At 41.3% G+C, this 71,659-nt stretch overlaps 2 protein-coding genes across 7 annotated transcripts; one reads left to right on the forward strand and one right to left on the reverse strand.

Moving 5' to 3' along the window:
- The first annotated feature begins 4,730 nt into the window (after positions 1-4,730).
- LOC141416887 (low-density lipoprotein receptor-related protein 2-like) lies at positions 4,731-47,744 on the forward strand. 6 transcript variants are annotated; one of them, XR_012441484.1, is made up of 34 exons: positions 4,731-4,869; positions 7,595-7,708; positions 9,511-9,630; positions 10,009-10,248; positions 11,055-11,168; positions 12,477-12,596; positions 14,827-14,952; positions 15,492-15,695; positions 16,766-16,934; positions 17,232-17,400; positions 18,170-18,392; positions 19,147-19,272; positions 20,135-20,359; positions 25,315-25,626; positions 26,574-26,786; positions 28,663-28,866; positions 29,363-29,578; positions 31,134-31,372; positions 32,531-32,660; positions 32,844-33,028; positions 33,820-34,006; positions 34,469-34,687; positions 35,048-35,231; positions 36,145-36,346; positions 36,435-36,599; positions 36,860-37,060; positions 37,956-38,505; positions 38,914-39,039; positions 40,441-40,551; positions 42,245-42,481; positions 44,729-45,206; positions 46,121-46,233; positions 47,246-47,345; positions 47,675-47,692. XR_012441484.1 is itself a non-coding variant. In XM_074054705.1 (34 exons), exons 1-34 carry the CDS (start codon positions 4,797-4,799, stop codon positions 47,702-47,704), a joined length of 6,237 nt encoding a protein of 2,078 aa, XP_073910806.1. In that variant the 5' UTR covers positions 4,731-4,796; the 3' UTR covers positions 47,705-47,744. The 6 variants fall into 6 exon arrangements, 5 of the variants coding, with proteins under 5 accessions (XP_073910806.1, XP_073910805.1, XP_073910808.1 ...); XM_074054705.1 differs by lacking the exon at positions 46,121-46,233 and having other exon boundaries at positions 37,956-38,262; positions 38,338-38,505; positions 47,675-47,744; XM_074054704.1 differs by lacking the exon at positions 46,121-46,233 and having other exon boundaries at positions 47,675-47,744.
- A 6,434-nt stretch (positions 47,745-54,178) lies between these two features.
- Cldn23 (claudin 23) lies at positions 54,179-56,277 on the reverse strand. Its single transcript, XM_020152910.2, has one exon. The coding sequence runs from the start codon at positions 55,885-55,887 to the stop codon at positions 55,003-55,005; it is 885 nt and encodes a 294-aa protein (XP_020008499.2). The 5' UTR covers positions 55,888-56,277; the 3' UTR covers positions 54,179-55,002.
- Between the last annotated feature and the right edge of the window lie 15,382 nt (positions 56,278-71,659).

A 71,659-nucleotide genomic window follows, 5' to 3' on the forward strand; every position in this document is an offset into this window, starting at 1 on the left:
TTTTTCATCTCCAAAAGTTCCATTTAAAAAAAAAAAACACTTTCTTTAATCATTGTATTAGTGTTTTCTTTTATATCTTTGAGCATATGGAACATATTTATAGTAGCTATTTTAGAATCCATGTCTCCAAATTTTATCATTTATGTCATTCTTATTGACTACTTTTTCTTTTCCTCCTGCTTCTTTTATACCAACTAACTTTTTATTGGATATTATATAACATGAATTTTATGTTTTTGAATCCTTCATTGTATTATATTTCTTTAAAGAGTACTGGACTTTTTAATGGCAGGCTAAATCATTTGTAAGTTTGTTTCATCCTTTTGAGAGCTGTTTTTACTTACTTCAGGAAAACTTCAGACTATCATTTATTTTTGGACAGTTTTGCCTCACTTAAAAGCCATAGACCTTTAGAGTCTCTACCAAATGTTTTCCTATTTATTGACATCATTTCACTCTTGTTGAAGGGGACACAAATGATTCCTAGTTTTGTATAAAATTTGGGAAATGTTTACAACTTCCTAATACTTTTTCATTTGCCCCTTCCTGTTCTTGCCCAGTGTCATGGAGTTTTACCCTATGCAAATGGTTCAGCCTCCTCTATGCAAATGTCTGAAACTTTCTTTGTATAGATTCCTTCTTTTTGGAACTCTGTCCTGCAAATTCTAGCCTCTTCAGTTTCCCTGAATTCTTATCTCTGCCTCCTTAACTTAGCAAGACTGCCAGATCTGTTTGGGCTTCCTCTCTCTAGGAACCAGTCTGGACAAGGGGAAGACATTTGTTTTTTTCTTTTCTCTCAGTGATCATACATCTGAACTACTTAATGGTTTCTTATAGTTTATTCAGCTTCCTTGAGGTTAATGATGGTTGACTATTTCCAAGTTCTGTATTCCCCCATGGCTGGAGTGAGAGATTTTTCCCTTGTCTTCTTTAAATATTTGCTCAAATGGCACCTTCCCAGTAAGGTCTCCTATAGCAATGTTCTTTAAAATTACACTCCCCAGCACTCCATATTCCTTTTATCCATTTTGTTTTCTCCATAAGTTATCACTTTATAACAAACAATAAAATATACTAACATTTTATTTTCCTTTCTTTGTCCTCTGAGTCACATTTTCCAAAACAAAAGCTCTATAAAGGTAGTTTTCTTTCTTTTTTTTATTGATACTGGGGATTGAACTCAGGGCTTACACCTTGAGCCACTCTACCAGCCCTTTACTGTGAAGGGTTTTTTGAGATAGGGTCTCACGAACTATCTGCCTGGGCTGGCTTTGAACCATGATCCTCCTGATCTCTGCCTCCTGAGTAGCTAAGATTACAGGTGTGAGCCACTGGTGCCTAGCTTATTTTTATCTGTTTTGTTTATTGGTTCATTCACAGTGTCTAGAATGGTGCTTGGTATATTAATCAATAATGTGACCAAGAATGTTCAGTGACTTCAAAGGAGTTTTAAGTTATGGGACCTGAATTAAAACATTGAGACAGAGAATATAAGAAACAAAAATTATAGGTGCTCTATTCAAAAAATTTCAGGCAAGAAATGAACAGATTAATTTCAAGATCCTCAAGGTGAAGTCTGAAATGTGTAGTTCAAGCATTATCTGTTGAGGAGGCCTCCCTGGAAAAGGTGAGCTTGGAAGAGACAAGATAGACCAGGTCTTAAAAAGGCTGCGAGGTTTTGTTTCCTGTGCTCCTCTCCTTCCCCCAGCACATGCCCTTTCTGATCCCTGAGCAGATGACCACCATGGAGAGTTCTTTCTTTTCCTTAGAGGGCAAGGAGATACAGAGGAACCAGCAATGGACACAACGAAGGAACACTAAACTTAGGAAAGAAGAGTAAGAACATTGTAGATGTATATTAGTTTGTTGCTTCTGTAACAAATTTCTGTAAACTCAGTGGCTCAAAACAACACAAATTTATTGGATGTCAGAAGCCTGAAATAGGCTTTATGATAGCCAAGGTGTTGACAGGACTGTGTTCCTTCTGCTGGCTATAGCAGAGTCCATTTCTTTGCCTTTCCACCTTCTAGATCTTTCAAAATTCTTTGCCTCAAGGCACATGCTTTGCCTGGCAATTACATTCCTCCAACCTCTGTTTCCACCCTTACCTTGCCTTCTCTCCTTTCTGCCTCCCGCTTTGTCCTAGGATTCTCCTGATTACACTGAGCCCACTCAGATAACCCAAGATAATCCCCCTACTTTAAGATCTTTAATTTAAACACATCTACAAAATGCCTTTACCATATAAGGTAAAATAATCATGGGCTCTGGGTAACTTAGTATATGTGGATTTTTTTCATAGGGCAGGATAATAGTCTACCTACCACAGCTCAAAAAAGAGTTTTATAGATGAAAGATCAAATGTGGAGAGAGACATAAGAGAAGAGGACAAAACATGTGACTGAAAAGAATGAGGTCCAAGAATATACTTTAAAGACAAATATAAATGTTATTTAAATTGCTAATTTATATTACCCATGTCTGTGCTTTCTCAGCTTGTATGAGCTATTAAGAGCCAATGTTACTTACAATAATAATAGCAATAATAATAATAATAATAATAATAAAGCTGCCACTCAGATATATATTTAGTGTATACTGCATGCTTGTGCCCCCTCCCCTAATTCATAATGAAATGTTAACTTCTGATGGAATCGTATTGGGACGTAGGGACTTTATGAGGTAATTAGGTCATGACGATGGAGCCCTCATCATGGGATTAGTGCCCTTTCAGGAGGCATGAGAGAGAACTTGCTTCCTTTCTCTCTGCTGTCTGCCATGTGAGGATATAGCAAGAAGAAAGTCATCTGCAAACCAGGAGTGGACTCTCACAAGAAACTGAATCTGTCAGCACTTTGAACTTACACTTTCCACCTTTTAGAACTGTGAGAAATTCAGTATCTGCTGGTTAAACAATCATGTCTATGATAATTTGTTATAGCAACCCAAGCTAAAACAATATATAACCTCATTTAGCTAAGATTTGAAACCAGTCCCAGCTACTTGCCTCACTAGCTTTAATGTCTTCCTGTGAGAACAAGTCTATATTCCCCCTACTGCCTTACTGCAGTCTTTCCAATGAACAGCCACAGTGGGAACTAAGATCTACCATGGACACCTCCTCTACACACACACACCCACCCCATCCATGCCCCTCCCTCCTGTGCATCATCCCTGGCCCCCCCACCACCCAAGACACCAGCACAGGGTGTGGAATTTCTGCACCCTGTCCTGACCTAACTATTGGGTTCCAGATGCTGCTTTTCCTCCTTTTGCGAGCTGCAGCTCTGATCAGTAAGTAAGGTGCCCTCAGAAGGGACTGCACCAGCTCTTCAGGGTGCAGAGTCACCTACTACCTGGGTGCTGCATGGGGCTTGAGGCAGAGAACTTGGGTTACCCTCACCAGATGTGTGATCCAATTCAGCAGTAACTGATTATGAAGGATGAAGGAGGGCAAGGCTGAGCATCCTGGAGGGACCACCCTAGATGAGACTCTGTTAAGCATCTTAAATAATCTGGTTCCATAGGCTCAACATTTTGAGTTTTGTTTAAATCAGACAGATCTTTTAAATTGGCTTATGTAATCAGGGCCTACAACAAATTTAAAGACAACTTCAGAGCATATGGCATTCTGATGTCTTCAAGTGCAGTTTGATGGAACCACAGTGAACATGAAGAGGAGGTATGATTTAGAAGAAAACTGTTGAACTACAGTGTTGCAAATAAAACCTAAGAAGGCACTTTGCAATTCATTTTTCTGTTCCTATTTTTTCCTAGTGTTTTATTGCTGGCTCTCATTCCCAGAGACTATAAATGTTCTTTGTCAGTTTAGCATAATAAATTCTAACTCCAACATAGTCTTTCCAAGAAACTGACATTCACCTTTCCTGGCATCCTGGAAAGAAGGAATGTCACAGGGTAGGAGCACAGGATGGCCCTTGGCCCTTGCCGGTGGGAATCTATTGCAAACTCTCATCTTTATCCAAGATGACCACTAAGCTCTTCCAGTCCTGTAAGCCTGTGACCCTGTGTGAGTAGGTGTGATGCTAGTTAAGATTGATCAAATTCCATCTACCAGTGTTCAGGTGGCTGAAGTCCCCAACTCCTGTCATATTGAAGGGGGTGGTTGTATTCAGGGTTTTGCAGGTATTGATCTTGGTTGCCTGCTGATGGCTCCAGCGCTGTCATCGCAGCCCCCAGGTCACGGGATACCCTAATTCTCCAAGGTACATTGCGAAGACAGGAGGCAGGGAGAGAGTCCTAGAAGAACACAGCATCGGAGACCTGCAGTCACAATGATGCCCTTACTTTTGAAAGTGAGGTCGGAGGTTCAGCTACAAAGAAAGTCACCACCTGAGTGTGAAAGACAGGATCGCAGGTCCTGCTCCAGACACGGACTCGGACTCTGCGTGTTAAGATTTTCCGGGGACTCCTGTGCTGGGCACCTGAATGTCCCTGACATCCCTTCCCTGCCCCTAAGTCTGGCAAGGGCTACGCCCTGAATAAGCTAAGACCACTGTCCCTTGGTGGGTTAGGGGCATGGAGTCCCGGCCATTCCTCACCACTGAAGAGCCACGGAGTGGCCCCACGTCCTTCTGGGCTGGTCTTCCCCTGGAGCTGGCGGCGACAACGCCCCGCTCCCCAAATCCCCCCACTCCCCTTTCCAATGAGCGGCGGCGTGGGAACTAGATCCCGCCCCGGGCGGCCCCCGCGCTCCTCTCTGCTCCTCCCTCCTGTGCTTTTCTTAGGGCGCCAGTCACCGAGAGCGGGGTCCCCGCGCTCTGTCACTCCCCGGCATGGGGCACCGGATGCTCCTTCTCCTTTGGCCGATGCTGGTCGCGCTGGGTTGCGCCGGGGGCTCTGGGGTCGGTGAGTGGGGCCCGCGGGCACAGGCGCCTTCGGAGGGGACTCTGCAGGGTGCGGGGTCCCGTGCTACCCGGTCAAGTGGAGGAGCCGGAGGTGGAGAACTTGGGAGACCCTCATCGGGTGCGCTCCCCAGTGTTGCAGCGGCTAGTGATGGAGGATGGAGGAGGACGAGGCTGAGACTCCTGAGGGACCGCACTAGATGAGTCGCGGGGTCCTTTATAAACCTGCGGGTGGGTGGGAAGGGAGGTGGGCTCAGGGACCAAGTCTTCGTTCTGCCCTCTTTGCGTCCTCAAGAAAATGGGAAAAGGGGCTCCCTCCAGCCCCTAGTGCCGGGTGTGCACTCCCTCCCAGGCTCTTCCTTTCCCTCTAACATCCAGGCTGTGGGATTCGCCTTCAAACCCTGGTCTCTATCCAGCCCGCGCCCAGGTTTTGTAAGCAGCAAGTGTGGCCTCTTGGAGGCCAGGACCGTGGGAAGAGATGCCTTGCTGCAAAACCGCCCAGCTGGGGAAGGGGATGGGGCCTGGGATGCAACCAAGCAGTGACTTCCCGAGGCACTTGTTGATGACACTCGGGTGTAGGCAGATCTCAAGGCGGGAGTGAGCTGAGTGTGTGGGAGGAGGGGCCCCGGGGTGCCATGAGCGCAGTTCCCAGACGGTGAAGTCTGTGGCGGGTGATTTAGCCAGTTGTTGGAGGTACTCAGCATTTGTGAAGTCACCTGTCCAGCGGAGTTGTCAGTCCCCCTGGGCGGGTGCTCAGTCTCATTGCTCCTCCTCCCCAGCCTGCCCCCTCCTCCACGAAGGGAAGGCAGGTTTGAAGCCTTTTAAACTTAAGCAGACTCTTGGTGCACCTACTGTTAACCAATTTGGAGGAATAGTCACTGAACAATGGAGTTGTTTCTCTTCCAGGAGGGATTTGAAGTTAGCCTGGTCCAGCGCCTCTGTGTGGCTGATCTGCCCTCATTTCTTCTGAAGCCGGATTTCAAGTTACTCTTTTTTTTTTTTTTTTTGTCTTTTTTGGTGCTGGGATCGAACCCAGGGTCTCACGCATGCTAGGCAAGCGCTGTACCACCGAGCTACATCCCAGCCCTCTTTTTTTTTTTTTAAACTAAGTGATTTCCAACACCTTCTACTATGAAGACATCTTTATATATGTTTTAGAACCGCACATAATAATCGTACTTGTATTGATGGACAATGAGAAAGCACCTGTAAATTTAATATGTAAATAGTTCGTAAATAGATGTCATGTGTAATCTCAGCAAGTATCTACCTATATTTGAAAAGTAATGTTTGACATCACTCTACAGATGTGTAGAATCCATTTGCCTCATTGGTCCTCAGAGGAGAATCACCAGGACAAAGTATTGTTCAATTTGTGACCCATCTAATGGTGTCAGTCTTTGAAGGTTGCAGTCAACCCTAATTCAGATTCTTCTGGAAGGATCTGCTGGAAGAGGGAGCAAGAGAGATATGCCTTAGGAGCATTTATTTACGAGTTTCCAAGCCACGCAGTTCTGTGCTCATTTAATTCCTGAATCTCTCTCTTAGGATCCTTTAATTACTGGCCTCATTGAATAAACAAGGAAATTAGGAGAGGAAGTAACTCTTCCATGGTCAAATTGCTAGTTGGAGCTACAACCAAAGCTCCAACCCAGGTGGCAAGTTTACTGAGCCTGTTCCCAGAGTAATAGTTACTGACATCAACTGGTCTCAATTTCACAAGTTTTTTTTTCAAGTTAAGTGAGATAACTTGGTTAGAAAGTGAGTTGATGGCAAAGTTAGCTATTCATGAATAAACAGTATTTCTGAGTTTTATTTTAGAGCTTTTTATAAACTAGACTTTTCAAATCAAACATGGAAAATTATACTGGTAGTGCTATCTTAGAGATATACAAGTAAGACTGGGACAAGTCCTTTCTAAGGGATGTAGCCCACACAGTAGCATTTCGTGGTCCACTTCCACTGCATAACTATGTATAAGTTGTCACTGGGAAGTATGACTTGCTGGGTCTCTTTTGCATTGGGCAGAGACTTCTAAGTAAACCTCTGTGGTTTATGTTTTCTAGGAATCAGTGATTGACTTTTCCTCTCTGAAAGTTAGGTCAGTACAGTAAATTATGTACAGTCAGGCTTTCTTTTGCTTCTCTGTGAGGACCCTCCACATAGGGTTTGTGTTTAACCATAAAATATTTCAAGTTAATAAATACAAGTTCATGACTTGAAGAAAACAGACATTATAAATCAAGCTTTTGCAAATAACTGAAAACTCAGAAATATTTCTATCTTGGCTATTAGAGACATTCTTATAAAGATGTTACATAGGACCAAAAACTGGAATCTTATTTTAAGATGTGATCATATAAATCTAAGAATAAATGAAAGTCAAATACTTTGAACTTGCAAGTATTCATATTCTGAGGGTTTGAAACCAAACCAGATCTGGAAGAATTACTGTGCCAGTGTCTCTTGGTAAGCAAGTATGAATCTGCCCCCTATTTTACCAGGATACAGGCAGGCACACAGCAAGGCTCCAGTGACAACTCCACAATACCAGGAAGAATTGGTTTTCAAGGAATGTCGCTGGTGAACCACATTGGTTTTGGGAGTGCTGCGTCCTCCTTAGTTGAAGGAAGTAACCTTTGTCAGTTTCTTATTATGAAAAAGGATCTCCCTTGACCCCAAGGAAGCCAGAAATTCTCATGATCTTACTTCTTGGTCACCCATTGCAGATGCAATAGAGTGTAATATGACCCAGCAAGTTGTCTGCGGTGAAAAATGTATTCCTGTGGCCTGGCTCTGCAATGGCGAGCAAGAGTGCCCAGATGGTACTGACGAGCAGTGTGGTAAGTGCTTCTCAAGGTTGTGTCATGCCTATGGCCCTGATTGCCAAGTGCAGATTGAGATTGAAAATCTGAAATGCTCTAAAATCCAAAGGTTTGAACACCAACATGATGCTACAAGTGGAAAATTCTACTCCTGACCTCATGTGATGGATGGATCACAGTCAAAATGCAGGTGCATTTTATGTGGTGTATAGGAAACATGAATGGATTTTGAGTTTACATTTGGGTCCCATCCCCAAGATATATTATTATGCATATACAACTATTACAAAAGTAAAAAAAAAAGTCTGAAATCTGAAACACTTTCTGGATAAGGTATACTCAACCTGTACGTGGTTGCCAGTGTTTATCCTTACCTCTTGAAACACAGCAAGTATACTGGGTTGTTGCAGGCTCTCAGGGGTAAGCCAGGGATGTATCTTCAAATGTCAGGGGCATCACTGTCAGGACATGTCTGCACCTTCCTTCAACTTAGGCTTAACCATCTGTAGCAGCTCCTTGCAGAGCCCTGTATACAGAATTTCTTTTATATACAGTCATCTAGTTAAACTTTCTATGCTTGGAGATTTTAAAGTTACTTTGCAAATTAAGCATAAAAAAAACTACAAAACCAACAGAAGACAAATCCATCATTTGGTAAACATCTTGCAGAAATGAAGCTCAAGTATTCTTGCTCACAGTGCTCAAATCCCCAGAAGGTCACCTGAGCATCAGTGTATATAGAGAGCTTCTTAACAGATGACTCATGTCCCTGTGTCAGGATGATGGGAGGGGGAAAAGGTGCTCATGAAAGGAGAGAACCCCCAAGGTACTTGGTGGGTGAGACCATAGTCCTTTTCTGTACCCCTCTTGCATGATCCTGGGTGGTCACTTCCTGTAGCTAACTCAATGAATGAGATATTTGATAGTAAAGCACCGTGGGGACCAGTGGTAGAGGGCATGCTGAGCATGTGTGAGGCCTTGGGTTCAATCCTTCAGCATCCCCCCCCCCAAAAAAAAATCCCACATGTAATGATGCAAGTTGGAATAAACTTTTCTACTCACAGAAATGTCTGTTATATGCGCCCCTATCATATATATTTACCCCAGATCTTGAGTTTGCTTGTTTTTGCCGGTAGACCTACTTAGGTAGAATTATTTGAAGACTGACTTAAAACAAGAACATCTGGGACTGTAGCTCAGAGGTAGAGTGCTCATCTAGCATGTGTGAGGCTCTAGGTTCAATCCCCCACTTGGCAAATACCTACCTACCTACCTACCTAAATGAATAAATAAAACAAAAACAATTTCCAGGTTGTCTTAGACCTTAATATTGTCTCAAATATCAAAGGAGTTCAAAGAAGAGAACCTATGTGATCCTGGCCAATACAGTGGTCCCTAAGGGGACTTAAATTTATTTAAATTCTTAACTTTAAATAAAATTCAATTCTTCTATCATTTCAAATTCAATAAAATTCTATTCTTCTATCAAGTACTCAATAGCCACATTTAGCTACCATTTTAGACAGACAGCTGTCAAACATTTCCATTTTCACAAAAAGTTTTACTTAGATGACATGGCTCTAAAAGAATAGTGAGGAGGGTAAGCTTTATTGGGCTGCTGGGCAATTGTCCCTCAGTAAGGGAGGGGAACTGTGTGATATTGTCAAAGGAAGCATGGAAAGGACAGTCAGATTCAGGGTTCATTCCAGTGGCAAGTTATGAAATGGTTATTCTTTTGTTAATTAAAAATTGTATAGCCACCAGTGACCTGACAAGCTCACCTTCCTTCCTACTGTTCTAACACTGCCACTGGCCTGCAGAGGAAACATGTCGAGGACACCTCCAAGCCTGGCAGTGTGATGATGGCAAATGTATTTCCATGGAATGGCTTTGTGATGGCGCCAGTGACTGCTTAGATGGCTCTGATGAGGTTAATTGTGGTACGTACAATTTATTTTTAATCTTCTGTTTATTAGCAGTATTAATTAGCATTAACAGTATTAAGTGAAACAAGGAAGTCATTGAATGGCCTTACGCCATATGTGCTAAGCCCATACGCTCTATTACCTGTGGTACCATAAGAAACTATTTCAGATTTTCCAAAATGACCCAAAATAAAAGTGATGATTAAGTTTATTGACTTTTAAAAAACTTCTGTGAGTTATATTTAGTGTACAAAGTTGTGAGCATGTCCAAATAGATAGCATCCATTTTAATCTTGCTTTTCTAAAGACTAAGTCTGTGAGCAAGCCGTATGTAGAAGGACATAGGCTCACAGTCCAGCGCTCCGCCTCACCCAGCCAACTCCTACCTTTCAGAGAGATCACCAGCATGTCCAGACCAAAAAGTCCAGTGTCCAGGAAAGCCTCGGTGTCTAGATGCTTGGGAACTCTGTGATGTCCACCAGGACTGTGAAGAAGGGTCTGACAAAGCACACTGTCCCCAGAGCCATTGCCTGCCTGGGCAGTGGCAGTGCCAGAACAAGGTGTGTGTCATGGACAGCTGGAAGTGTGATGGCATCGACCACTGTGGTGACTCCTCAGATGAGGAGGCCTGTGGTGAGTTCTGCTTCTCCACTTGCCTTTCAAGTGCAGGCTGGACTGTGCAGGCCACTTTATATAAGTTGCATTTTAACCCATTCAACAAAGACTGTCATCTTGTATCTAAAAACAGGATGCTTCCTAGCAATAGGCAACAGTTATCCATGGAAACGTGCAGCAGTACTTGAATAGAAACTTGCAGGGATGCTCTCAGCATTGCCCCTTATAGTTCTGGCCAATGCATATCACGCCTGTGCACCAGTCCATGGAGGAAGCCTCATAACAGAGGACCCATATCCTTTTGTAGTGAATATGGAAGGGGAAAATTCCTCTTGAAAGGAAAACCATCTCCCTCAACCAAGAACCTACAATTCTTTTAGACTCCACATGCATCATCTTATAGTGGTCCTTTTGCTATCTTGATGAACCAAAAACCATTTAATCTTTCCTGTTATTGAATTTGTAGTAGCTAATATTTTCAGATTCTAATACACTTTAGATAAAGTAGAGACCAGTTTCTTAAGAAATACTTAGGAATACTTTTTTGAAGTCGAGTGTTGACTGACTCTAATACTCTTTCAATAACAACTATTTAACACTAGAACTATCAGTTTTAATATTGTTTCAATCTAGTGCCCAGATCTCTTAACATCTTCATCAAGTCCTAGTTCCCTAAAAAATCTGTTTGGGAAGATAAAACTGACTTTTTAACCTAGAATCGCCTTAGGTTAGAGAAATATGGCCACTTTACCCACTGGAAGAGTTGTCTATTTCTACCTGTCCCTACAAGATTAATGAACAAGAATGTTTAACTCCCAACACAGCTTCATGTCCAGAAGGCACAGTTAGGTGTGATGAAGGGAACTGCATCCCAGAATCTTCGATGTGCAATGGAGAAGCAGACTGTGCAGATGGCACTGATGAACCCATTACATGTGGTAAGAAACCAACTGCTTAGCTTCTGGGGAGGTAAGAAAGTAGGATTAAACAGAGAGCCTTCGTTATCATAGGGGCTCACCTTTGAGAGAATGCTCAGACTAAGACACACACGTAGGCAATTATCTTTCTAGGACAAATCCCTTATATTTTATAATTTTAACCCTTGGCTTTGGTCTTTCGAGTGTGAGCCAGTATTATCTAAACTTTAAAACTTTGAGGGCTCTTCTCATTTTGTAGCTTTAGGAAAATTGTCTAGCTAACACTTCAAGTTATACTGCTTCTGAAATTCTGATATAAAGCCAGTGATGTGTCTTTAAATGTCAGTGCATCGTTGTCAGAACAAGGTCTACATCTTCAACTTAGATTTGACTATCTGTAGCAGCATTGATGAGACTAGACTTATCCTGAAGTTTCCCTATAGGGAACATTTGTAGAACTTGATGCACACAACTACTTTTGTATACAGTCAACTAGTCCAGTTTTGCATGCTTAGAGATTTTATATGACCCAAAATAATCATGCAAATTGAGTACAGAGACAGCTACAAAGCCAATTGATACTAAGGTAACCATTTGGCAAACATTTGACAGAGAAGCAAATTATTTGTTCAGACAAAGTATAGTATTCTCCAAGGATTCAGCTGAGAAAGGACTAGAAGAATATTTCCTGGCAAGGAGGGAGGCTTCTGAGAAGTAGCAATGACTTTTTAGCCCCTCTGGTTCTTACTGCAAGAGTCACTGTTGGTTTGGGTGGCGAAGTGCAAAGTGAGCATCTTATCCTAAGTCATTTTGTCACCTGACTCCTAATCCCCCAACTCTGGCCTTATATGTGTATAATGAAACTTCTTTAGCACTGTAGAAAGCTGTCAAAGAAACTTTGTATTAAAAGAGACACAAGTGAAAGTACTGAGAGTATTAGCAATAGAACAAAACAGGTTTCTAGACCTATGTAGATAACTTATTAAGATATGTATTTCAGTCCACCACTTCCTGAGGTAAAGCCTTAGTCACCTACATTCCAGAGAAAACAGGCCCCTTTGCCAGGCAACAATAAATACATCAGTACTTGAAATTGTCCAGACTGTTGCCTGGAAAGAAATGCCCTTGACTGCTCCTGGGATTCCTTATCCTCCCCTCTTTCATAGTCCTCCTCTTGAGCTCCATATCACAGGACAGAGGGCAGGGGCAAAGGTTATTTATAACCAGTCATCTGTCTCTCACCTAGTATAGAGTATGTGACACAACACAGTATAGAAGACAGAGCTCCACTGTATTCAACTGTTTTGACTGCTGCTCTTTCTCTGCCAGGTAGAAACTGCTCCCAGGTGAATGGGGGCTGCAAGGGGTCTTGCAGTGATACACACTGGGGTGTCCGGTGCTCCTGTGCATCAGGGTGGCAGCTGCAGCCTGACGGGCAGAGTTGTGGAGGTCAGAACTCACTTGATTCATCTTTTTCAAGCATTTACATTGTGATAACATAACATTAATTGTACCATTTTTAAGTTACCATTCATTGACCTTAAGTACATTCATAATGCATTGCAGCCATCACCACCATGCATTTCTAGAACTTGGCATTTCTTGCCAAACAGAAACTCTCTCTTCATGGAGCAATAACTTCCCACTCCACTTTCCCTTATCCCTTAGTAACCTCTACTGATTTTCTGTCTCTATGAATTTGTGAATTCTAGGTTCCTCATACAGTATTTGTCCTCTTGTATCAGGCTTATCTCATAGCATGCCTTTAGGATTGATTCATCCTTGTTGTAGCATGCGTCAGTATTTCTTTCCTGTTTAAAGCTGAATAAAATTCTATTGTGTATTTGTGTATGTGTGCCACATTTTACCTAGTTAACTGTTGATGGAACAATTGGCTTGTTTCTATCTTTTGGCTATTGGGAATAATACTGGTATGAATACTGGTATACAAATATGTTTGAATCTGTTTTCAGTTCTCTGGTTATATTCCAGAAGTAGAATTACTGGATCATGTGGTAATTCTGTTTAGTTTTTTTTTTTTTGCTTCATTGGGGTTTGAACCCGGGACTCAAGCCTTCAGCCCTCTGTTTAGTTTTTTGAGAAACCATCAAAGCGTTTTCCATGGTGCTTCCACCATTTAGTATTCCTATCAGTAAGGCACAGGTTCCAATATTTCTACATCTTTGCCAAGGCTTGCTATCATACTTTTTTTTGGTGAGAATTTCAGGTCAATTATTGCCTACTGAGAAAATATTAAATTTAGCATTCTTCTGCCATGGAATTTAAAGTGTTTCTGTCATGGAATAAATATACTTGTCACTTCGTGGCCATCACTAAGGTCCATGGCATAGGTGTCAGGATAGATTCTGAAATTAGAGTTTACTGTATGATCTATCTATTTCTGATCGTTGACGTTCTCTAAGTTACTTGATCTTTCAGGTCTCATTTCTCCCTTTTCATAAAATGGGATTGCAGTGCCAGAATGACCAATATGAATTTCTTCTATTCAGTAATAATATGAAGAGGCTATGGTTGTTATACTATAGCATTTGTCTAAAAAAGTACAGGATGGCATTTTAGGTTAAAACATGATTAGAAGGCTATGGTTGTTATACTATAGCATTTGTCTAAAAAAGTACAGGATGGCATTTTAGGTTAAAACATGATCGATCATGTTGATGCTCAGGTCTCAAGGGTAGAGCAGCCATCCTGAGCCAGATTGATAATCCCTATTCAGCAATACCCTCTCTTCCTGGCTCTACCTGTAGAAGGCTATAAGACTAAAGACTGATTTATTAGGTAGCAGTGAACTTATATCCTACAATGGTTTTTAAATTAAGACTTCATCAAGAGTTATAAGACTATTTTAGAATTTATTAATTTTAATAACTCTCAATAATTAAATTTAATTAATTTGCTCATTAAGTCAAACCAATAACTTTATTTATTAACTGTATACGTCTTGGTTAGAATCTGGCTGTGGCCTTTAAAAAGGTCTGGGTCTACATCCCTAGACCCAGGATCCTAAAAGCCCCTTCTTGGGTTTCTTACCCATTGCAGGACTTGGCTAATCACTCAGTTGATGGTAGCCATACATTGATTGTTCTTTTAGGATGGGAGAGCATTGTTCCACTTTGGAATCTTGTGATTCTGGAGGGACAATGTTTTCTAAGCAAATTCCTTAAGGGACTATTTTTCTTCCTGGTAAAAGTAAATCTTTCCTAGTTTTGTGACTTACAATCTAGAGTCCTTGCCATCAGAGTTTGAGAAACAATGGTACCTTATCTAAATTCTGCCAGTTCTGTCTGTGAGCCTTACACTTTTTCCATCATCTTAGACCAAATATTCCTTGACACCAGTAATGAACACTAGGCCCTAACATTTGTTATTCTGAAACAAACTCTGAATGGCTCAACAAGAGGTACAGCTCAGGAATGTTGGTAACATAGATCAGTATTCTGTACCAGCCAAACATCTGGGGGTCAGCTGAAACTCTGAAATTGGAGTTTCTGCTAAATTGTATTCACATGAATGGGAATTCTTTGGTGGCAGAAACTGATTATTCCAGCCTCTGGCACAATGATACCCACATAATACCTATCCAGGGGCATATACAAAGTATAACATACATAAGAGATTGTTCCCGGATTGTTTCTGACTTCTATTTCTCCATTATCAGATATAGATGAGTGCTCTATGGCATATAGTCCTTGTGGCCAACTGTGTCATAATACACCAGGCTCTTATTCTTGTGACTGTATTCAAGGTCACCAGCTCTACAATGGCACTGACTGTCGAGTTACAGGTACGTTCTAATATTTAAAACAAAGCTTAGCTTCTACTTTATTCTTAGCAGTAATTGTAGAGAAAAGTGACTTAGATACATGTACAGTCTTGTGCTAGAGATAACTCTATTCTTTCCATAAAGAAGCTGCCATTAAAACATTCATTACCCAAACTTACAGTTGCATTAAGTATCTTTTACATGATATAGTTACTCTGTAGGCTGTAGACCTAGGTCCTCAGAGACCCAACCAATATAGTCTTAACTTGGCCTGGAACACTCACGTTTGGCTATCATGTACCAGGCCTGGAGGACTCCTGTATAGATGGGAGAGAAGCTGAATCTGAAATCAAGTTACGACAGCCAACTTCCAAAGATTAATTTCATCATGTTGGAGTTAAGGGATGGAGAAAAAAATAAGGTGGTCCATTGATCCCCTGTGAATTATCCCTAGACTTTAGGGATAAGTAGCTTTGGATATGTGGGATGAGATAATAGCTTTAGTTAAAGGGAAAGATGTGAAAGAAATCTTCAAATTTGTTACTTTCCTTCCATTGCAGATGATGATGTTAAAATTCTGATTGCAGCAGATCAAGAACTTGGTATTCTGGATCGAAGAACAGGCATCTATAAGACTCTGATACCTGTAAAATTAAGGCCTAGATCTGTCACATATGACCTTGAAAGAAGCATGTACTTCTGGGTGGATGAAGTCTTAAATGTGTTTGTCCTTGGGAAGCCAAACTTTGTTCCCCTCTATCCAGGTTATTATTTATTTATTTATTTTGGCACTAAGAGCCTTAGCTCCTTAAAGCTACTTGTGTTGGTCAGTTTTGTGTTATGGTACAAGTTACCTGAGATATTAAACTTAAAAAGGGAAAGGTTTATTTTTGTTTCCCACTTTTGGAGGTAAGTTGGCCCCATTGCTTTTGGACCTGTGGTGAGGCACTACATCATGGTGGGGTGTGTATTAAAGGAAGCTACTATCTTCTTGGCAGACAGGAAGCAAACGGAAATAGGACAAGACTTGTGTCCCACAATTCCCTTCAAGGGAACAACTCCAATGGCTTAAAACATCCCACTAACCTCTGCCTCATAACGGTTTCTATTACCTTCCAATAGTGTTACAGACTGGGGACCAAGTGGGACTTTGAGGGAGGGCATCCAGATCCAATACAGAGCACTGAGTAAGCATAGTGTAAAAAGCATACATATCCATCTGGACCAGCCCCTGTGACTCACCTCTTATGAAACATGAGTATATAAAATCCCAATTTGGGATAAAACTGTGGCATAGGAGTATCTTAGACCATTACTTGTGACATGAAGTTATTAAGCAGGACAGAAAGTCTTGGGGTATAGCCTCAGGCCATGATTAGTCTCAGTCCTATCACTAGGTATGTAACCTTAGGCAAGTTCTTAAGCCCTTTGACCCGCCTTCTGTAAGATGAAGACACTAACTAGTAGTACTGGGTAAGTGTGGGGAGGTTAAACTGGACACTGCAAGTGAAGAAAGGCTTTGTGGGGTACAAGGACCATAGAAATGCAATTAAGAGGTAGAGCTCATCACAATCCCCTGGACTTCTGTAATGACTATCGCCTAAACTGAGACTGCATCTTCTCAGATTCCTTGGTTATAATTCTGCTCAGGTCCTCTCCTCTTTCCCTGTAGCCCCTGCATGTTAGAAGCACCTTGGCACATGTCTGGCCCTGATTCATTGGGTCCTATATACCTGCTTAGAGCTTGTAGAAGAGTCTTGTCTAGGCCTCTATTTTGAAGGTAAGGTGGGTATAGAGGAATGCAGGAGCTTAACATTCTCTCTTGTGTCCCCAGAACTTACACCAGTGAACAGTATCTCTTTGGACTGGTTCACGGGACAGTTGTATTGGGCCAGCAGCCATGCAAGGGTCATCTGTGCTGGTTTAAGTGATGGCAGAGGCTATGTCAAAATCTTGGAAAAAGACCTTGTGCCAGAGCAGCTAGTAGTGTTTCCTGCAAAGAAGTAAGTAATGTTTCTTTTGGAGTATATCCAAAATCACTTGTCATTTTAGATAGTTAATAAGAGAACATGTCACTCTTTATCGACATAGGTTTCATTTTCTTCCCCAAATCCTTAGTTTTTGAATCCTAAATTGAATTTTATGGAGCCAAACTTTTCCAAGCCTAGTGAGTGAGTGTAGGTTGTGAATGATATGAGGCCCATACAAGGGAGCTAAGGGAGCTTGGCTATTGAGAATCATGTGCACATGCATGGAAGTGGCAGGGGCTCCCCACCACCTTGTGCTTCTGCTGTTTGCAGGTACTTGTATTGGGTAAATCGAGGTGAGAAAGAGGTGAGGACTATTGAAACCGCAGGAATGGATGGCTCCGACAGGAAGGTGCTCGCAGTCGTAACCACAGAGGAACCTTTAGGACTGACGCTTGACTATGTGACTGGCAGGCTCTACTGGATCAGTGACTATAAAGAGGTACCACAGTTAGGTCTAAGAGGAAAAGGTAGGCTCTTTTTGTAGGAGTTTGTTATCACTCTATAGGTAAGTACAAAACTCTCTTAAGTCTTCCGTCAACTCTGAAGTACCGGTAATAACACAGCATTTTTGGGCAGAGATATTTGATGAGTTTTTCTTATACACTACATCAAACAGGATTGGAATTAGTAGCAGAGGTCATGCTCTGTGTTGTACCTAAGATACCAAATCTTTTAAGATTGCTGACTACTTCCTTAAAAGCATATAGTTACTTAAGTACTTCAGAGTCTTGTACTCATCTTTCTAAGTCTTAATATTGTAGTACACAATATCCCATCTCTGGAAATGACAAACTCAAAGACCAGCATGACATCATGGCTTAAAGTATAAGCTTGTGAGTCATGTGTTCAGGTCTGCCATTTCCCACCTGTGATTTTGGCTGGTTGTTGTGCCTCTTTCAGTCCCCATTGTTCTCTCTGAAAAGAGATAAAACCCTTACCTCATATGGCAGTTGGAGAACAGAGTGAAAGGATTTGGTACAATGTCTGGATGTGGACCAGAAGGTAACCACTTGTCCAGCACATCTGTACAAGGAGAAATCCAGTCTGCTGACTTTGGCATTAGTGTCCAGGAATCTTAAAATGAATTCATCTCTATCAAGTTGATATCAGGTAGAGATATTTAACCAGTGTCTAAGAAACTGAGGCAAGGCTAACATTATCAGCACCTGCTAATGCTACCATGTTCTCACAAGACTCCTATCCTTCAGTCCATAGAGACAGTGAAAGTGGATGGCAGTGGAAGGTACACCTTTCCTGAGATCTTGGAAAATGAAGACCCAGTAGGACTAGCAGTATTTGAGAACACTTTCTTCTGGGCAAATAAAACACAGCTGTTTCATACCTCCCCCAACAGCCCAAAGGAGAGAGAGGTGTTGCTGGAGGCCCGCATATCTGCATTTTCAGTCCTCCACAAGTCCCAGCAGCCTCAGAGTAAGTAAAGGGCTTGCTTTTGAAATGCTGATGAATCAGAATGCATACTTCACTAAAATTGCCTAAGGTGTTACCTCCTTCTGTGATGGGAACTTGCTATTTTGAGGCAGAGAAATGTTCTGGGTGTCCTTCCAGACTTTTACAGAACTTCTAAGTAAGATGAACTGAATAAATACATCCTAGGGGAATCCCAAGTTATGTGCCTTGTGCCAGTCTAGAGCATCAGTCAGATTTTTAAGGTTTGAAATAAAAGAAAATGTTGGGTAATATACTGTTTACAGGGAGGTTAGGATAACTTATTCCCTATTAATTGAGAAAAGGAAAATTGAACAAAGCCCAGTACCCTGCTCCTAGAAGGAAGCCAAAGGTTTACTCAGTAGGTGTTAAAAGCTATTGTTAACCTGAAATCGTATGTCATATTCAACTCAGATAATGCTTCTTAGTGGGTCTGAGAAACTAACCAAAGCAGAATGCTTAGCCCCTCTAATGGGGTCTTCCACTGAGCCAGTCGGACATCATTTTCTTCAAGGGTGAAGACGCTGTTGGTTGAAGTTTTTTTGGCCTTAGACTTGTCTCAGTCTAATTAGGCAATTAGGTAATTGTCACTATCTGAAAGACAATCAGGAGACTATTGGCGTTCAAAGGTCAACATCTAACTAGAATTATAGTTGGGCTACTCTTAAGGCAAAAATAGCTTACTTCTTCTTTGGATAAATGAATCTGGAACTGTCTAACCTCTTTCTATTCAAAATAGGTAGATCCCCAGTATGTGCTCCTGGTTCTTGCAGCCACTTATGCCTCCTGTCCCCCGTCCACCCCAAAGGCTATAAGTGTGTTTGTCCAGAGGGACTGTTTCTTTTATCTTCAGGTACATGCAGTGGTAAGTACATCAGGTTAAATAGACTCAGCTTCAGGAGGCATGTTCCATGGTGGCCTGGAAATAATGGAACTTCCATTTCTGAATCAATCACTTTTGTATCAACAATCTACTGGTGACCAGTTTTGTTGTCAAAACATTTGACCACTTTTTTCTTTTTATTGTGCTAAAATATACAAAACATAGAACTGACTATTTTGATAATTTTTAAGTGAATAGTGGCATAAAGTCCATTCGTATTTTCATGAATCACCACCATTCAGCTGCAGAACTCCTTCAACTGCTCACACTGAAGCTTGACCCGTTAAGAGTTAATTCCTTTGTCAACTACCATTCTATTTTCTGCTGTATGAATTTACCTATTCTAGGTACTGCATTTGATGAAATCATGGGATATTTGTCCCTGGGTCTGATGTATTTCACTTAGTATGTCTTTGAGGCTCATCTGTGTTGAGCATGTGTCAGAATTTCATTCCTTAGAGCTGAATGGTATTTTATAGTATATGTATACCATACTATGTATACTTATTCATATGTAGTTGGGTAATTGAATTTGATTAATTTTAAAGCAAGAACAAATAGCTTATATTATAAAGTTTTACATGAAGAACTTGCAAATAAGTTGGTAAAAGAAATAAATCCTCTATGTTCTTCAATATTGTTTTACTTTAATATTGTATGTAAGTTCTTTATGCTGCTATTTCATATTCAAAAGACTGAAGACATAATGGACTGAACATCTTTTTCTATGGGTAACTTCCATTTCTATGGGTAACTCAGTTTGCCAAAGGGCCACTGCTCAAGAAGGGACCACGGGCTCATTTGGCAAATAATCAAATAGCAAATCTCTCCTTTTCCTTTATAGAGTTAAAACTTGTGTTTTCTTCTGGCAAGCAACTGTACTTGTTGAAAGTTGGCTCTATGGGAACTGCTATAGAGAGAACTCTAGTTCAAGAGCATCCTGGGAATATCTATTTATTGGATGTTGACTGGAAAAGGAACCTCATCTACTGGACAAATGCCCGGGGACATTTGGTCTATTCAACTGGGTATTCAGGAGAAAAGCAAGAAATTTGGACAGAGCGTACAAGTAAGTTGAGATGCCATTTTGTTTTCCTCCTCATTTTTTCATTTTCTGACTCTGAAATACTTAGGAACAAAAAGTCTTATCCATCCTGATTTCAATAGACTTTCATGACAAAGAGTGGTCTTAACCTAAGTGTTAAATGTTTCTCATGTACCTTTGCTCTTAGGAGGTATATGCAGGCTGTCAGAAGGATGCCAGGATTCAGAAAATTCCAGCAGTGTAGTAATAGGTTTTAAAATTTCTACTTTTCTGGTCTTAAGTTAGGGGAGGATAGAAATGGACCTTTCATCTTCAATTTTGCATTGCAGATTTTTCTTATGCTAATTTAAAAGTAATTTGCAATGCAGATTTCTGAGAGAACCAGCAAAATATTTTCTTAATATGGTAATATATACTTTCTCTCCCTTCCCACACTCCTAAATGCCACACCCCACCCTTAAGAATTCTGTACTCATCATCCTAAATGCAAACATCTACCTTATAAAGGATAACTGAGACTTCTCTGGGGTGAGTAATTAGATTTCTGAATATCTGTATCCTGGTCTCTGCCAAGTACATACAGGTCCCTGAGACATCCTTCAGGGCATTAGTCCTGCAGGTGAGTACAGTGACTGGCACATGGAAACTTCTGATACCTGGCTTGGAAAATGTTCAGAGGAAGCTGAAATAGGCAGTTATCTTCCCATACATCTGATGGCTGTCTGGGGAATCCTTGATCATGAATATCTTCCCACTTAATTAAAATGTTGCATTCTCCCAGCTGACTGATTTTGCTAATTGGTTTTTGTTACAATTATGATATTAAGGATATGTAAGAGACTGATGATTTCATCTGAGCTGACTCTAGTGTTGAGTATTGAGTCTCTGTGACAGTGATATTCAACTTTTTATTACTACAATAAGTACCAGAGATGATCAACTTATAAAGGGAAAAAGTGAAAGAAAGAAACAGGCAGAGAGCAGAAAGGAAGGAAGGAAGGAAGCAAGCAAAGGTTATTTTGGCTCACAGTTTTAGAGGTTCAGTTCAGATGAACTTATTGTGTTTAAGCCTCTAGTGGAGGTGCTGAATGAAAATGGTGAGGAAACACCTGACAGAGTAAAACTGCTCACCTAATGGCCAAGGAGGAAAAGACAGGAAAAGGAAGGAGCTGGGTCCACAATCTCCTTCAAAGGAATGCCTCCAATGACCTAAAGACCTCCCACTAGACCCCACTTATAAAAGGTTCCACCACCTCCCAATAACATCACAGGCTGGGGACCAAACCTTTAAAACAAGGGCCTTTGAGAGACATTCAGGATTGAAATATAGCAATGACTAAAAACTTGAGAAAGACAAGCAGCCTTATCCCCGCTTTCTAGACTGTTCAGAGATTGCATGAACTTACAACCTAGGAGCATGTACCTCTCAGCTTACTTTTACATCAAAGTGCTCTGATATCTATGCTTTATCTTAGGTATATTAATCATGTCCTCATATTGAAAACTGACACTGAAAGATATGGGTGAAATTTCTAGCAAAAAATGGTAGAGCTTCAAAATTCTGTCTTAGAAATTGAGTACATGTTTTTAAGAACCAGTGAGACATCATTCGAAGGACATGCTGAGACCCTGGCAACTGGGCTTCCAACCTTGAATCTGCTGAGGGCCAAGATTAAATCTACAGCTACAGATGGGAGCATGAGTTCTCTGCAGATGGCAGAGTTTGATAGAGAAGAGATTGAGTGAACTGAGGATGGCCAATCTATCCTTATTCATTTGCAGCCTTTAGTCACTTCACCTTGACTGGACAGGAGTGACTCCATATATATGGGAAGAAATCTGAAATATAGTTTTATGGAAGTTCCTCCCCATGAAAATGTGAGGAATAGAAAAGGAATGTTCCTATGCTAAAGCCCAGTAAGTAGGAAGAATTTACAGTACATTAAGCCCCATGTGTCCTAGCTTCCCCATAATGCTTCTTGACTTGAATTAGCCCCACCTCCATGCTTGCCCATTTGTCTCTTTCCCTGGTTGTTAAATTTGAGTTCTACTATAATATCCAGTAATGTGCTAGAAAATGCTTAACAACTGGCTTTCTGGGTATTGTAGTTTATGAAATGTTCTTCCCCCCAGAAGGCTAGTGAGTTGAAGGCTTGGTCCCCAGACAGTGAATTACTGAGTGGGCACTAACTTCATCAATAAGTTAATCCATCAATGAGTTCATAGATGAATGGGCTACTGGGAGGTAGATCCTGATTGGAAGAAGTTGGTCACTGGGAGCATGTATGTAAAGGGTATATCTTGACCCTGGCCCTCATCTCCACCATCAGGCGAGCCACTCCTCTCCCCCACATGTGCTCCACCATGATTTTCTACCTCACCACACGTGGACCCAGAAGCAACGGAGCCAAGTGACCATGGACGGAAGCCTCTAAAACCATAAGCCAAAATAAATCCTTCCTTCCTTAAGTTTTTTCTCAGGTATTTTGTCACAGGGATGAAAAACTAACACATTGGGTGGGGGGAGTATGCATATATATTTATACGCACATGTACATATGTTTATCATAAAGGTTACCGCCAAAAATGATGTGTAATGTAATTACTATAAATAACAAAATACATGGCCTTATTTATTGTAAATTTCTTCATAGTTCTTTCCACAAAGTTTCACAGAATGCTTTGTTATACTGAGTTCTTGAATAGGAAGCCAATGTATGCTTGCAGTTCAACCAAGATTTAAAAAATAAACACTTCCTTACTAGCTGATCAGGTAAAAAAAGTCATTGAGCACATGTAATTTTGACTTTAATGTAGTTTGATACTTTTGTTTCCATAGTCAAGTGAGACAAAGGCAAGGTGATGAAGACTTATTGGAATTAGTTCATCCATGACAAGAATGGTTTCTTCACTGAATTGATAATAAATTTTCATAGTATAGAAATGTTACCCTGGTTTTTTACTAGTACTTGCAGTACATTGGCTGTAGCCATGACACATGTAATATTAATCTGTATGAATCTTTATTGCTTTCCTAAATTGAGACTACGGGTTGGCAAACTTTTTGTATAAAAGGCCACGTAGTAAATCTTTCAGGTTTGGTGGACACTGAGCCATTGTATCACAAAATCAACCATAGACAAAGTGTGACTAACTGGCTACATTCCACTAAAATTTACTATAAGAGTAGGCACTGGTCAGATTTGGCTTGAGGGCAATTGCTTGCCAGTCCCTGATCTAGAAAAATATATTTATAAAAACCCACCATGCTCTGTTTTGTAGTGTTCACTGTTTTCATCATGTAAATACTCCCATGGTGACAGATTTCAAGCTCCAAAGTGACACAAGTAAATAGGAGTTGGGAAGGGATGTATGGTAGCCAACCTTTATATGGTATCTCCACCACACAGATATAGCTGACATAAATAAACTGAAGTATAGACACAGGTTGAGTGGCCCTAGTCCAAAAATCTGAAATCTGAAATGCCACAGAATCTAAAAAAAATATTTTTTGGTGGTACTGGGGTTTGAACTCAGGGCCTCATGCTTGCTAGACAGGCACTCTACTACTTGAGCCACTTTGCCTCCCTTTTTTTATGTTGGGTATAAACATAAAACAAACATAGTTTGTGAGATAGGGTCTCACAAACTATTTGCCCAGGCTGGCCTCAAGCCGAGTTCCTCCTGATCTCTGCTTCCCAAGTAGCTAGGATGACAGGTGTGAGCCACCTGTGCCTGGCTCATCTAAGTTTTTGAAACCTCACATGATGTGCTAGGTAGAAAAGTCCACACCTGACCTCACATGTGGCTTCAGAGTGCAGAGTATCAACAATATCGTATAGACGATACATGTAGCAATCTGTGTAGAGTATAATGAAGCATAAATGAATTTTATATGTGTGTCATCCTCCAAATAACTCATTATATGCATGCAAATATTTCAAAAGCAAAAAAAAAAATTTCAAAACTTGAAACACATCTGATCCCAAGCAAACTGGAATAGTAAAATTTAGGAAAATGAGTTAGGAATTGAACATTTAGTTCTTTTAATAAATCAATATCATTTATTTAATTGTTTCTATTCAACAATCAGCTTACAGACTTCCTGAATTTATCAGTTGACTGCTGTGAGCTTGTGCAACTCAGTTTCAGTACACTGTAAATAACACTCTATTCTAAGCTTGCTTTTTTTTTTACATGTTCTAGCTCTAATCGTCATAACAACCCTATAAGGAAGCACTATCCCCATTATACATATTATACATTCAAAGAAACAGAGGCACAGAAATTAACCAACACCTCATGATGGAACAGCAACCTGGCTTGCTAGAGTAGCCAAATTCCTAGCTTAGCCCCAGCTCTCGACTAGCTGTAGTGGACGTGGTAGAAGCAGGAAGAGTACTTTGAATGTTAATGCCTGGCCCAATTATTCACATCTAAAAATGAACACTCCAGACACTCCGTGACTTTTGCATACTTGATCCCTGTCATACATGCGTGTTCTACTTGTAGATTTCCCCACTGTCTGTGCCCTCTACCCATGACCTTCCGTACCCTTGTAATGGTGTAACTTAGCCCAGTCTATGCTTTCCTCCGGCAATCTCAGTTCCAGTCACTTGGCATGGAATTGACTAACTTCCATATTAAGCTGTGAGAAGAAAGAATGTGAACTAAAGTTACAGACCTGCATTCAAATGTTGGCTTTGCCATTGGACATCTAACCTACAAAATGTTCTGAATGTACAAAATGTATCCTTGTCAGGTGGAGGTCAGGATCAAAGGAGCTCATATGACAAGGTGCTGGAACCAGACTAGGCATGATGAAACTTATCACGTGAATGAGAAGTGTGACCTTGCTAGGGACCAACTTTTACACTTTGTCCACAGCCCTTGTCTTTCTTCTCTCCTTGATTCAGTTTGAGCCGGTGCATGAATGTTCTCGAACGCCCTTTCTAATGGAACTACTGTCCCTCCTACAGTCTGCTCAGCTAATGTGGATATATCAACGGGGACCCTGTACTGGCTGCCCTGTGACAGAGGTGCTATTCAGAAGACCAGAACTCCTGGTGCGGACACTCACACTCTCTACAGCGCCAGCACCATTATCTTACAGCTTCTTCTAGACTGGCCAAGGAGGGCGCTGTACTGGGTGGAGAGTGGGAAACCCTTGCAACGGATGACGCTGGACGGCAAAAGCAGACAGGAAGTCTGGAGAGGCACCTGGACGGCTGACACCCGGATGGCCTTAGACCTTGGCTCAGCTAGCATCCTGTGGGCCACCAAAGGGTCAGGTAAGTGCGATATGATCAGTACAGCTGGTGGAAGTGGGAGGGGATGAGCCAGCTCTGGACAGTCTTATTTTTAGTATAATGCTTGTAGTCTTTTAAATTTATTTTTCAGTTTTTAACCTTTATTTTTGACTGCTACAGAAATTTTTTTTATTTTTAATTGGTACACAAAAATTATACATATTTGTGGGGTACAATGTGACAGTTTGACACATGTATGGAATGTATAATGATCAAATCAATATAATTAGTATGTCTATCACCTCAAACAGTTACCTTCTTTTTGTGGTGAGAACTTTCAAAATCTCCTCTTCTTCTAGCTATCCCGGTGATTCTAAGTACTAGCTAGACATGGACTTTAATTTTGACAGTTAAATCTTAGACAAATCGTTTACCTCAAACTCACCTCTTATTTAAAAGCCTAGTTTGGGGATTCATAAGATAAGAAGGCCTCAATAACAATATAGTTACTAGATTTTTAAATATACTTAGTAGGTTTTTGTGAGGTTTAGAATTTTTTCTACTTCTATAAGTACAAATAATGGAACCAAACTTCCGTTGCAAAAGAGGTACCAGGGATGCGGTTGTAACGTGATCATTGGTGCAGACTATACCTGTGTGACCGAGTGTGCTCGTTTTCTTCCCCAGAAGCGTCTTTGAGGACTACACGCTGCCAGCAGGTTTTTTAAATATGCATGTATGACAGTAAAGTCACATCTGATGTCCCCTCATGATAGACCTAAGCCCCTCACTTTCCTAGTGTTTAAGTCACTTCATTGGGCTATCTTTACACATAAAACTAAAACCTACAAAACTTGAAGTATTTGTTTCTTTTTAGTTTTGTCTTCGAACCTCAATAGATGACACCCATGCACACAACCCTCCACCCCCAATGCCAGGTCACAGGTTGCTTGCTCAACATCAGCTTCTAAACCTTGACTCTTCTTCAGGATTGCAAAGTCTGAGCCTCCTAAAAAATAGAACATACTTTTTGAACAAGTCCTGGAGTGATGGGATTCTAGCAGCTCATGAGCCCTACCTGGTGACTGTGGACAAGGCAGCCCTTGTGCTGTGGAACAGGAAGACATTGGAGCCCTTCTCTGTGCTGAAGGAGCCACACATAAGGAAAATGGTCATCTTGACAGAGAACCAGGAGGTGCCAGGCAAGTCTTCCTTTGTCGGGTTATTTATTGACATTTGCTTTACCTGGCCCTTCTCAGTGTTTTTTCCTAGGAGAAAATCCTGGGTATCTATTGTTAGCATTGGCATCATCCCAAGCCCCAATTCAGCAGGCCTTATCGCTAACTTGTCCATATCCTGGAAATATAAGAACCTAAAACAGTTCTCAAAGTTGCAGGTTCATGGCATGACTCAGTTTGCACCCCATAACCCCTTTTGAACATCATCTTGCATGTTAGCATATTCTTAGTCTGGGCATTTAATTTTCTCTAAACTAGTTTCCCAGATTGATTTACCAAGGAAGAACCTGCTTTTTTTTACTGGACATATAGCAAGTAACATCTCGCAGGGGACTCTGTGGCATTCCTATAAGGTTTTGGATAAAGGTTGAATGTCCCTTATCCAAAATATTTGGGACCAGTAGTGCTTCAGAGTTTGGGTTTCTGTTTGGGATTTTGGAGTATTTGCACTACATAATAAAAGATCTTAGGAATGAGATCCAAGTGTGTGTGAAATCCATTTCTGTTTCATATGTACTTTATACTCATAGCCTGAATATAATGCATATAGTGATTTTAGTGCTCCTACAATTTGACTGAGATCTGTCACATGAGGTCAGTTGTAGAATTTTCTGTTGTGGCATCATGTCGGAACTCAGAAAGTTTTGGATTTTGGAGTGTTTTGGATTTCATATTTTTGGATTAGGAATGCTCACCCTGTTTGCAGGAGAAGCAGCATTCTCTCTTTTGTTGAAGTTGTGTTCAGATAAATCTGCTTACAGCTGGCTTACCTATCTTCTTTGCATATAAGCCTTTGACACAGAGCCAAAAATATCTGATCCTGGATCATGAGACTGAAAAACAGGAATTCATATCACAGGTTTCAGGTCATTTGTGGACAGAACCATTCCTTCTATACTTCAGAACCCATATTTTCTCCCATTTCCTTCTTCTGTCTAAACTGCTTTACTGTTTGACTCACTGGTAGCTTTAACCTACTCTTAAGAAGTGTTAGGCATAGAGATATCTTTCTTAGGTGATGAAATGTGCCAACGATGTGAACTTTTCTGTAACAAACCCAATTTTGATTCTTCTAACAAATCTGTTCTGTTGCTACAGTTGCTACTGAAGAGTACTAATTGATAACTTCAGTAGTGTAATTTATGCACCTCAATAAATGAGTGCTTGTTTTATGCTGGTCCTTCTCCTAAACCTCAGGCTTCTAGAGTAGGGAACCAGCGGATAGCCATGCATGACCTAGTGATGAGGATGCATCCGGAGAAGTGTGTTGCTAGGAGACTTCGTCATTGTGTGAACATCATGGAGTGTACCCAAATGCACACTTACTGCACATAGTTGTATTGCTGTGTTTTTGTGTGCCTGGTAGTGCAGAAGGGTTGTTTACACCAGCATCACTACAAACACATAATTCATTGTGCTCCATGTTAGGACAGGATTATCATGGCAATGATATCACCAGGCAATAGGAATTTTTCAGCGTCATTATAATCTTATGGGACCGCTGTCATATGTGCGATTTGTTGTAGAGCTAAACATCTTCATGTGACACCCCTGAACTTTATTTTTCATGTCTCCACTGGAATACAGCATCAGATAGTGAACATAACTAAGGTTAAAGTTTGTAGAATGGAAAGGACAAACAATTTGCCCAATTTCAAAGCCAAAGATGGAATGATGCACACTTCATCTAAGGAGTGACCTTTGGTCAGTTTCACTTTTTCTTCTTATGAAGTAGAAAATGTCCATACTTAGCCTTGACTTTCTGGAGGAGGGGCAGTAGGAGCACACCCCCATTGCTGGACCCTCCTAGCTGGTTTGCTGAAGCAATGGTTTGCTCTAGATGCTGAGAGTGAAGGAGCTGCTCCTGCCACCCATCCTCCTCCTCTTCCTCCTCCTCCTCTGCCTCCTGTGCTTTGTGCCCGATCCTCTGTCCTCTGTTGGGATGGGAAGAAATGCATTTCTCGGGAGTTCCTTTGCGATGGTGAGCGTGACTGTGAGGACGGCTCAGATGAAGTTAACTGCTCCCAGGTCTGCCACAGACCAGGTCTGTCACCCTCTTCTGTCTTCAGTCTTTTGTGCCAGAACAGTGACTCCACTTTGGGTGGATGATGTGAATTGCCAGGGTGTTTACTTAATTATGTAATCATAGCAACTTTCCCGAGACAAGTCAGCACAGATGAAAGTCATGGTCTGCCAGAATACGGAGTCTGTGAGTGCCCATTTACACATTTAAGTCACATGCTTGCCTCTTCGCTTCCTCAAATTTGCTAAATGTTCCAGTATTTGCCTCCATCTGAGCTGAGCGATAGAGTGTTCTAAATGGCCCCCTTGGTATGGTTTAACAAATTGTCAAAGCAACCAAACAAATGAGGCCTTATTTAAAAGATTTAGTTCAGATTTCTAACTGAATTGACCCAGGGACATTATTAAAGCTTGCATATGGATTAACAGATAGTTGAACTCAGATCATGTAAGATGAGTTCATCTAATCTTGAACCTTCAGTGTGACTGATGCTAGCTTTTGGCTCTTTCCATGTAAGGGATGTTCCAGTGTCTGGATGGAAGCAGGTGCCTAGAGGAGAAATACCACTGTGATGGGGCTCCACAGTGCTCTGATGTGTCTGACGAGTTGGGCTGCTGGAAGCCTGCTGAAGACTGTTCTCTACGTTGTGACAACAAGACCCGTTGTATCCCCAAGAGCTGGCTGTGTGATGGGAACCTAGACTGTTCTGACAAAAGAGATGAACAAGGATGCTGTATGTTCCATGGGGGATTCCCAGGAGTATTTTAAACTGTATTGCAGTTGATTCTTATTTGTGGTAGTGATGTTCCATAAAATTTCTGTGAATGCTGAATTGGCAAATATTTAACTTTGGCTCCTTGAAAATATGGGGTTGGGTTCCTGTGAGCCTCTGGTCGCAACACTTTTGTGAACCAGCCAATATGTAACTGTCGTGTGTGTATTTCTGTTTAAAGATGTCTTAATATATATATTTGATTCCTTAATATTGAACTCACAAGACTGTAACTCATGCCTTCACTAAGCTTATCTAACACAAGTATTTTGTCTTTAAGGCCCAACACAAGTTTTTGCTTGGGAATACTAGACAGCCCTTCAGTTCCTCAGAAGCCATTTCAAATAGCAAAATCATCAGAAAATACAAAAATGTGAAGAGTGCCCTAAATACACCACAGAAAAGAAACTTTTAAAAAACAGCTTGAGTGTGATGCAAGAAAGCAGAGTGTCACTTTGCCTGAACCTAGCTGAGATTACACACGTTGGGTCACTCAGATATTTTTTGCTCCTTCATATGAGTTTGCTAGTGACTATGAAAGCATGACAGTATTGATTTTGGGGTTACAAAGAAATGTTAGTAAGCCACTGGCTATATAACTGAGAGGAAAGGATTTGAGTAAGAGGGATCTTGGGGGTTATACTAAGCACTCCCCCTTCTATAACAAGAATACCTACTTCTATTAGTAAAAAACCAGTCCATGTTCCAAAAAATTTTTTTGTTGAGTTTGACTCTATTTCTCTGAAGATATAAATTTTGGACCTACATCTTTTCACATGCTGGGCCATTTGTAGGTGTTGTTACTTTCCTGACATCTTTATTTTTCTTTTTACTAATGACTTATTTCTAAGATCTTCATTATCTTGTGGGATAAGATAGAGGGAAAAATTGAGAGAACTGAAGGGGGAGGAAGAGCTAGATAAGGTACCCTGGTAGATTTGGATGAGGTGGCTGTGTAACCAGTGGCTATGACTTCATTTGGGTTCATTAGAATGTTAGGAGGTAAGAGATACAAGAATGAAGGGGGGGGAACTTAAGATATAATTTACTTCTTACTACATATTTATAATTTTTCCCAGGATCTGATCATTTTTCTTGAACCAAATCAAATGATATCTATCTGTAGGCACTAGTCTAAGAACATAAATTATATAATTTTCTGCACATTATGCGATAATATTTTTTCACTAATGAATAAAGGTCGCAGAGGAGAGTCCTTATTCTAGGGTCCTTGTACATATTTTCCCATCACTGGCCCTTGACCCTTGTTTTCTAAGACAAAGAGAGGATTTTGCAGGAGTGGGTAGGGACTGGCTTCTGTTTGGAGAATAAGCTTCTTAGTAGGCCCATTTGGCACAACTCTCAACTTGAACCTCTTGAACTAAGCTAGGGCTTAGATCTCAAGGTTATAGCAGAGGTAGGGGTGGGGGTGGGTGGGTGGGGATCCAAGCTATTTTATTTGTCTTTCAATTGTTTCACATCTGCTGAAGTCTTACCTAAAGCTTTATTTTTTCAGTTAATGAAAAATGCAGCCCCTCTGAATTTAGATGTGAGAATGGCCAATGCATAGCTTCCTTTCTGCATTGTGATGGGAACCGAGACTGCCTGGACCAATCAGATGAAGAAGGCTGCCCTGTTGCCTGGCAGTTACAGTGCCCATCAGGGGAAGTGAAGTGCCCAAGGAGTGGAGAATGTGTACTGGCAGAATGGATATGTGACCATGACCTAGACTGCAAAGATGGAACTGATGAGAAGGTATCATACTCTTCCTTCAGAAAAACACAGAAGCACAATTGCCCCTCAGTATCTACAAGGGATTGGTTCCAGGACCCTCCAAGGATTCCAGAACCTATGGATGCCCAAGTCCCTTATGTGAAATGGCACAATATTTGCATAGTATGTGCACATACTCCCATACACATTAACTCATCTCTAGAAGACTTATAATACCCAATAAATAATACCCAACAAATGTGCATGCTACGTAAATAGTTGTTATACTGTGCTACTTAGGGAATAATGACAAGAAAAAAGTTCATGTTTAGTACAGATGCAATTTTTTTCAAACATTTTTGAACTTTGGTTAGTTGAATCCATGGATGTGGATAGCCAACTGTAGAGTTCAAATCATAGCAATAATACAAGCTTTCTCTAGAAAATTCAGGAAACCACAAGAAATCACCCATAATCACTGCCCAGAAAGCCGCTACACCTAAGTGTCCAAAGCATTTACAGGAGGCTGATGAAAGTCAGACTTTTAAGGGGTATATGTATTGTAATAGGTTTGCAAGTGTCAGAATATAACACTCATTTGCTCTGAAGAACTGAAGCACCCTGTCACTAGCACCACTTAATCGTAACCATGGCGTTTACTAAAGCTGCAGCATCATGGGGAGGGTGTACAGCCTGGACTTGAATCCTACTGCTTGCATGTGACCTTAAACAACTTAGTGTTGAGGGGGTGTGGATGTAGCTAAAGGCTGTGGGAGGAGCAGGTGTGCAGATGTCCCCTCCCTTCTGAACAGCCAAATCAGGGGAGATGCAAAGTATGCTGTCCATTTTAACTTGCCGGAGTCTGTGTTAGGCATGGCAGGAAGAACTCTAGGTTACAATTTCTACAACAGATTCCCTTGCTTATGTTTCCTAAATGAAATGAAGACTTCCCAATTGGGAAATTTGACAAGACAAGACATTTCCTTCTACTTTGCATTCAGGTTTGTATCACCTAGGGATCCTCACAAACTCAAACTACAGTTTCTCATCATTTGTGTTACTTCTGAGTTTTTAGGCTCCATCTGGCCTCCTTGCAGAAGGGACTTGAGAGAAGTCTCCTAGCCTAGGCCTCATTTTCCTCCAGGAACCCCTTCTTGGGATCTAGAGCCAGGGCCACTGACTGCATTGCTCTCTCCTCAGGACTGTGACCCTGGTGTGCTTCCTTGTGGCTCAAAGCAGTGGGCCTGTGCCAGTGGAGACCAGTGTGTGCCTGACTTCTGGCATTGTGATGGGCAGAGTGACTGCAGGGACGGCAGTGATGAGACTTTGTGTAAGTGCTGGGTATCCTCATTGAGGGTTAGAGGCAAAGGGACCCATTGCAAGTGCTACAGAACCTGAAATCTATTCCTTTCCCAGGATGGTGGCACCTTGATTGTCCACAGGGAAGTCTTGTGGGGAAGGGATGCTTGGGGAGTAGATGTTAAGACTCTAAGTAAAAGGTCATTCCTGACAGGCCCCCCTCAGAAGTGCCAGGGTTCTGAGTTCCGGTGTGACAGTCATACCTGCCTCAGCCTCAGCATGGTGTGTGATGGAAAAGAGGACTGCACTGACGGTTCAGATGAAGGTGAAGGGTGCTCACCAGCAGCGTGCAGCCCAAGACTGTGTTCCCACATCTGCTACCAGTCCCCAGCTGGGCCTGTGAGTTGCTTCAGCTCCTGTTCTCTGGTAGCCATGAATGTGATGTGAGGAAAGCAGGCAGCTTTCGCATTCACGTTGTCCTTGATTACACTTTGACCTCTAAGGCTTACATGGCAGAGCTGTCCTGATTGCCCACCTGTGTGCCTGAGCCTGAGCCTATCCTAGTGAAACCTGTTTAGCTCCTTCCCCAGTCTGTGTTTCCTGGAACCTGCTGCCCAGCCTCCAAGAACTACCGTCTCTCCCACTGAGGCTGTGAGCTCTGTGTGACACTTAGAACGAGTGGAGAAATATTGTGTGTTGTCCCGACAGCCAAACATCCCCTTCATGCTGAAGGTCAGGAAGTTGACTACCAACTTCCAAATAATTGTGTACTTATGAGTATTGAGAATCTGATCTGTCCTTCAGTTGAGACCCATCTATCTGTTGGCCGAACACAATGAACTTGATTTTAATGAGCAAGTAGAAGAAAATGTTCTGATATCTGGTCCTACTAGTATCTCTGTTGGCAGATAACCGGTTCAGTTAAGTCCTATGATCCTGTTAGCATTCTGGATCTCCTAGTCTGAACCAAGTCACTTTTACTAACTCAGGACTTATGCTGGTAAGAAGGGCATAAGGGTGAAGTAAGGTGATTAGGCAAAGAGAAATGACTATATTCAAGACAAAGTTAGTTCTTCGAACAGTTGTCAAAATGGAATGTAGTACCATGTACATTTCATACCAAGATGAAGGCCTCTTAATCAATGTTGTTTTGTCTTTAGAAAGTGTCAGTGTCTTCTCATCTCTTTCAGGTATGTGCTTGTGAGCCAGGCTTTCAGCTGGAGAGCAGTGGTCGAATCTGCCAGGATGTGGATGAGTGTCAGGAATCAGGTTTTCTACCTTGCAGTCAGTCTTGTATCAATACCAAGGGTTCATATATCTGTACCTGTCATCATGGCTATTTACTGGAGCCTGATGGCCACACCTGTAAAGCAACAGGTAAAATGGAGCTGGGAATATCTTCTAAGACCTGAGTCATGAGTTTTGAGTTCCTAAGTCTTCCAGGATTACCAGTGCAAATCTCCTTCTGAGGTCTTAAATGCTCCTACCTGTTTGTCTTCAGAGCTATCCTTTCAGAATCAGAATCTGAAGCTATTAATAAGGTGTTACCTTATTTTAAAAACAAAATCATGACTCTGAATTCCCTATCCATGGGTTAACCTTATCTGTCCTGTCAAGCATTTCTTTCCTCCCTACCTGTCCTCAAATATTTAGTTAGAAATGTTTTTAATTTAAACTAATAATCCCTTTATTCTAAGTACCTTTAAACTATGGTTATTATTCTGATTGTTATGTTTGGCAATGAGAACCCATAGGCTACTGTGTCTTTTAATTCCTTAGCCAGTGCTAGACTGTCCAAACTCCTTTAGGGTCATGCTGAAAGTGATTCTTTTCTGATAGGTACTGAACCAATTCTGCTTGTTGCAATTGAGTTTAACCTATTGCTGTATGGATTGAGAAGTTTGAAAGAAGATATTCTAGCAACTACAGACAAGAATCTGATTATTTTCTCTATTGACTATGACTTAATGGATCAGAAAGTCTTTTGGACAGATCTTACTGGGGAAAGTATAACGTGGATGAGTATGGGGACGAAGAAGACAGGAACTGTGGTAAAAGGTATGCCCTTTTATAAGGCTTTCCTCCTACTTTCATTAAATATATATAGCATAAACAATAAAATGGGTGACTGTTAATATTCTAAACATTCACTGATATCTCCTTAGTGAAAGAAGACCAAGTCTTTCTAGCTGGTAAGAAATGGAAAGAGTCATTGTCATCTTAGAGATAAGGAGTCTTCCAAAGTATCAGCCAGAGACCAGCAGTAATACTTTGGAGCATTTTAAAGATTGCTGTCCTGGAGATGTAGCAGTTGGAAAATGAATTAATAGGGCATGGAAGTCTAGAATGTATGAGCATAAACCTAGAAAGGCTGTAATTTAGCATAAATGTACATGTTGAATGGTTTCTTCTCTTCAGGGGTAAAGCCAGACTGTATTGTGGTTGACTGGATTGGGAGGAATCTCTACTGGACGGATGGGACGGCTGGTCAGATTTTGGCAATTCAGCTGACTGCTGTTTGGAAAGGAAAATCTGAGTATACAATTGTCCTGGATGGCAACTTAACTTATCCCCAGTCTTTGGCTTTGGATCCCCCAAATGGGTGAGCCCAGGTGTCAAAATGCCTGGTTAACTCCTTTAAGTTGGTTATTGTTTCTAAGTTCTTTGCTTGTGGTCCCTCAACTGAGAATAAGTGAATAGAATACTTAACTGACTTCAGATGCTATGATTTAGGCCAACTGTACACATGATAATCTTAAAAACTTCTGGAAACATTCTTTAGAAAATCAGATGCAAGTATGACTCAATTGGTTTCCACCTAGACTTTCATCTGCTTTGATAAATAGATATATCTTGAAAGCACATTTATGCCATTAGGTAAGGTAAACTAGAACAAAGATGAGTGTTTAATTTACAATGATACAGGTATGACCTGTAAATAGACCATTCTATTTACACTCTTTTCTCTTTGTAAAGGCAAGGAATTTTAAATTAACATTCCCATCCCTTCACTTAGTTGCCAATATGTCTATCAAATATCAGAAAAAAGATACAGGAAACCTGGAATCAAAGGGAGCCCCGCCTGGTACCTATTTAATATCTTCAACCAGGAATCTATCAACATGGTCCCCAGGAAGCTAGCAGTAATTTTTAATGCATCTAATGGCCTACAGTCAAGAATGAGGTCTGTAGCCCACAGTTGCCCATGGATCTATCCTACTTTCTATCCTGAGAAAAGATTGGCAGGTTCCTAGATATTTTTCAGGCTAGGGACTAATGTATTCCCAGACTTCTTATGAAAGTAAGATAGGTAATTTACCCTCACAGGATGACTAAACAATCACCATAAAACTTCAAGGCCAGCTTTCTTTTAATACTTCCCAATTACACTTAAGGAATAGACCTAATTAAGTTTGAGGAAAAAATAATTGGACTGTAATCAGTGCTTTAAAGAATGCATTGGTAATATTTTGTGTGGTGATGCAGTATCTATAAGCTGACTTTTATTCACACAGGTTAATGTACTGGTCTGAAATTGGAGAAAGACCTCAAATAGCGCAAGCTGGAATGGATGGTAGCGGCAGGAAAATACTCATTAATCAAGGCCTTGGATGGCCAACCAGCATAGCACTTGATCAGTTAAGTTGGAAGATATTCTGGTCTGATGACAAATTTCACTGTATCGGCTCTGCCAACCTAGATGGTACTGGTGTTAGTGTAAGTGTGCTTTTGACATTAGACTTTTTTGATATGTTGTGTATCTTATGCAAAACTCACCCCAGAAAGCTCACTTTCACCATTGTAGATGTTACAGCTAACACAAATCAAGAGCCCCTTTTCAGTCACTGTGTTTGAAGATGAAGTCTTCTGGTCTGAGACAAAGACAAGAACAGTACAGCACATAGAGAAGATGACAGGCAAGAACAGGGCTGTCCTCATCAAGCGTTCTGGACAGCCCTATGGACTCAAGGTATGTGCAGTGTTCTCTCTGAAAAGGCTACATGTATGAGCTGCCTAACACCAGCCTTAGTAATGTCCATCTATAATGACTAAAAAGCAAAATTTAGGCTGAGGATGTAGCTCAGTGGTATACACAGTGGTGTGTGATTAGCCAGTGTGAGTCCCTGGGTTCAATCCCCAGTCCTGAAAACAACAAAAAGGTAAAATGTATTCACTTCCTGTTTTTAATGATTCAATAATACATAGTGGCCCCTAGCTATTTTCTTACAGATAATGCATGAAGTGCTCCAGCCCAAGTCTTCTAATCCTTGTCTGGACACTGGATGTTCTCACTTGTGCCTGCTGAGCCCACGATCCAAGGGAAGCTGTCATTGCCCAGTGGGACTTCTGCTTGCAGATGACGGAGTCAGCTGTGTCCCTCTCCAGGAGTCTGCATTTGTGTTCCTGGCATTGCCCACAGCTATCATGCAGGTATCAGAGCTTTTGTAGTACTGTATGTCTCTGCTTGATCCATGTTCCATTTCAGACTTTGAGAATTCAAATTCTCTAGTGCAGTTGGAAATGGTGGGGTTCCTTTCCCTTGGGATTTTCTTCAATGTGCTAAATTTTAGTATATACTGTGTGCCATCATGACTGAAATATAGTATCTGGGCCATGATAAAAGGGCTATCATGACCAAAGCAAAGTTTTTGGAAATAAACAAATGAAGTCCACAGTTACTTACATTATATTAAGAAATGCTTAGCATACCAGAATACAGTGAAGTCAGGAGTCTCAGGTGTGTTGACCTTTGCTTAGTTGTTCGAGGACCTCTTGATGATACAACAACTTCAAATACAAGCAGCTTCACCAGGAGGAAGTGTGTTTATGAGGAAACTTGTCTTAAATTAATTGGAGGATAAAAGCTACTAACAAGCTGGTTACCCCTAACTTCTACCATCCAGGGAACTTGTGAATTTTGGCAGTTTAAGTGACAAATTTTGGGCTGGAAGATTAGCTTCAGGTCCAGTAAGATGTTAATTAGTAGAGTCTCAAAGAGGAGGACTTTGGTGGTTCACACCTGTAGTCCCAGTGCTCAGGAGTAAAGACAAGAGGATTGTGGGTTTGAGACCAGCTTGGTCTACATAGTGAAAGCATGTCTGAAAATAAAGAGAGGAGTGCTTTTTAAACAAGGAACAAATCTTCAAAACACATGGATTCCAGGAATTTTCAGTGCTTGAAGCTCTAGGAGAGCTTCAACTGCTGTCTGCTTTCAGAAGATAAAATATCTGAAATCTGAACTTCAGAATCCTAACACTAATGTAAAATTGCAATGAAGAATTAGACTAGATTCAAACAATGCCACTCAGCCCTAATTTTTTCATAGATCTATCTGAGAAATCTCAAAGCTTCACAACAGCAAGGAACTCTGCCACAGCACCGAACACTTCCCTTTACCAATGAGAACCAACTTGCAACAATGGATTATCTTGTCCAGGAAAAGGCTCTCTACCTTTCAGAGTTGAATAATGGTGACATCAGGCTATTGAGGCTTAAAGAATCGGGGACACTTTCTTGGAGGAAAATCCTATCTGTGGAGGGGACTGTGACTGACCTTGCTGTGGACTGGCTGAGTGGAAACATATATTGGATTGACAGTGAGAATCCCCACATCAACGTAGCTTCCTCAAAAGGTCAGTATACAATTGTCTTGCTTAGTGAAAATCTTCACTACCCAACCTCTGTTGTGCTCCACCCACCTACTGCAGTCATGTGCTTTGTGGACCTGGGTTCCCAGGAGGAAGGGAGGCATGGCTCCAGCATTGAATGTGCCTCCATGGATGGCAGCAGTAGAAAGGTCCTATGGCAGAAATCCCAAGTCCCTGTGGGCCTGGCCTTTTTGGATTCAGGGTCTCGACTGTACTGGGCTGACACAGGTAAGCAATTCCTAATTCCTATTTACACACTTAAACGTGAATCTGAGGGCATTGAGCCAGAGTGAAATAGTAAAGATCTGCTTTCTGGTCTTTAGCTGTAACTTCAGATCGGTGTTCACATTTTCTGCCAACACATTCCAAATACAGTCTTTTCCCATGTTAAGGGGCATATTATAGCCCACAGAGCCATGCACCTGCCCCTTTGTAAAGGAGTGAAATTGGGAACTGAAGAAATATGCACTAGCAAATGCTGTTGTTACTGTGAGAGGGACATGGGCGAAACAAGCTGGCTTTGGAGAACGCATGGCAGGCAGTGTCCTCTTGTAGGGGAGTGAGCCAGACATAAAGAACTACAGGATATCTGACAGGTGTTTGGGCTAAGTGAATTAACTGAACCTCTCTTTCTAGGACAAGGACTCATAGAAAGTATTCAACAAGATGGCTCTAGACACAGAGTAGACCGTAGAGGAATTCAGGGCCTCAGCCTCTTTACATGCGGCCAAGGCACGATGGTTTGGACAACAATGGATGATGGTGGGTCTTGATTCTATGTCCAGTTGAATTGTGTTCTCAATTTGTTCCTAGAAATCCAAAGAATATCTGCTACAGCTAGCATCTGTTCTTAGCCATGTCTTTTTTTTGGAAAGAATAACTAAGCACCTTCTCTAACCTAAACAGGGATATGCCACAGTGATTCTCTGACTTGGGAATTTTTACTTATTTGATTGCTCCTTATATGAATAAGCTTACTTCCCTAAACTTCTTCTTTTCATACAAAGCTCTCTGCTTTAGAGGACACCATGATTGTGTGAACTTTCTGCACTGTGGTTAAAATACCTGAGACAATCAACTTATGAGGAGGAAAGGTTAATTTTGGATCATGGATTCATAGGTTTCAGTTCATAGACACTTGGCCCCATTGCCTTTGGACCTGTGGTGAGAAAGTACATCATAGTGAGAACATGTGGTGAAGGAAGTTACTTACCTTATGAAGGTCAAGAAGCAAACAGAGAGGAAAAGTAGGGGGGGCCATGGTACCAATATCCCTTTCTATGGTACACCCCTAGTGATCTAACTTCCTTCCATTAATCTCTACTTCCTAAAGTTTCCCCCAATAATGCCACAGGCTGGGGACCAAGCAACATATGGGCTTTTGGGGACACTTATACAAACCATAGCAATGGTATATTGCAGGAGTTGAAACTAGGTTGTATGTCCTGTCTGTCGGTTAGTAACTGTAACACCTTAGGTATAAAATGAAGACTATACCTTTCTTAGTTGACTAAATACACATGAACAGACCAGGCAAACTGAAGCACATTCTAGCATGGCTTTTCAATGAATTTGTCCTAAATCAGTGTTTTAGTATGTTATTATACATACACTAGACTTCTGTGCATAAATTTCTGACTAGTGTCTAGACTTGATAAAACTTCAAAATGCAATTTTAAATAAACCTCTCTCCTTATATTTTTAAATGCCAGTCCATTGGCCACATCAGAATTGTAAAAACAGTATTCAAATCCTACCCCAGAGATACTATTTCTATTAAGTAAATGAAGAGACCTCTCCCACCTGGTTTAATATTTTCTGGTAACTCTTGTTATCTTGTAGACAAGCAATTTCCAGAAATGTTGTTTGATGAATTTAAAACCATTTCTTATTAATCATATGTACTGCATTTAAGTGTCATATATCCTCATTTTCTATTTGTAAATTTATGAATTCTGTGGTCATAAGTTGTTAACATGTGACTTTATTAGGGAGGAAAATATATAATGGTTTTTGTTTCTCTTACAGTTTCTTCTGAAGAGCAAGATTTAGAAAAATACACATATACTGAAAGTATTCATGTTGAGCAAAGTTCTTTGCCTGGAAGTAACTTAAAATAAAATTTTATTTTTCTTAATGATTATTCACTGGCTTTTGTTTTAGCACAAATCACTAAAGTTTGGTTCAGCAAAGCAGAAGTATCAGAAAACCAATGGTTCGAAGTAGACCAGAAGATTGTGGACTTAAAAGTTTATAGTGAATTTAGCCAACAGGGTAAGTAAACTTGAAATAATCATGACAACACTGAAGTCTACTGAATTTTCCCATGGAGAGGATATTCTACCATGCAATATCTTCTTGAAATAGCTTTGTGTTTCCCATTATATTAAAGTATTTCTCTGACAAGTTCCTGTAGGTCTGCATAACTTTTTTGTCTTTATGCAATTATATACAGCCAGGTTAAGGTACATAATTGATCCTATTACTTATCTGTCAGATACAATAGTGGTAAATACATCAGGCTGGGAGTTGGTAGACTTGGTGTGTTAGTCAGCTTTTCATTGTTATAACAAACACCTGAGATACTCGACTTATAGAGAGAAAAGTTTATTCTGGCTCACAGTTTTAGAGACTATAGTCCATGATTGGTTGGTCCCATTTGCATTGGTTGGTCTCATTTGCAAAGCAGCACATCATAGTAGGAACATATGGTGAGATGAAACTAGTCACTTCATGGCTAGAAAGAAAACCAGGACGAGACCTGGGTCTCACAATCCCCTTCAAGGGCATGCCCCCAATGGCCTAAAGATCTGCCAGTAGGCCACACCTCTTAAATTTTCCATAACTCTCAAAAGTATCACAGTAGGATTACATCTTTTGCCACCTGGACCTTTGGAGGGTAGTTTTGATCCAAACTATAGCCCTTGGGTTCTATTTTAGCTTTAAAGTATAGTTGGTCTTCATTTTACCCATCATCACTTCACCTCCTTTTGATGTTAATTGGTCCTTGAAATAACAACTTGAGGACCTTAGATGTTTTCTTCACTTTTTTGTAGACACAGTTGGAGTATCTAACTTAATGCATGGGAAGGTGACAGTAGGTTTAATAAAGTAGCAATAGCTGAAATCAATTCCTCATTGAGATTAATGACAACAACATAAGCTCAGTTTATTAACTACACATCCCACACTGTATGATAAACATGTTAGTCTTAGGAGAATGCTGCTCCATTGTTTCGTTTCTAAAAGCTAAACTTCATACAATGGTGTTAGTCAGGTCTCCTAAAGTTTTGGTTTGATGGGAAGAACATTTTTAGAATTTTTGAGATTGACAAAGTGTCACTCAAGTGATCTGTTGCTTAGTTTTATAGCCAGAGGGAGGGTCTTTGTCTCCTTAATTTAAGTTTTACCTATATCTCATGTATACCTATTCCACAATGCCTGGAAAGTCAAACCTCACTAGAACTTTAATATACAAACCTTGAAGAATGATGTTAAGCTGTAAATGGTTGACTTAACCATATTATCAAAGGAATAATGAACATTACAGCTTCCATATTTTCACCTAAAGGGAGTTTCATTTCCAAGGCTTTTCTAGTTCTATGTTGGGGAGCTTATTGTGAAGAGAACCCCCAATGGATTCTTTTTTTTTTTCTTTAAATAAGTTTATTAGAGCCAAACTATGTAAATAATTTTATCCCAATGGATTCTTGAATGAGTGAGAGGTCCCCTTAATTTTTCTTAAGCCAGTCCTTTGTCCAAAGTTCTAAAGCCATCTTTAGCCATGAAGAATCACCAATTGCTCAGAGCCTAATTGACTAAAAGGAGTGACACTGAAGAGCTATCTAATTTGGGCAAACTTCTGCGTCCTGTAACCTTGATGATGCATTTACAAAATGTTTGTAGAAGACTGTCTTGAAATCTAATCTAACTCAATATGTTTGGGGTGGGGGTGGGGCATCCACAGGTAGCAATGGCTGCTCAAAAGACTATGGAGGATGTAGCCATATCTGTTTACCAAACCCCAAGGGACAGACTTGCAAGTGTCCTGATGGATACTACTTTGCTGATGCAAACAAATGTGTTGAAGTTGTCCGGTGCTCTGCCCCATCAAAATCCTGTAAGGATGGTCAGAAATGCATTTCCATGGAGCAACTTTGTGATGGACATGCTGATTGTCTAGATGGATCTGACGAAATGGACTGTAAGTAACTCCTCCTCAGGAGCCCTATGCATCAGCATGCATGGCTTTTAGGAATACCCAATTCTATAATAATAGTCCTCAAGCTTTTCTCCTCTGTATCGTTGCCTGGTTAACACTTAGGATTCTTAAAACCAAACAATGCGAAATTTCTAATTATGAGGGTACTTAGCTGTAGATTCCTGTGGATTCCTAATGTACCTTCAGATTCAACTGTAGGACAGGCAGAATGAGAATGAGATCCAAGGGACTGGGTGGTTTTTTATGTTGTTTGAAGGGACATTCATTTCACAAGATTTGATTCAGTCCATTTAGGTTGAATGACAAAAGTTACCATAACCTAGGGAAAGGAGGTTGGGCAAACTATTTGACCTCCAGACTTTTGTCTCCTCTTTAAAGTGCAAATAGCACTTTCTAGTTCCTATAGTTGTTAGGGAACACAAGAGAATGTGGCCATCAAGCTAGTTACTAGATATGGTCATGTTAGTCTTAAATCCTTGCTGTAGATGGTTGTCATTTAAGTATTGTGCCAAGTTGTGCCCAATGGGAAGGGGTTGTCATGACCACCCAGACGAGTGACCCTAATATCTAATTCTGCTGAAACTACTATTCCCCAATTCCATAGCTGTCACTCTGGTAGTTCCCAAGCCCCACAAGTTATAGAGTTGAAGAGACTGTGAGCTCGCCTCTGAAACTGGTTGTAACTAGGAAAGTTAGGAAAGAATCTTACAGTGAAAATGTCTCATTCACTTCTCAATTTAAATATACTTCTTCTTAAAGCCTAATTGGCTGGAAGATCAAGCAGTTGTTACCTTAAATCTGAAGGAAAATGGATTTTTCTTTTTTTTTTTTCTTAATGATAGGGGACTTGCACTTGCTAGGCAGGTTCTACAACTTCAGCCATGCCCCCAAGTCCATTTTATTTTACTTATTTTTTAGACAGGGTCTCTTGTTTTTTGCCTGGGCTGGCCTCAGACAATGATCCTTCTACCTAAGCCGTTCAGTCATTGGGCTTACAGGCATATACCACCATGCCTGACTTGTTCTTTGAGATGGTATCTTGCTAACTTTTTTGCTTGGACTGGCTTTGTACAGTGATCCTTCTACCTCTGCATCTCAAGTAGCTGAGATTATAGGTACGAGTCACCACACCTGGCCCACAGTTGATTTTGTGATCTGGCAAATGAAGGTGGTTTTGTTGAAGCTGCGTTGCAGTGAATCAAGGAAAGATGGGGTGGGGGAAGTGCAGATGGTCAACAAGTGAGAAATCTGTTACCTTTACTACCTGGCTTTTAAACCTGGAACCTAGCATACCTTTACTTCTTCTCCCATTTGTGGTGGCCTAGATGAAAGAGTTGGCTCTGTTCCTTAATAATTAGGGAACCCTGACTTTGCATGGGAAACTAGAGGGTGCTGGGTTGTACAGTTGGGATGGTCTCCTCTGGATACACCATACCACCAAAGACTCTACACTGCCTGGGAGTGGAAACACTCCTAGGATACTAGGTTAAGGCAGAAGCAAGAAGCAGTGTTATTGCTAACGCTGTGTATTTCCTCTCAGGACTTTTGTTTTTAATGTTCACAGGAGGAATAATATTTGTGCCAACAATGATGAAAAATATTGTGACACACCTTAAACACAAGCTTACTTTTTGGATTTGTCTTTGGCTAGAAGCACTCTGTTGCCCGCTTCTGGCTTTATGTATATTTCTTCTACTTCCTCCAAATCTAGTTCCATGTCTTTAAGTTGCAGATCTTGCTAGACCTACAGTTTACTTGAATCCAAAGCATTAAAATAATAAACTTACTTATATCTGAAAAATCTTTCTAGTCCCAATAGTTACTATTTTGATCTACTACACTAATCCTTGTAGATTGGATCATGTTGAGTTAGGGTTCACCCTTATGACCTCTTTTAACTTAATTTGATACTTTTGGAATTTAGTTTGTAATTTGTATAAACTTTCTTTGTAACTTACAGAGTCTACGTTGGCTAAAATTGTGCACACATTATTTTGAAATAGATTGATATAAACAAAACACAGTAGTCCTGAAACTAAACATTTTGAGTGCTTTAACCTATACAGTTATCTACATATTTATGAATGTATGAGCTTTTAATAGTCTTTGTTTGACCAAAATTAATTTTAGTGATCATAATTCCGTAAGTTAAGATCATTAAAATTTTTATTCTTCTGAAATGATTCTTAATTGACATATGTCCATGCCACATACCTGTTGTGTTTTTAGGTGCCTATTCAGTTAAAACTCATTCAACATCAATGCCTAAAAAGCCAGAAGCTGGGGAAAAGTTGACTCCAAAAGCATTCCAACTTCTCCAGGCTACCATGTCCACCACACCTGGATATCCAGGTCAAAAAGGGATAAGATTGCCTATTAGAAAAATGTCAACCACTGTGATGCCTGCTACAGAAAAAAAGACTCCAGAAACCAAGGAAAAGGAGGAAACTGTTCAGCCCAAGGACTCACATAGGGCAAAACGTGTGCTCTGTAGCAGTGATTTCTGTAATGGGAGGGGAATTTGCATGATGGAAGGAAAGCTGAGAAAATGCAGCTGTTTGATGGAATATGGTGGAGAGTTCTGTGAAGAAGCAATGCATGGATTCACCCCTGGTTACATAGTCCTGGGTGTAACCATTGTGTTCTCAGTTGTTCTGGTATCACTGGGAGCACTTGTATATTTCAGAAGAGAACATGAATTAAAAAGGTGAGTGGTATTAATGTCTTTGTGGGACAGCTACATTCCAAAGATGTGTAAAATAAGGTTAATGGAGTTGAAGGTATAAAGCCACTCTACAAATCTGTCTTCTGATGAAGGATTTAGGTGATAAAGCAGCTTCACCTGTTTGATGACCTAGACGAATAGTAATTGAGACTATTGCTTTGAGCAAGACCTGAGGCAGACAGTATTGTATGGGTGTCTCGAGCAGGCCACAGTGCAGAGTTGACCGTCAGTCGCTAAATGAATTAACTTAGGCAGGAACTAAGTTGCTCATACACACTTTATTGCAGGGGGTTACAACCTATACCCGGTAGCACCTCAGCCTTTCCCAAGCTGTGCTCACCTTGCGACGTGAATCTTAGTCTGCCGGCAGCTGACTCTAAACCAGTCCTGGCTAGTTCTCAGTCTCGATAGGCCTCCAGGACGCCCAGGGCTGTGCAGAGTGTCCGGTCCACTTCATCCAGGGTCTGCTCTTGACCAGTGTGGTGTGTGTTACCAGTCAGGAGGAAGTGGCATTGGTCTCCTGGCAAGTGGGGTTTAAATGTCCATAGCAGGCTGGCTTATCAGCACCAGTTTAGGGTTAGCTGATTTGCATATCAGCACCAGCTGGGGGTTATCTGATTTGCATATCAGCACCAGCTTAGGGTTAGCTGATTTGCATATCAGCACCAGCTGGGGGTTATCTGATTTGCATATCAGCACCAGCTAGGGGTTAGCTGATTTGCATATCAGCAGCAGCTTAGGGTTAGCTAATTTGCATATCAGCACCAGCTGAGGTTTGGCTGATTTACATATCGGGCACCATATGGTGTTTGTTTATATCATAAGGCTTACAAGTGCACACAATGTTGTTTTCCTATAGGTTTTAAAATGTGTTATGTTTTTATACATTTTTTCAGTACCTTTAATGCACAGCAAACATAATACTCATAACAATGGGGTATGAGGCATGTGTGCTGTGGCAAAGCCTCAGGAATGAAGTGACACGATTCCCCTGCAATGAGGCAGAAAGGTCAGTGCAGCGGCTGGGGGAAGTATGTTGGAAGCATATTAGGTCCTGGGACTGCTATAACACAGTTCCGAAGACTGGGTGTCATAAACAACACAAGTGTATTTTCTCACAGAAGGCTAGACGCCACGGTCAAGGTGTCAGCAGGACTGCTCTCTTTTGTGGGTTCTCTCTGAGCCTTGTAGACAGCCAATTTCTCCTTTTTGTACTCATGTCTCCCCTCTTCTTATGAAGATATCCACCATGTTGGATTAGGACTCACCCTAAGGACCTCATTTAACTTAATTACTTCTGTAAAGACCTTGCAGGCAGCAGTATGAGTTACATGGATTCAGGGCATTGGAGGTGAAATAAAGAAACTCATGAATAACTTAAAGCACAGGTGCTAAATTTTGGCCCAGAGCAAGAAAGTCATTAAAGAAACCAATGAGAATAACGAAATGATGTTTCTGACAAAATAAGACATGGAGGTGATTGAAGAGACTGATTAATCATATTTAGAAGGGATATTAAACAGCCTACAGATGAAGAGGTATTTCAGAGACTAATGTAAATCTTTAGAAGCTGGATCTCTGTCCTGTCTTCACTTTACAGATTGAAATAAAGGCCAGGAGGATTGGTATGCCTTTGCCTAAAGGAACACTAGTTAATACCTAACTGATTAACTTTTGGGTTTGGGATTGTCACCTCAGATCCTCTCCTACATTCACCTGCTTTCCTAACTCACTTGGGTCTGGCTGCTACTTACCTATTCTGGGATTTAGTTCCTATTGACTGCAGGTACCTAGAAGGGATATGATTTTTGAAGTTAAGTGAATGCTTAGTAACAAATAGTAATGAACTCAATTATAGCCTATTCTAGATCATTTGCTCTGTTAAAAAGATAATAAAAGTAAAGCATAGTTTCTATAACATTAATCTTTGATAAGGTTGATAAGTTGACCTGTTGTAATCATATCCCAATCTTAGCTTCTACCTCAAAGAAGATCTTTTGATTTTGTTTCTTTGATTTTAGGACATCAGCAAGAAATTTGGCCTGTGATAAAGAAAATAACCAAGAAGAAGAAAATCTAATGAATAGTGAGATTTTTGTCAATGAAGTCTATGATGAACAGGTATGCTGAGAAAATTTGGAAAGTCTTTCTGGGGAAAATGGATGTGAGACACAATTTAATCAAACTACTACTTAGTAGCTCTTATCTTTAGAGTCTGGTTTGAAAAATTAAAGGTTGGATAAAGTGAAACATGAATGAAATAGAAACAAGAAATTTAGCTTTTAATAGACTTCTTATGGGAGCTTGTAGGGTTCAAGTCTATTGTGGAGCGGGGTGGACTCTTTTACCCTTAAAATTTTGCTCCTACTGTGATCTCTGCTAACTTTGTGTATTTTTGTTTTGTTTTAATACAGCATATATTCTCTAACTTCATCTGTCTATTCCCACAGGAATTGCTGACTTCTTTACAAACTGACTGAAAAAGGAGATGAACTATCCTAATAAAAATTTGTATATGCATTTCATTGTGTACTGTTTTAGCTTCCTCAGTAGTTTATGGTAAACAGTTAATTACTTTTTAACATAACTACCTTTTGAATTGGAGGATGTCATCTGGTTTCCTTAGTGGGTTTTAGGAAACTGAATATTCATAGGTATGGTCCGAATTCATGTAGCTTACTTAGGTTGTGACTCAACACAAAAGCTTTCTAATCCACAGTGCCTGGCCAGTATAAGTCAGAATTTCTATATTTGAATCTTGGTTCTGGCAGTAACCTTGAGCTAGGAAATCCTCAGAAACTGTTTCCTTATTTCATCAAAGATAGTGATCTTTTTTGCCTTTAGATAAAAGCCAACTTTCTTTGTGGCTGAATAAAATTCCATTCTGTATAAATACCACATTTTCTTCATCCATTCATCAGCAGTGGGGCATCTTGGCTGTTTCCATAGCTTGGCTATTGTGAATACGATTGCAATAAACACGGGTGTGCAGGTGCCTTTATTGTAACCTGGCTTACATTCCTTTGGGTATATCCCTAAGAGTGGTATTGCTGGATTATATGGCAGTTCTATTTTTAGTTTTTGAAGAGCCTGCATAGTGGTTGTACTCATTTACATTCCCACCAACAGTGTATGAGGGTTCTTTTTTCCCCACATCCTCCCCAACATTTGTCAGTGTTTGTGTTCTTGATGGTAGCTATTCTAACAGGAGTGAGGTAGAATCTTAATGTGGTTTTGATTTGCATTTCCTTTTTGGCCAGGGATGGTGAGCATTTTTTTATGTCATTTGGATTTCTTCCTTTGGAAAAGTTCTGTTCAGGTTCATTTGCCCATTTCTTCATTGGGTCATTGATTTTGGGGGAGTTTAGATTTTTAAGCTCCCTATATATTCTGGTTATGAATCCTTTTTCATATTCCAGCTGACAAAGATTTTCTCCCATAAGGGCATTGAATTTGAAGTGGTAAAAAGGGTCACAAATCAAGAGTAAGTTCTAAAATTTGGTAGTTCCCTTAAACTTTTTGCTAGACTTCCAGGGTGTGTGTTCCATTCCAGGTAGCTCAGTCAACTTCTGTAGGCTCTCTCCTGGAATGTTACCCTCAGTCCCATGCTTCTACTCCACAGGCCCCTTTTCTGGTAGGACTCAGAAATACCTGCCATTTTCTCTTCCTGAGATAAAAGGAACTGACTGCAAATCAAATCTCCCATTGTATCATGCATCCCTTCTCTTCCCCTTGCCCTGACCCTGGCCTATTTATACTTGTTCCTATTTTTGGTCTCTATAGATATGAGCCTAAGTATTATCCCATCCAAATCCAGGTGCATTGAATCTAAAAATGTCCTTCTAGGCTCATGTGATAAAGGCTTGGTGGTCGGCTGGTGGGTTTTTAGAGGTGATTGGGTTGTGAGGGCTCTGACCTCATCAATAGATTAATGCATTAATGAATTCATAGCTGAATGGACTATTAGGAGGAGAGGCCTGGTCAGAGCAAGTAGGGCACTGTGGGATGTCCTGTTCATTGACCATTCCTGCCTCTCTCTCCCGTCTGTCATGTCATGAGCAGTTTTGCTCGACCACACTCATCCACCATGACGTTCTGCCTCACCACAGACCCAGAAACAACAGAGTCAGGTGACTATAGGCTGAAACCTCTGAAACCATGAGCTAAAACAAATCTTTCCTTCATTTAATTTGTTTTCTAAGGTATTTTGTCACAGTGATGAAAAGTGACTAGCACTGTAGTTTAACATATCCTATAATGCTCTCCCCATTCAAGAATTTACAAATCAAACTGAATGTCCTGTTCACCAGAAGGACTTAATTTATAAACAGATACTGAGGATTTTATATTTAATAATTCCTAACCATTTCTACTCTTTAAATTAGTTTTAATATGTCAATTTTATAGCATTATCTATTGTAGAAAAAATATCACTGTAAAAAGTCTTATATTGTGGATAATCTTCATGTTACATGTTAATTTTTAAATTTCTCTACACCTAAAACATGGAGCAGTAAGCCTGTGCAGAGACCTACGCAAAACTTGACCTTGTATGTTTATTGCTAGCAATTAAGAGTTAATCTAGAAAACAATGTTGGGGGGGTCATGGATATACTAAGTTCCTACCATTTTAAGTAAGGGAAGCAATGATAGAGGTGATTCCATTTTGGATAAGGGAGACACTTCAGAAGCAGACATATAAAAGGGCATGAGAAACAACAGGTTTCTCACAGAATTAACAAGTCCCTTATCAAAATAACAAAACGAAGCTGCAAGATGCTGATCCCAAGGTCTGGATGAGCTGACCAAAGCTGAGGATGGGCAAGTGGTCAGGGTTCAGTGAGAAGGTGACTCAGTGCCAACCAATCACAAATATAGTTTCAAGATAGAGTATTGGATCTAAGCCAGGCAGAGCCCTATATTACTCTTAGACTTCAGCTATACTATAACTTAGCGTCTCTAAGCCCCTCCTGTGCTGGAGCTTTGCTGTCCTTTCAATAAACTTTGTGCTTGCTTTACTCTTGACTCCTGTTCCGGCATCTTCAATCATCGATTTTGCCAAGACACAAACTTGGGATCAACATCCAGTATCATCAGGAGGCTTATGGATCTCAGAGAAACCAGATCAATTACTACTGTTATAGGTCAATCCACTTTCCTGATCTCCACTGTTCAGATTTCATTTCTCTCCTCTCAGCTGCAGCAAATGTTTAAGAGGCCCTCTCTCCGATAATGTTATTTCAGTTTTCCAGTACTGCAGATGAGGAACCAAATCCAGCAAGAGCAATGCTTACCCTTTGTCACAGAAGCTCTAGAAAAATCGCAGTGACCTTGTTTAGCTTCCCTTAGTTCAGTAAGGGGAGACAGCTCTTTGGGAGCCTCTGGTGTAAGTGGAGCTCATGGTGCTAGGTAGGGAGGGAGAATGGGGCATTTATCACACAAGTGGCAAAGGTGCTTTGGTACTTGTGAAATCCTTTCAGGTCCTCTCTCCACCTAACAGTCACACTGGCTCACAGTAGGACTGTTGGCTCACTTCTTTGTCAGTCTGTATAACTTGGGGAGGCCAGTTGGACAAGCATTAGTCTTTTGTTTGTTTTGTCTTTTGAGACAGGGTCTCTCTATGAAGTCCAGGCTGGTCTCAGACTACAGATCCTTTTTCTCAGCCTCTTGAGTGGTGAGATTATAGGCATGTACTATCATGCCCAGTTTAAATCAAGTTATAAGCCATTTTATCCACATGCCCCCATTGAAAAAATCAATTTCTCAATTCCCCTAGCCAGCATTGCTCCCTTCCCAAGCTTTATATATATGTTGTCCTTAATTTGGACAAATTAAATCTTGTTTTCATGTGCTCAGTCTGGTTAATGGAGAATGACTAGAGGAGGTTAGAGAGGAATGAGGGTGGAGGTTTTTGGGAAGATTGGGTGAGAATTTCAAACAAGTTTTTATTTGAAATAGCAACCGAGTCCCTTATCTTCCTTCCTTCCCACACAGGGAGAAAGACCTCATCTGTACTGACTCCACCCTTGGTTTGGAGGACTGTAGCCTTGGGCTACATATTACTTTCTATGTGCATGACATGTTGTGTATAAGGAGAGGAAGCACTGGTGTACAGAAAAGGCCTTCAGAAGTGACTTTATTAGGGATTGGGTCTGTAGCTCAGTGGAAGAACATTTCCCTGGCATGCATGCAATATTAGGTTTGATCCCCAGCAACACACACACATGCAAAGTAACTTTGTTAAATTGCTATTAGAGCCCACAAGTGTTGGTATCCATTCTAGGACTAAAGATAAATAGAAATTATCCATGCTTTTACCTTCAATTTAGTGATAAAATGAGAAAGTGCACCAAGAATTAAGCCATAGTGTGAACAATATGTTCAAACACTACACCTCTAAGTGATGGAGAAGTAAGTAGTTTAGGATGTAGATGTGTGCAGAAAAGTAACAAGGGGGAAAACTTAGACCTTGGTCAAATCATGAGAGGAACTGAAGCTAAGTAAGAGTGGAGAATACATAGGGAAGATCCTGAGGGTTTTAAAGCAACCAGTGGCAGAACTCATCTCAGGAAAATCAGATTAAAGACACGGGAGAATATGGTGAGGCTCTGAGCGTTCAGGGTCTCAATTGCTTGCTGTCTTGGGGGGCTGCCCATCCCTTGGTGGAATAGAATGCTCCCCACTGGCTACTCATATGACCAATTGTTTATATGTCATTCTAGAAGCATTCTTTAAAACTGACTGATCTTTTTTCTAGGCTGTATTTCCTTTTAAAAGTACTATTGCCTGACAAAAGGTAAATGACAAGATGTACTTGCCTTACTCAATTGTGCCACTAGCTTCTTCCTGTCCTTACCACTCTATTCTAGAATGAAGCAAAAGCCAAACACAGCACAGGGACTGGGTGTTCACTCTTCCCTCTGCCTGGAATGTCCCATCTCCCTTCTTTTAATTCTCTGCTCAAGTCTCACCTCCTTCCTGACCAATAACCCCTTTTCCTCCATCCCCCGATCCTAGTTTACATTCTCCATCTTACACATATGCTCTCTCACACTACAGTATTGCAGGGCCCCAAATTATCTTGTTTTCTAGGGTCCACAAATGGGCTGACAAAATGTCAGGTATCCCAAAATAGTACTGGATGGCTGACCTATGCAATAAGGCACCCTATTGACACCTCCCACAGCCTCCACCTCAAATAAACACCTGTTGTGCTGAAAACCACACCCCTCTGCAGTGAAGCCACATATCAAGGACAGCCAGATTGGAGAAAGACAGAGCAGCTGTGTAGAGCAGTTTCCCAGGTCTTCTGGACCTCTAGGCAAACTTGAGTAATGGTGAAAGACTTTATAAATTAAATGGGGACACATACTTCACACGCTGATTGGGAGGGTGAAAATGAGCTGGGACGGGCATCAGAGGTGAGAGAAGCTTGAGACAAGGTGGCAGTGCTAGTCCACATTAGCTGGTTCTCAGCAGTGCAGGTGCGTGTCTGGCCAGTACCAATTTAGGATAATTGTTCACCAGAGCAGGACTCCTGAGACTCTACCTCCTTCAGCATCTTGTGTCTCACGTCAATTGTCACTGTGTGCTGCTGTGACAGAGAATGACCTTGGGCCAAAAAAATGATCCCAGCTTGATGCACAAGTCTCCTTTCATGCTGTTCTGAGCATTTTTATAACAAAAAAAAATTCCATTTTAAAGGGGATGTTTGACTTGTTTCTATTGATAGGGCAAAGATAGAGTTTTAAATCTCAGCAACCACATCTTAATCATCAGAGAAAAAGTGTTTTGGGTATAAGCCAGTGGAGAGTAACTGGGGAGGGAGGAAAAGTAAAACACAACCACATCTTAATCATCAGAGAAAAAGTGTTTTGGGTATAAGCCAGTGGAGAGTAACTGGGGAGGGAGGAAAAGTAAAACACAACCACATCTTAATCATCAGAGAAAAAGTGTTTTGGGTATAAGCCAGTGGAGAGTAACTGGGGAGGGAGGAAAAGTAAAACACATAAATGCTGGTTTTATTTTTACCAAGGCTTCCCCAGAAACATCTGGAATTGCAATGCAGGCAAGCTTCTGTACTTGCCAGAAACCCAGGATCTTCAGCTTCTGGCTTCTCAGGTCCCTAACTGTTGCCTTTTGAGATCAGTGCTGCCTTTTCTCCATTCTGGCTCTGTTCCCCACAGCAAGTCCCCAAACTCAGCTAGGTGGCAGGTGCTCCAATGTCTGATTAATAGTCGCCACCAGTTAGGACTGAAATTTCATGAGACAGAGGCCTAGCTAAAGCCTTGCAACTCCAAGTTCAGTCTAGGACCATCCTCACTGGCATCCCTGGGGAACCACTTAGGAAATCAGTTTCAAGGTTCCAGACCCAGAGCGTGGGAATCTCATTCAAAAAGGATCACAGACCGATATGCCTGCACATTTGAGTATGGTCTCAAAAAGAAAACACTACAAAACAGCAAAGGACATGAGTGGATATTACACTGTCCCCTGCACAAGCAGCATATGCTGTCTGTTTCTTTATGGCTCTCTGTTGTCACTACTTTTTGAACTGTGAATGGTAGGTTTTAAAGATGAGATCAGCGCCATTCCAGGCACTTTCAATCAACCGCTGGGAACAAAAGTCAGCCCTGCAGGGATTTTGTCAGACCTGCACCATTGCAAGAAGTCGAAAAGATTTCTACTCTCAGCTTAAGTGGAAACTGGTGCTTCTAGTTTTTTCGACAACAGACTTGGCTTGCACAGAAAACAGCATGAACCTGAAAAGAAAACAATATGGATTTAAGTGGGGCCCCCGGCTCCTCTCAGAAATCTTACGCAAAGAGGTGCAAAGATTGGAGTTCTAGAGTTCACAAACAGTGCCTAGGCAGCCAGGAAGTTGTTAGTAATGAATACTGAAACTCCCCAAGATGGTACTGGAGACACAGAAGCTTTTATGGGCATACCAAAAGTGACAGTGATACTTTAAATTTTTATTTATAAATATCTGTATATATACACTTTAACCAAATGTGACTAAAAGGTTCTATTTTGTATAAAATATTAAACTTATAGTTCTCTATGTCCAGGGTGAGGTATCCAAAGAATGGAACAGTATAGTATTAATGTCTTCATTCTTTTGACTTCCAGAAGGAAAACTTGAATCACCTCAATTTTCACAACAAAATAAGTGATTTTTTAAAAAGACATCATCCTATTTACACATGAAGAAACATATATATAAGTTAACCAGGTTATTTCATTTCATAAAAGTCACCAAAGCTGCTGGCAGGTGCATTTCTCTTAGCTTAAAAACCTCATGCAAACACAGCCTCTTGAGAGTCTGTGTGATGAGTTATAAAGCAGGAAAAAACTCAGTAATAAACTGATTCAAAATCCATCGCTATTTTAGAATACTGTAGTTTCAAGACGTTGAATCTTTTTCTTTTTTTGAGCCTCTCTTTGCTGATCTCAACTTTTTGTTGTTGATAGTGTCCACATCTCCTTCAGCAAAGAAAACTGAAAAGCCTGTCACTCCATTAGAGGACCTGATCTCCCTGGAGAGGAAAATGAAACTCTCTATAAGAAAGCCGAGGTCACATGCTAGGAGTCTAGTTTGGCCACAGGAAGGGAAGATCATCCTCCCAACCAGTTACGGGAAGGTGTCCAGAGTTCCAACTCCGAACCAGAAGGTTGCGGACCAGCATTGCCGCACTCAAGTTCAAGGTTGGATTGTGCAAGGCAAGTCCTCCAAACCCAGGGCCTGCACGGAGCAGGAGTGGGATGGGGATGCGGTCTACAGGTCGGAGTCGCAGGGCAGTGAGCTAAGGCAGGGCCGGGTGCTGCGCGAGGAGGCGCCCTGGGAGCTGGCACTCTTCTCCCCCTCCCCGTCCAGTACATCCACGGGGTTGGTGTAGGCCTTGGGCGGGGGCCGTGGCAACGGAAAGCCGACCTTGGACTTGGCGGCGACGCTGTGCTCGGCGGGCTGCGGCCGGTGCTGACCCTCGCTATAGTACTTGATGGCCGGCGTGAGCGCGGGCTCAGGCCAGTCCACGTACACCGTGCTGATGCTGCTGCGGCGCGGGCCGGCGGAGGGCGCCTTGCGACGGCGGCGACAGCGCTCTTCGCACCAGGGTGCAAAGCTGAGCCCCAGCGAGAAGCCACCCAGCAGCAGCAGGCAGCTGCCCAGGTAGCCCAGCACCAGGCTGTAGCTAACTTGCACCGTGACCGGGCTGGCCGGGGCGGGCAGGACGGTGCGGTCCCTCAAGAAGTGGTTGTACCAGGAGATCGGGATGAGGCTGAAGAGGCCAGCGGCGAAAAGCACGACGCCCGAGAGGCCGGCCAGCGCGAAGTGGGGCTCTTCCTGCCAGCAGCGCACGCCGAGCGACGCCAGCAGCAGTCCCAGGGCGGTGACGGCCAGCGAAGTGACCATGAGTCCTCGCGCCACCAGCACGGGCTGAGCCTCGAAGTAGCCCAGCTCGTCCGACTGGCCGCACTCGCGCTCGCGGCTGCTCTGCTCGCGGCAGATGTCCCATAGGCCCTGGTACAGCACCACGTCCACCGGCTGGTCCAGGAAGCCCTTCACCAGCCGCCAGCCGGGGGCCAGCGTACTGATCAGGTTGAGCAGCAGCGCGCAGGGCGCGAACACCATGCCCAGCGTCATCACCACCGGCGTCCGCATCCTGGGGACCTGCGCAGCGCTCCCGACACGCGAGCCGCGCACCTGCCGCCTGCTCCGTGGACGTGCGTGGGGCACCGGGTCACCGATGTCAGCGCGACTGCCGCGTGGGGTCGCGGCGATGTGCCCTGTTCTCTCTTGGATGATCTTTGTGTGGCACCGGACCGTCCCGTTCTGCCCCTCTCCCCTTGCGTCCTGGCCGCTCCGCCTTCCCGCCCGGCCCCTGTCCCTAATCGAAACCAGCTCTGGGGCAGGTGTGGCCGAAACCGCCCGCTCAGGTGCGGCCCCCCGCGGTCAAACCAGCCCGGGTGGGAGGGGCGGGAGGTGAGCGCAGCGAGCGACAGGCCACTTGGCACTCGGCGAGCTCAGACTCCCGGGGGTATTCGGACACCCCGCCCCACAGCCAGGTCCTCGGCCTCGCCCCACCGCGACCGCTCGGGGACAGAGCAAAGGTCGCCCCGCCCCGGCTCCTTGGCGCCACCCGCTGAGGCCAGGCCGTGGGCGGGGAAGGACAGAGGCGGGGCGGCGCGGATCGCGCCACCTGGGCCACCGGTGCTGCGCAGGGGCTCTGGTTTGCGGGTCTCGGTTCCGAAAGTTTTTCCCCCGCCGGTTTCTGCCGGTGGGTTCTGCAGATTCAGCTGTTCCCTCCCCTCCCCGCCGGCGTCCTATGTCCCCCAGAAGCTTTGCGTTCTGGATTTGCAGCCACTCACCGAGCAGTGGGCGGCGCAGGGGGAACCTGCTGCCCGGATGCTCCGCACAGGTGGGCACCGAAGGTCACTTGGTGCAGAAGTGTGCCCCAGAGAGTCGCACCTAAATTGCTAACTAAGACTTGCTCGCTCAACTTGCTTCATAAAGGCTCCACGCTCCGGATTAAGTGTAACTGAGACGCAAAGCGAGTGTGTTTCTGAATTGAGTTAGAAAAGGGTTTTTTATTTTTAGCCTTGTAAAAGACTGAAGGGGAAAGAAGAGGGGTGTTATGGGTGTCCTATTTAGCACACTTGACAGGTTTGTCTAGGTCTATAGAGTTCTGTGGCCTTCCTCGGCTTTGAGCAATTTTACAACTCGGTAAATTGTAGAAATTATAGCATTGCATATGAATTTTGGTCGGAAAAATGCAAATGACTTTGTTCTGGTGGACTATAATTGATGTTGCCCAGTGGCTACTGGCTGGCTTGACATTGGCTTGTAAGTTTACTTTAACATTCTTGTTCACCTACATATGTGTTCTCTGCATTCCCTCCTTTGAACCGCTTTTGACATCATACTGCTTTAAGTTAAAATATTTGGCACATATTTATTTTATATTTAAGTAGGAGTCGTGATTTTTACTTTTTAAAAATTATTATTTAACAATATTTACTCCTTCCTTTCTCCCTCCCTCCCTCTCTCCCTTCTCGTCCTCCCTCTCTTTTCTTTCTTTTTCTTTCTTTCTTTCTCTTTCCTTCCTTCCTTCTTTCTCTTTCTCCTTCCTTCCTTCCTTCCTTCTTTCTTTCTTTCTCTTTCTCCTTCCCTTCTTCCTTCCTTCCTTCCTTCCTTCCTTTCTTCCTTCTTCATATACCCTTCACAGTCATGTCCCCAGTGACCTATGTCCACTTCCTCCAGCTAGGACCCACCTTGTCATGGCCCATTCAGCTATGACATCATCAATGGGTTAGAGCCATTCCTTCAGTGGCCCCACCTATGAACACTGCTGCCTGGTGACCAAACCTTCAATAAATGAGCCTCTGAGAGACATACCAGATCCAAACCATAACAGTAGCAGTTGGAAAGTGCTTGTTGGAAAACTTAGAACACTAAGGACAGTTTTTATAATGAAAACTGAGAGGAGGACACGGTTACATTGAAATGACCCTGGCTATAGAGAAAGAGGTGAAATTACCCAAAGGTTGGGACGCTTTGGACTGGGAGAGGAGACCATAAGGACAAGTTGAACCAGGTCCAGATTCGGTGGATTGTAACCTGGAGGGCGGTGCCTAGAACACACACTCAGGAAGAAAAAGGGTCTGTTGTTCTTTTTGGCCCATATCTTGTATGTTATGGATCCTTCATCTCTGTATGTTATGGATATGTAAGTTGTAAGTTTGTGACAGTTCAGAATTTTTCTCTTATCAGAGGTGTAAATGGCATGCCATAAAATGCACATAAATGAGATCTGACCTGCAATACACAACACACACTACCTTTGATAATGTGTGTGCCTGTGAAACTATTGCAGAACACACCCATGTTCTCAGAAGGTTCCCGGTGCCCCTGGGTGGTCCATCCCAGGAACCACTGATCTGTTTGCTTGCTTCCTTTGTTTCTTTCTTTTTGTTGATTTTTCTAGGGGGAGGGATTTACACTTAGGGCTTTGAGTATGTGAGGGAAGAGAGCTCTGGTTATTTTGGAAACAGTCTCGCTTTTTGACCAGGTAGCCTGGACTGTGATCCTCTTATTTTAGGCTTCCCACAATCTATGGGATGACAGTTGCACAGCACCACACCCAGCTACTGGTTGAGATGGGGTCTCACAAACTTTTCTGCCTGGTCTGACCTGAAACCATGATCTTCCCTAACCCATCTGCCCAACTAGTTAGGATTACAAGTGTGAACCATCAGCTTTTTTTTTTTCCAGACAAGGTCTCATTCTGTAGCCCAGGTTGGTCTTGAATTCACAATCCTCCTGCATCAGTCTCATTAGGGCCGGGATTACAAGCATGTACCACCATGCCTGGCTCACTGATCTGCTTTCTGTCAGGACAGATTGGTTTTCATTTTTTAGAATTTTGTAAGCCAGAAGCATACAATATAGATTCTCTATAAGAGAATGTCAGTTTGTCTCCCATGATTCCATGGTCCTACAATTTGTGTGATCACAGGACTATTTGGGGACTCAGGTTAAACAGATTCCTAAGCCCCAGGCCAAATCTACTGAATGAGGTTCCCCACGAAAGCACCGTGGAATCTGATGGATTCCACCTGTGTTCAAACCCCCTTAGGCTCAGGTAGGACATTCTTTTGCTTTTAAATGCACTTTACAGTTTGCCTCTATTTTGAAATCTAAATGACTATGGTTTAGAAAACTGTGGCTAGTTTACAAACACTTTATGTGATATGAACCCTCCTTCAAAAATAGTTTCCTTTTCATTTGGATACCCCTGTGCAGTGAATGAAGCCCAAGTATTACTCACTTGTGAGGGGAGGAAAGGAGGAAAACCTGTGTCTACTGTCTCCTAAGTGTCTCTTCAGGATTTCCACTCTCTTCCCTCTCCATTGGCCCAGGCCATTCTCTCATCTTGCTCCTTAAGCTGACCTCTAATTATCCATACTCTCTTCCCTCAGAGGTGTCCTTTTAAAATTTAAATGGAAGGCCAGGAGCAGTGGCTCATGCCTGTAATCCCAGCAGCTAGGAAAGCACAGATAGGAGGATCATGCTTGGAGGACAGCCTGGACAAAAAGTTAGTGAGACCTTATCTTAAAGAACAAGCCGTGTAGTGATACATGCTTTTAATCCCAGCAATGAGGGAGGCAGAGGTAGGAGGATTGCAGTCCAAGGCTGGCCCTGGGCAAAAGCAGAAGACTCTACCTGAAAAATAACTAAAGCAAAATGTACTGAGGTGTGGCTCAACTGGGAGAGCACCTGCCTAGCTTGAGGCCTTGAGTTCAAACCCCAGTTCTGCCAAAACAAATTTTTGTAATGAAATCAGGTACTGTGGTAACCCTTTAGGAGACTTTCTACAGCCCAGTGACAGCACTGATTCCAGCTCTCTCTCCTCCCCTGTTCCTCCTTGTACTCTAACTCAGGAAATGCATGTGTTTTTCTAAGGCTTGTCTTCCCCTTCACCTCTAGACCTTTGCACATGTAATTTTCTTTCTCTGGTGCCTGGCTTGCCACTTTTCAACCCCAATGCCAAAGATAGGTGTTTGTTGAATGCATTTTTCTCTGGGAGGGTCTCCTCATCCCCCAGATTATGTTAGCTTTTCCTATTTTGTACTTCGAGGTCTCCACTTCTATCAGACCCCTCACCATGAATGCTTGGTACTCAAATGCATCTCTAGTGTCTGTACCCCTGAGACAGGGACCATGTCCATCCTGCCTGTTCTGTCCTTTAACTCTGCCTTGGGGCCTGGCCCATTCAACCATCTAATCTTACCCCTTTCTGCCCTCTGCCTGTGGTTCTTCCACATAGTGTACACAGAATTGCCTTAGAGATGGCTGCCTGGCTAGAGCACATCGTTACAGGTGTCTCCACAAGCAAGGTTTTCTGTTGGAATGTGTGTGTTTGTCCACTATAGTAAATAATGAGGCATGGGACAGGTCCAGAAATTTATGATGAAGTGGTGGCCCGTGAGGTCTTTCTGTGGCAATAAATGAAACAAGTCATTGTGGAAAGTACAGCTCCCGAGTTCACAGTAAGGATGAGTGAGAAACAAAGCATGAATCACAGAGAGGCAGGAAGGAGTTATTGTGGAGTTAAGTGTCTGTGTAAGCTGATCCCCAGATCTTATAATAGCTTTCTTTTCTGAAGAGGGGCCCCATGGTAATATAAGAATCTATTAATTTTGCCCCAATGTTTGAGATGGATCGTGGGCCTCCAGTGACTAATTCTGAAGAATTAGGTTAGCCTGCACAGAGACTACCTGGTGCACAGTTGTAACCTTCTGCAGTGACTTTATCATGGAAAGCCACATTGGAAACTAGTGGGTCAGGAGGGGTCCCCCAGATCAGTTTGGTGTTAGGACAAATTTTCAGAGTCCCTAGGCCAGGCCTTCCTACTTCACTCTCCAAATGGTAAGTCCTGAACACTACTGTGAGTCTTCCAATGGTAAATCTAGTTCATTAGGTTATAGAATAAAAATTAAACTTAAAAACTTTTGTCAGTCTGTAGTTTTAAATAGCATTAAAACACCCTGAATCAAATGACGCCTCTTCAACATATCATTATCTTTCCAAGTTGGCATGTGGCTGTCAGTTGTATTTTTGTTGTTGTTTTAGCTATGTGTACCTACTATTGTAGAAAACAAGTAACTTTTAATACCTAATGAAAGGTAGCCCCCAATTAGATCAGTGTCATGTCATTCCAATTTGTTTTCTTTGTAGCATTTATCACTAGCAAATATTTTCTTATTATTTATACATTGGCTGTTTTGTATTCTGTTTCCCTTACTGCATTACAAGTTCAAAGACAAGGGGCCTTAGTGGTCTTGCTTATGGTTTTACCTCCGTTCCTATTTATAGTTGTTAAATAAATAAAAGAAGTAACAAAAAAATGTAGATATAACATATATCATTTTTAAAAATTGTAGTAAAATACATATGAAATTTATCATCAATACTTGTTTTGGTGCTAGGCATGAAACCCAGGGTCCTGAGCCTGCTAAGCAAGTGCTCTATCACTGAGCTGAATCCCAGCCATCCTTAACCATAAAAAAAAAAAAAAAAGTGTATACTTTAGTACTGCTAAGTTCATGCATGTTCTTGGGCACACCAATCTCCACAACCCTTTCTATCTTGAAAAACTATATGTGTGTATAAATTGTCTATCTATCTACGTATCTATCTACCTACCTATACCCTTTCCTCAACTCTTCTCCCCTCCCTCCCCCCAACCTTGGCAATAGCCACTCTACTATCTGGCTCTATAAATTTGAGTGCCCTGAGGTACCTAGTATAACTAAAATTATACCATATTTGCCCTTTTGGGATTGGCTTATTTCACTTAAAATAATGTCCCCAGGGATCATCTATGCTGTAGCATATTTTTGGAATCTCTTCCTTTTAAAGGCTGAGTATGCATGTATATGCTACTTCTTTTTAATCCAGTCATGCGTTGATGGGTTCTTCTTGGATTCTTGGGTTGCTTCTACTTTTTGACCATTGGGAATAATTCTGCTATGATGGTAGGTATTTTTAATTTGTCTTCTTTCACATTCTGTGAGGTGATGTGCCATCTAAAGCAAGAATCTGTGTCCTGATCCCTCTCAAACATATCAGGGTATTATGTGATATCTGATACTTTTTAAAAGTGTGCTTATGTTTTACTTTCTAGAAGCTTCTGACTCTTCTTGGCTCAGCATCACAGTTGCCCCCTTCACAAAGGTGGGAATACAGTGTAGGGGTCAGACTGCTTTCAGAGCACCGCTGTCACTCTCACCTCACCTGCTCTTCGTTCCTGCCTACCACAGGACAAAAGTATTTGCCATGTCAAAAGTAAACGCCATGTCATTTAGGCCTTTAAGATAATTACAGTTTAGCTAAGCTCTGGTGGCAGCTCACACTTGTAATCCTAGCTACTTGGGAAGCTGAGATCGGGAGAAACAGCAGTTTGAGGCCAGTCTGGGCAAATAGTTAATGTATTGTAAAGCTATAATAATTTAAACAGCGTGATATTAGCATGAGAATAGGAGGGAAGATCAATTAGAAACAAAAATAATCAGTTGAAGCCCAGAGTAGGCTGTGGTTCTATACAAACTTGCAATATTCTTTTGAATGGGATTTCATGTTGTGGCAATTGTTATCTTGGGAAAAGACAAAAATATAACTCCACACACCACAAAACATGCCAAAGCTTGGGCGGATGGTTGCTATAGCTTGGATCTTGAGTGTCGCCCAAAGATTTGGTCTCCAGGGAGGTGCTATTGAGAGCTGGTGGAGGTTTGGGAAATTGGAGCCTGGTGGGAGGTCCCTAGGTCACTTGGGATGTGCCCTTCCTCTTCCTCAGTTTGCTTCCTGATCATGAGGTGAACAGTTTTGCTCCACCACAAATTGCCAACATGCTGTGCTGTTTTACCACAGGCCCAAGCCATGGGTCCTATCAGAGAAGGACCAGAACCTTCAAAACTGTGGGCCAAATAAAGCCTTTACTCCTCAGAAGTTAATTATATCAGGTATGGTAACAGAAAACTGAATAACATAATCACATTCTCACAGAAAACCAAATGCACTGGAAGAACAGAGGGAAGTAAAGGTGAAGGTAGGATGTGGAAAGGGTTTCTTTCTTTCCTCCTTCTTTTAGCAGACTGGGGCTTGCCTTTTGCCCAGGGCTGGCCTCAGATCAGTACCCTTCTACCCGTGCCTCCCACATAGCTGGGATTACAGGCATGTACCATCAAGCCTAGTCCTAAATAGTTTTCTTTTCTTCTTCTTCTTTTTTTTTTTTTTCAGTACTGGGGTTTGAACTCAGGGCCTCATGCTTGCTATACACACCCTCTACCACTTCAGCAATGCCTCCAGCCCTGTGAAAAGGTTTTCTAATCAAAATATCAAAGATGATACTTGTAGAGAAAATGCTTGATAAAGTACAGTATATAAGTTAAAATGTTTCAATTTCTAAATGTCTTAAATAAAACTCCTGCAAATTGTTGGCTTATATGTCAGGAAAGAGGTTACTATTTGTTATTTGATAAATTATTTTAAAAATTTAGTATCATAGCAAAAAATGGGCAAAGAACGTGTATAATTACCAATGAAAATTCACATCTAATAGGTATGTCCAAGGGTAATTAATTACATGACACTTTTATTCATCTAAGTGCAAAATAAAACTAGGAGAAACAACCTTTTTCTTCTTAAATGAGAATAGTGAAAGGGGAAAATGCTAATTTTGGCTAGGGTCAGGATAAAAACTAGTACTGGAAGTAAAGAGGACATTTATTTCAGAGGTGATACTGTCATTTGCTTTTAAAAGCCTAAGCTATGTGAGTTCCCATTAATTTTTTGATTAACCATCTAGGTATTTGCTCCAAGGGAATAAACAGAATATATGGAAAGATTTATTACAAGGACACTCACCACAGTGCTTTTTCTAATAAACAGGTTATAAAACAGCATTGCAGTATGAAAGAATATGTGTTGAGGGAAAACATTAAAAGATACACAAAAATGTTGGCTCAGGTTGTCTTAGAGTGATGGGATTTACAGTTGATTGTTTTTTCTTTGGGCTTTTACATATTTCTCTTTTGAAAATTTTTTAAATATGAAAAGATTATTTTAAATTTAACTCTCTCCATTTCTTTGAAGTAAAAACTTCACATTTTTATGGCAGAAATTTTTCTTCCATAATTGCGGACATGCAATCTTTTGTGGCCATAGCTGGGCCTAGTCTTATGTGAAAAGTAAAAGCTAAATTCTGCTTTGATATTAACATCAGGTGATTCACAGAAATGCATGCACAATAAATGATATACACATATTCCAGGAAAATGGGGTAATATTTTCTATATTTCTAGGTATTTGTCACGTTTATGCGTGACCTAGAAAGACTTTTTTTTTATTCATATGTACATACAACGTTTGGGTCTTTTCTCCCCCCTTTCCCCCCAACCCCTCCCTTAGCCACCCCACCCCCTCTCTCCACCCCCACCCACTCGCTATCAGGCAGAAACTATTTTGCCCTTATCTCTAGTTTTGTTGAAGAGAGAGTATAAGCAATAATAGGAAGGAACAAGGGTTTTTGCTGGTTGAGATAAGGGTAGCTATACAGGGAGTTGACTCGCATTGCTCAGAAAGACTTTAATAGGAAACTCCAGCATGTAAGTCAGTTAAGACCCTCAACATTCAAATTTGTCATTGATTTTGAATTTCAAGAATAAATATTTTAGGCAAATGTTCTATAGGCTGACAAACAAAATTACCATATATCCTGACTGCTCATTTTTTTCAGAAGTCGTTTTTATATGATCACATCACAATCTCAGTGAACACAGCATACTGAGAAACACTAAGAAATGGGTTTTCTCTTTTGCTTCCTGGAACTCTGAATACTGTTTCCTGTCGTTGCTAAGCAGATAAGACAATTCTATGACTGACTTAATGTTATGTTTGTAATGTCAAGCTCTGTGAATCCAGGTATGTGTGAGAGCTGCACTGAGCCTAGTAACAAAGACAACAAATGTACATGGCTGGTCCATAGGTTTAGGTAGGAAGTCACAGTTGGATTTAAGGGAAAACTTCAGCCTAAAAAAATAGAGCTATAAGGGGCTTTGCATGAACTATTGCTCTACTCCATAGGATTTGATTACTTTGGATGAAATAAAAATGAATAAAATTACAAAGCAGTTTTGACTGGTAGACCCTCCAGAAAAAAAGAGTAATTCCCCTGTCATATTCCAGAAAGGGACATATTTACTCACTCTAACTCCTTGTCAGGAGTAAGAGACAGAGTACAGTTGTGCTAGAAAATTCTTTTCCTGTTTCACCCAGACAAAAAACTGGTTACATTTCCTTGAAGCAGCTACAATATGAGGAAGAGAATCACTCATTCTTAACAATTACATGCAAAAATACATATGCTTTCTTTATGGTTGGTGTGTGCTAGTCAAAATCTGGCAGGTATAAAATGAATGTTATAAAAGAGAGAAATTTCCACGCTAGGCTTTTGAGAAAGACCATTTTCTCATCAGGTTAGCACTCTCTGCCACCTCCACTTTGTAGCTGGAATTCTAAAGGGAACCTGTTCAACTTGTAGAACTTGTCAGTTGTTTGTGAAGCTGGATGCCATCAGGAAGGCATTTTATCAGCTTTTCGGTTCACTTGGATCAATGGAAACACAGTGTGAACTGGCCAGGCATTCTTGGGTTCCTGACCCTGTTACTTGTCAGACCAGAACAAAGCCCAGGTGCCCAGCAATGGGGAAAGGGGAGTGTTCAACTCCACAAATGATGGAGCTAAACCTCTTACTTTCCTGATTTGAATATCGAGGTTCAAAGAGGAGGCGACTTTCAGAGGGTGAAGTGACCATGATTAGCGCTAGTTCTGGCAGGACACAGACCTCAGTGTCACCAGTGCTCTCTCAGAGTTTTTGTTTGTTTGTTTTGTTGTTTTAATCTCCCCGTGTCAAATGGAGCAGATTCTACTCAGTGTAAAGAGGATGAGTGAAACAGCCTTTAGGAATTACATACATAGCACAGAGACCCATTAGCGGGTCTCTCTGAGAGGACTACCGGAGGTGGGAGAGAGAAAAAGCATGTTAGAGTGAAAAATATTGAAACATCACATCTGTGCATGAAGATAGTATACACCATGCACTGTAAGCTTTGAACAACAGGGGAGCATGGTGATAAAGAGTAAGTAATAGAGGGGTTACTCTGATTAAATCATAATACATATGTGCCTGAAATACAAAGGTAAAACCCCCCTGAACGACCAATAGACCCTTAAAAAAATGAAGGACAGGATTGAAAACAAGTCCCTTTCCAGCATGCGTGGGGTGAAGGAGGGCAAATTTGGTGGATGTGTTTTGTATTTGTATATGAAAATAGAACAATGAAACCTGTTGAAATTGTTCTAAGAGGAGGTGGGATGGGAGATGAGGGAGAAAGACGGACGGCATGAATCTAATTAAGATATATTGACAGCACATATGTGAATGTCACAGTGTATTCCCCATGTACAACTATAATGTGCTAATAAAATTTTAAAAAATACATAGCAAAGAGTAGGTACTTACAAATAGCATTTGTATTAATATTAATAGCATTGGATTAATCTAGATTTGAATGATTTCAAATTTCAACCCCATTCTACTGTACCGATAATGTTTCTAAATTTATAATAAAATGATTGTATATTAAGAATGGGAACCTACAATTCTCAGAAGTATAGTAGACAGTAGTGCACTTTGTAGCTTGTGATTTGAATTATAGGTAGTCTTCATGGCTATCTAGTTTTCTGTAAGATAGAGTCGTCATACGATTCAGTTTCAAACCCGGGGTGTTCAGTCTGCAATTCAATACAGAGCAAGGAGCATTATCAGCAACCCGAATCTTCAGCTCCAGTTGCATTTGTATTTAGACCTGAGTTATTCAATCTGTAAGTCAAATTCAAGTGTTGAAAACGTACCCACTTTGAAAAGTGAGTTAGGCAAGGCGCCCATGGCTCATATCTGTAATCCTAGCTACTTGGGAGGCAGAGATCAGGAGGATCTTGGTTTAAAACCAGCCCTGGGCAAATAGCTGAGCATCTCTATCTTGAAAATACCCAATACAAAAAGGGCTGGTGGAGTGGCTCAAGTAGTAAGAGTGCTTGCCTCGGAAGCATGAGGCCTGGAGTTTAAACGCCACTCTGCCAAAAAATAATAAAATAGAGTTAGTTTTGCAGAAGGATTATATAAACCTTGCCTTTGGCTAACCACAATACAAAACGCTAAAGCTAACTAAAACTATTTCTTTCTTAGACAGTTAATATACATTTTTAATAGGTCTTTTCTGGGGGTGGGTGGGGGCAAGGAAAGGGGGAATGGGAGTAAATATGGTGGATGTATTTTGTATCCATATATGAAAATAGAAAAGTGAAACCTGTTGAAATTGTTCTAAGAAGAGGGGGAGGGGAAAGAGGCAGAACAATGGAGTGGTAAATCTAACTAAGGTATATTGTAAGTACATCTGTAAATATCATGATGTATTCCCCTGTAAAAATAGTATATGCTAATAAAATCATTTAAAAATAAAAAAAAATATGTATATGTTTGCAGTGCTGAGGATCAAACACATGAGCACATACATGCTAGGTGAGTACCTCTGTCATTCAAAATATAATTGAGTGTTTCTGAATTCTACTATTTATATTTAACTGAACAATCTGAATGTAAAATTCCAAATTGGAATATAAAATGACACTGTTAAGGGGATACAAAGTTCAATGATTAAGAAGGTAGAAAACCAAGAGAAAAATGAACCCATCAGAAACTGGAAAGAAACCCAGGAGCGTGGCCACCGGATGCCCTATGCCGTTACCAGATCCCAGGCATATGTTCAATTGTGGTTTTGATTTAAATATGCTTTGAATCTCATAGACAATTGACTTTATGACAGTAAAATTTATACACAACTCTATTCACGAGGTTGCTTCGTGACTGGCTGTCCTAAATAGAAGATTTAATTAATTGAAAGATGTGTACTCCCTCTTTCGCCTGAGGAACCTGCCGGTCCCACAGGGAGGAGGCTGACTGGATTTAGAGGATTAGTCAGATGGAAAACTCTCAGGAGAAGGAAAGACCTTGGTGCAGAAAGTCCTGACCATGCTGCTTGTTAGTCACATTACCTGTGAAAAGTTACTCGTTGCCCAGGCAATAAAATCTACCTCATGGAGACAGGAATCCTTATGTACAAATGGGAGGGGAGGAAGTTTCTTAAGCGAAACCTAGAGTATGTGAAGTTTGAACTGCATGATAAGCAGGTGAAAGTAAGGGAGAAGACAGCCATAAGAAATGACACACAGTGGGCAGCTCTGACTAGTTTAAAATGCAATAGCAGGAGACATTTGAGAATTTGGCCATGTGTTTTTACTAATAAATATGAGTCTGATCGATCCTCACCATACATATAACAATTTTTTGGCAGTACAAGATTTGAACTCAGGGCCTTGCACTTGCTCAGCAGGTGCTCTACCATTTGAACCATGCCCCCAGCCCTTTTTTACTATAACAGTTTTTCCAAATAGGGTGTTGTATTTATGTTCTGGACAATGGTCCTCCTATATATGCTTTCCATGTAGCTGGGATGACAAGCAAATGTCACTGCTCCCAGCTTTTATTGATTGAGATGCAGTCTTGTTTTCTTTTTTTTTTTTTCATTTTTCTTTTATTATTCATATGTGCATACAAGGCTTGGTTTATTTCTCCCCCCTGACCCCACCCCCTCCCTTACCACCCACTCCACCCCCTCCCGCTCCCCCCCTCAATACCCAGCAGAAACTATTTTGCCCTTATCTCTAATTTTGTTGTAGAGAGAGTATAAGAAATAATAGGAAGGAACAAGGGGTTTTGCTGGTTGAGATAAGGATAGCTATACAGGGCTTTGACTCACATTGATTTCCTGTGCGTGGGTGTTACCTTCTAGGTTAATTCTTTTTAATCTAACCTTTTCTCTAGTTCCTGGTCTCCTTTTCCTATTGGCCTCAGTTGCTTTAAGGTATCTGCTTTAGTTTCTCTGCATTAAGGGCAACAAATGCTAGCTAGTTTTTTAGGTGTCTTACCTATCCTCACCCCTCCCTTGTGTGCTCTCGCTTTTATCATGTGCTCATAGTCCAATCCCCTTGTTGTGTTTGCCCTTGATCTAATGTCCACATATGAGGGAGAACATACGATTTTTGGTCTTTTGAGCCAGGCTAACCTCACTCAGAATGATGTTCTCCAATTCCATCCATTTACCAGCGAATGATAACATTTCGTTCTTCTTCATGGCTGCATAAAATTCCATTGTGTATAGATACCACATTTTCTTAATCCATTCGTCAGTGGTGGGGCATCTTGGCTGTTTCCATAACTTGACTATTGTGAATAGTGCCGCAATAAACATGGATGTGCAGGTGCCTCTGGAGTAACAGTCTTTTGGGTATATCCCCAAGAGTGGTATTGCTGGATCAAATGGTAGATCGATGTCCAGCTTTTTAAGTAGCCTCCAAATTTTTTTCCAGAGTGGTTGTACTAGTCTACATTCCCACCAACAGTGTAAGAGGGTTCCTTTTTCCCCGCATCCTCGCCAACACCTGTTGTTGGTGGTGTTGCTGATGATGGCTATTCTAACAGGGGTGAGGTGGAATCTTAGCATGGTTTTAATTTGCATTTCCTTTATTGCTAGAGATGGTGAGCATTTTTTCATGTGTTTTCTGGCCATTTGAATTTCTTCTTTTGAGAAAGTTCTGTTTAGTTCACCTGCCCATTTCTTTATTGGTTCATTAGTTTTGGGAGAATTTAGTTTTTTAAGTTCCCTGTATATTCTGGTTATCAGTCCTTTGTCTGATGTATAGTTGGCAAATATTTTCTCCCACTCTGTGGGTGTTCTCTTCAGTTTAGAGACCATTTCTTTTGATGAACAGAAGCTTTTTAGTTTTATGAGGTCCCATTTATCTATGCTATCTCTTAGTTGCTGTGCTGCTGGGGTTTCATTGAGAAAGTTCTTACCTATACCTACTAACTCCAGAGTATTTCCTACTCTTTCTTGTATCAACTTAAGAGTTTGGGGTCTGATATTCAGATCCTTGATCCATTTTGAGTTAATCTTGGTATAGGGTGATATACATGGATCTAGTTTCAGTTTTTTGCAGACTGCTAACCAGTTTTCCCAGCAGTTTTTGTTGAAGAGGCTGCTATTTCTCCATCGTATATTTTTAGCTCCTTTGTCAAAGATAAGTTGCTTATAGTTGTGTGGCTTCATATCTGGATCCTCTATTCTGTTCCACTGGTCTTCATGTCTGTTTTTGTGCCAGTACCATGCTGTTTTTATTGTTATTGCTTTGTAATATAGTTTGAAGTCAGGTATTGTGATACCTCCTGCATTGTTCTTTTGACTGAGTATTGCCTTAGCTATTCGTGGCCTCTTGTGTCTCCATATAAATTTAACAGTAGATTTTTCAATCTCTTTGATGAATGTCATTGGAATTTTCATGGGAATTGCATTAAACATGTAGATTACTTTGGGGAGTATCGACATTTTTACTATGTTGATTCTACCAATCCATGAGCATGGGAGATCTCTCCACTTTCTATAGTCTTCCTCAATCTCTTTCTTCAGAAGTGTATAGTTTTCCTTGTAGAGGTCTTTCACATCTTTTGTTAGGTTTACACCTAGGTATTTGATTTTTTTTGAGGCTATTGTAAATGGAATTGTTTTCATACATTCTTTTTCAGTTTGCTCATTGTTAGTGTATAGAAATGCTAACGATTTTTCTATGTTGATTTTATATCCTGCTACCTTGCTATAGCTATTGATGATGTCTAGAAGCTTCTGAGTAGAGTTTTTTGGGTCTTTAAGGTATAGGATCATGTCGTCTGCAAATAGGGATATTTTGACAGTTTCTTTACCTATTTGTATTCCTTTTATTCCTTCTTCTTGCCTAATTGCTCTGGCTAGGAATTCCAGTACTATGTTGAATAGGAGTGGAGATAGTGGGCATCCTTGTCTGGTTCCTGATTTTAGAGGGAATGGTTTTAATTTTTCTCCGTTAAGTATAATGCTGGCTGTAGGTTTGTCATATATAGCTTTTATAATGTTGAGGAACTTTCCTTCTATTCCTAGTTTTCTTAGAGCTTTTATCATGAAATGATGTTGGATCTTATCAAAGGCTTTTTCTGCATCTATTGAGATGATCAAGTGGTTTTTGTCTTTGCTTCTGTTAATGTGGTTTATTACGTTTATTGATTTTCGTATGTTGAACCACCCCTGCATCCCTGGGATGAAGCCTACCTGGTCGTGGTGAATAATCTTTTTGATGTGTTGCTGAATTCGATTTGCCATTATTTTGTTGAGGATTTTTGCATCAATGTTCATTAAGGAGATTGGCCTATAGTTCTCCTTTTTGGAGGTGTCTTTGCCTGGTTTTGGGATAAGTGTAATACTGGCTTCATAAAATGTGTTTGGCAGTTTTCCTTCCCTTTCTATTTCATGGAACAGTTTAAGGAGGGTTGGTATCAGTTCTTCTTTAAAGGTCTGATAGAATTCAGCAGAGAATCCATCAGGTCCTGGACTTGAGATGCAGTCTTGTGAACTTTTTGGCAGGACTCACCTTGAACAACAATCCTCCCCATCTTCGCTTTTTGAGTAGGTAGGATTACAGGCATGAGCCTCTGCTTACATTCGCTAAGTTACATGGGCAAACTTGGAGTGAGTGTGGGAGAGGGGTAGGAGACTACCTAGGATATAGATAGAAGTGAGAACAAATCAGACTCATTAATGAAGCTGTCTAATATAAGTAGGTTCAACTATTCAACTAGGAATAGCAAATAGGAATATCTGCAACCAACAAGCTGAGTTCATCTGATCATTGCTGCTCTATAGACATGTGTGTGTGCACTGGTTTG

Source organism: Castor canadensis, chromosome 14 (genome assembly GCF_047511655.1).
Source record: "Castor canadensis chromosome 14, mCasCan1.hap1v2, whole genome shotgun sequence".
NCBI classification, from domain to species: Eukaryota; Metazoa; Chordata; class Mammalia; order Rodentia; family Castoridae; genus Castor; species Castor canadensis.

Bases quoted from the DNA above. Each gene is read 5' to 3' on its own strand.
- LOC141416887 (XM_074054704.1), top strand. From the start codon at position 4,797: ATGGGGCACCGGATGCTCCTTCTCCTTTGGCCGATGCTGGTCGCGCTG. The intron at 7,709-9,510 runs GTAAGTGCTTCT...ACTGGCCTGCAG, and splicing joins TGGTACTGACGAGCAGTGTG to AGGAAACATGTCGAGGACAC. The intron at 34,688-35,047 runs GTATGCCCTTTT...TCTTCTCTTCAG, and splicing joins GACAGGAACTGTGGTAAAAG to GGGTAAAGCCAGACTGTATT.
- Cldn23 (XM_020152910.2), bottom strand. From the start codon at position 55,887: ATGCGGACGCCGGTGGTGATGACGCTGGGCATGGTGTTCGCGCCCTGC.